This window comes from Sebastes fasciatus, chromosome 11, assembly GCF_043250625.1.
Source record: "Sebastes fasciatus isolate fSebFas1 chromosome 11, fSebFas1.pri, whole genome shotgun sequence".
Classification (NCBI taxonomy): domain Eukaryota; kingdom Metazoa; phylum Chordata; class Actinopteri; order Perciformes; family Sebastidae; genus Sebastes; species Sebastes fasciatus.
In genome coordinates, this window is record NC_133805.1 from 9,948,304 (window position 1) to 10,020,392 (window position 72,089).

The 72,089-nt window shown below is 40.9% G+C and overlaps 3 protein-coding genes across 7 annotated transcripts; all 3 read left to right on the forward strand.

Moving 5' to 3' along the window:
• The first annotated feature begins 9,578 nt into the window (after positions 1–9,578).
• On the forward strand, positions 9,579–14,915 carry erich2 (glutamate-rich 2). Of its 2 annotated transcripts, none has more exons than XM_074650501.1 (12): positions 9,579–9,679; positions 10,585–10,627; positions 10,803–10,851; positions 11,011–11,047; positions 11,145–11,184; positions 11,279–11,339; positions 12,248–12,284; positions 12,371–12,465; positions 12,544–12,674; positions 14,118–14,175; positions 14,271–14,342; positions 14,424–14,915. In XM_074650501.1, the coding sequence occupies exons 1-12, from the start codon at positions 9,672–9,674 to the stop codon at positions 14,633–14,635; spliced, it is 843 nt and encodes a 280-aa protein (XP_074506602.1). In that variant the 5' UTR covers positions 9,579–9,671; the 3' UTR covers positions 14,636–14,915. The 2 variants fall into 2 exon arrangements, with proteins under 2 accessions (XP_074506602.1, XP_074506603.1); XM_074650502.1 differs by having other exon boundaries at positions 11,148–11,184.
• A 1,605-nt stretch (positions 14,916–16,520) lies between these two features.
• Positions 16,521–39,414, forward strand: LOC141776705 (glutamate decarboxylase 1). 3 transcript variants are annotated; one of them, XM_074650460.1, is made up of 17 exons: positions 16,650–16,804; positions 17,712–17,829; positions 21,705–21,761; positions 24,041–24,178; positions 25,519–25,761; positions 26,896–26,986; positions 31,006–31,118; positions 32,163–32,278; positions 32,648–32,727; positions 32,871–32,925; positions 33,641–33,757; positions 33,855–33,919; positions 34,373–34,451; positions 35,457–35,606; positions 35,715–35,822; positions 36,548–36,637; positions 37,405–39,414. In XM_074650460.1, exons 2-17 carry the CDS (start codon positions 17,754–17,756, stop codon positions 37,576–37,578), a joined length of 1,752 nt encoding a protein of 583 aa, XP_074506561.1. In that variant the 5' UTR covers positions 16,650–16,804; positions 17,712–17,753; the 3' UTR covers positions 37,579–39,414. The 3 variants fall into 3 exon arrangements, with proteins under 3 accessions (XP_074506562.1, XP_074506561.1, XP_074506563.1); XM_074650461.1 differs by lacking the exon at positions 21,705–21,761 and having other exon boundaries at positions 16,521–16,804; XM_074650462.1 differs by lacking the exons at positions 16,650–16,804; positions 17,712–17,829; positions 21,705–21,761 and adding an exon at positions 21,931–21,964.
• Positions 39,415–41,262: 1,848 nt separating this feature from the next.
• Positions 41,263–48,896, forward strand: LOC141776708 (Golgi reassembly-stacking protein 2-like). 2 transcript variants are annotated; one of them, XM_074650464.1, is made up of 10 exons: positions 41,263–41,460; positions 42,674–42,754; positions 42,860–43,063; positions 43,150–43,236; positions 43,371–43,501; positions 44,624–44,756; positions 45,273–45,396; positions 46,239–46,346; positions 46,929–47,042; positions 47,412–48,896. In XM_074650464.1, exons 1-10 carry the CDS (start codon positions 41,398–41,400, stop codon positions 47,675–47,677), a joined length of 1,311 nt encoding a protein of 436 aa, XP_074506565.1. In that variant the 5' UTR covers positions 41,263–41,397; the 3' UTR covers positions 47,678–48,896. The 2 variants fall into 2 exon arrangements, with proteins under 2 accessions (XP_074506565.1, XP_074506566.1); XM_074650465.1 differs by having other exon boundaries at positions 46,929–47,036.
• Positions 48,897–72,089: the final 23,193 nt, after the last annotated feature.

Consider the following 72,089-nt stretch of genomic DNA (forward strand, 5'->3'; position numbering starts at 1 on the left):
CCGAACCAGAGTTAACAGTAATTTATTTATCACAATATGTCTCAGTGTAAAAATCATTCACGAGTCTGTAAATATATAAAAATATTCCATTTCAAGTAGAAGTCTTGAATCTAAAATGTCACTTAAAGAGGACCTATTATACTAGTTTTAAGGTGCATATTAGTAATTTGGGTTTCTACATGCTTTTATGTTCAAAAATACTTTACTTCTCTCATACCGGCTGTTCTGCAGAACCTCTTTTCACCTTTGCTGCTCCACTCTGTTGTTATCAGGCCATTAAATAGGCGTTATCAATCGCTATAAGCACCATAGATAACTGCTAACTTCTTTAGGTTTAGGCAATAAAACTATAACTTCTTTAGGTTTCAGGCAATCAAACTATAACTTCTTTAGGTTAATCTTAAAACTATAACTTCTTTAGGTTTAGGCAACAGCCCTTTCTGACGGGGAACTTAAGCTGTTATGTCGCACTCTTCAAAGCCACCAGACTCCAACTCTTTAACATAATTGATGGCGACGTTCGTGGTATAGCTGCAAACCTAAGACAGTACATGTATGTGCGGTATGAGCAACGCAACAAGCGTTTTTAAAACAAGAGATCAGCCCTGCCGAGTGGCTTCAAGCATTGCTCTATAAATCACAAGGGTAAATGGTCTGTGTTTAAGGTTTAACCACTCCCCATTAGAGAGCCGTATATGGCTGTCAGCAATGTCTTTATTGGGAACATTATGCTATTTATAAAAACACATCGGTGTTACAGTGCGAGTCTGTTTACTCTCGTCTTCACCCCCGGGATGATGGGAATCTCGTTTTTACTTTTGAACTGAACCAGACGTTGACATCTTTATTTTTACTGTATTTCAATTAAATGAGCGAAGAAAGAGAAATTGGGAGCAGTCTCGGGAGAGAGGAGGAGGAGGAGAAAAGGGAAAACAGGGGAGGGAAATGAGAAGTAAAGGGAGATGTGAGATCAGATAGAGGAAAGACGGAGGAAAACAGAGGAAGAAGAAGGTGAATGATGGATGGATGTGTGTTTGTGTGTCCGTGTGAGCGAGGGGAGAGGTATACAGAGAGAGAGAGGTGTGTGTGTGAGGGCACCATTAAAGCCTTGTACTATAAATCTCTCACAGTGCGTGTGTGTGTGGAGATAACAGAGGGATGTCTCTCTCCATTCTGGCTCTGTCAGAATGATGTATGCATCCCTTTCTTCCTCCCTGTGAAATATTACAGGGGGGCCCTGTGTGTGTGATCTCAGCCAGCATGTGGCCGACATGTTTGGTAATTCTTCACCTCTTATCAGCGCTCACATGAGGTATTGTAGATGGGAGACTTGTGGCCGCCTGGGAAAAGAGACGAAATGACCCAGAAACACACTCCCACACATACAGATGGCCAGAAAACAAACAAAAAGGATATAAAGAAAGTCGGGGACAAGGGAGGAACAGGTAACAGCTGACCGTGACAGCTTTCCTTGATCGAAGGGCTCCGAGCTTGACAGGTGTGATTGATCACATAATGGCGAGCACATTTCAGTGCTCTGCTCTTCATTTAGCTGACAGCATTTTCTTTATGGCACCTTGTGTTATGTTATCATAATCATGCCGGTGCCGCTGGAGCGGACGAGGAATACATCTTTATAATCCCCCGCCCCCCCACCACCACCACATGACGCACCAGGAGGTCGCCATCACGTTGTTTCAAATGGCTGCCTCGGCTGTCACTCAAATTACCTCATCGCTCAACTGCGTCATGGACAGAGAGAGAAAGAGTGACGGACATGGAGGAGGAGGAGGGAGAGAAAAACTGATGCAGAATGTGTTCCTACTCAGGTTCCACCTTGCCATCTCACCTGTCAGCCAACAGGAACTGGTGAGCGATGGTTTTCAATCTTCTCTTTAAAGTTGCACTAATCAATAATCTTATATAAACAATGGATGAAATAACTATGTGTGATATGTGTGCATTACCTGCCCAGGACCAGATTGCCCACCAACAAAGTCAGCGACCAGCTGGTGAATAAACGTTGAGCATTCAGCAGCTTATTGCTTGATATTTCCCTCAGGAGGTGGTGGAGACCAAAACCGAGTGAATGTGACTGAGAATCTTCACTGGAAGCGAGACGTGAGCGGCGCGTAAGTGTTCAGTCATCCAATCCAAACTGATTCTGACTTCTGTAAACGCCTCTGCCCGTCTGTCCAGCCGATTAGACTGTTGTCAGGCTATTAAATAGGCATTATCAGTCGCTATAAGCCCCATAGATGTGGATCAATATCGGCCTACTATACCCACTAGTAGGTTCTATCATCTATTCACATGGTAGATTACTGAAAGAAGGTATAAAAGAACACGACAGCAACCTCTGGCAACCGTAGTAATTATGACAGGAGCAGAAGCGTAAGTCAGGCGCTGTAGTATAGACAGTGTGAAACTCCATAAGGGTTGGAGGTCAGGGACACAAAACAAAAGACTTTCACCCAGGAGACCGGACTTCGCGTCTCGTGAGAAACCAGCAACGTGCAGTTGTCTTTGTGTTCATAGTTATTTTAACCCAAAACATGATGTTTTCCCCTAAACTTAACCAAGAGGTATTTTTTGCCTAAACCTGAAGAAGTTGTAGTTTTGTTGCTTAAACCTAAAGAAGTTGTAGTTGAAGGTCTTTTTATTTGTGTTCAAAATGTGACGTTTCATTCAGTTTTACAACATGTTAGAACGTGTTGCTTTTAAGTTTCACTTTCACCATGTAGTAGGCGTAGTAGGCCCCTAATGACCCACATGTATGGTGCTTATAACGACTGATAACGTCTATTTAATGACCCGATAATAGTCGAATCGGGTGGTCTGTCAGTGGATAGCGTCTCGCTAACTTGCCTTCACCATCAGTCGGTGTGGATGATACGTTTGTGTATCTGTTCCAGGAGACGCATGAGTGACGGACGTCAATAACGCTTCTAAAAACGCTTTCCTTTGGAATTGGCCTTTAGACTTACATTCATCAGATGGCCAGAACAGACTAAAAATTAATGCTAAAGTTGCTCCATATCTGCTAAATATGTAAATAGGATCTTTCCCAAACTTTATAAGGTGATAATATGTCAATGTTTTAAGCTTGTTCCACTGTAATTCATGCAGAAGTTGATTCACAAAAAAAAAATTTCAGGGCCTTTAAGGGTGTTTGAGAGAGAAAGACACATAAAAATACAGTGGAGGAGAACATGCTCTCACATTTTTCTCTCAGAAATCCCCTTAAAGGTATAAACCAGCCTTGTGGATGTTAGATGTGGTTTATGAAGCATACATCCTCCTGCACCATATCTACCCTTTCACCGCACCTTTATATCCTTAAACCAAATTTTGCCATTTTTAAAGGGGCTCTCTCGCACTTTCAGAAGGTGTGAATACGAGCGTGTCTTTTTTTTTATGGTTAATAGCTTTTTACTATGATCATATTTAACGCTGCTATACTGTTTAACTCCCCAGCACAGAGCATCTTAGCCTGCACATCTTTGCATAATCATCATTACAGATTCATTCATCAGTTTCATCATCTGATCACAAGACATTTTTTATTTAAATTCTGGTAATCAGGTCCCCTCATAAAGTGAGCCAGTGTATAGGCTCTTTCATGGAAACATCTTCCTCTACGGATGGACAGCCAGCAGAAACGACAGAGGCAGAAAATGAAGCGTGGAAAAGGCCGGATGCTGTGAAAAGTGGGAAGCAGATGGATGGAGCGGAAGGAAGGGGTGGAAACGCAAAGCCCCCTGAAATGGGCGATGAGTAAGGCAGAGACAGAGATGGAGTGAGGGAAGAAAATGAAGAAATACAGAGTTGATGAGTGAGGAAATGATGAATGGGCTGAAGTAGAGACAGATGGGCCGGCTCCATCAATGAGCTGAGCGGCAGAGAAATTGAAAGAGTAAGTGAAAGAGTGCTTACGAAGTCAAAGATGATGATGATTGTGATGATGACATATACACACACATAATAAAGTGCCCAGAGGCTGGAGTCATCCTCTTAAATAGATTTCACATTAAAAGCAAAGCATGGGTAATAGTATAAATATTAGCAGTAAAACCCCTCGGCTCGTGTTACGAGGACACAAACAAGTGAGTGATTTAATAGAGCAAATACAATAAACTGGTGTCACCTCAACATGTGTTTCTACTGTATGTGTGTGTGCTCCAACGCAATGTAAAGGACAGAGAGGTGAAGACTATTTCCTGGACTTCTAATGGAGGAAATCAACTGATAAACATGCATCAAGAATTCAAGATTTCTCTCTATTTAAGGGCAAACACTCAATGTAGTTCAAAAGACGGGTAAATGGATTGAACCTTTCGTTTTGGCTGCACTTTGGCTATGATCAATTTCATTTCTGACATTGTGATAGCCATTATGCATATGGAATAAATGCACTTCTTGTTCTTGTTGCATTTTGGATATATTGTGTTGCTACTAACTGTGGCTGCATGGGCGCTGTCCGGTGATGAAGCGTCTTTGTCATTGCCTTGTGATATCTGCTTTTATTGAAAAAAAAAACAAGAACTTCCTTATGAAGTAACTCTGAAGTCATGAAAATCAACTATTTTCTTATAGCACCCCCACATATTGGTCGCCATGGCGCCGGCCATGGAGCTAGGCTAGCTGTTTCCCCCTGTTTCCAGTCTTTATGCTAAGCTAAGCTAACCGTTTCTTGGGTTACTGTTAATATAGATGTCTGTGAGTCACATAAGAGGTAGTTAGAAATGTTTTATTATTTATCTGAAGAGCATTTTATTCTTGGAGCTATGTGTTGTGTTGTTTCTTTGTTTTTTCTTTCAGTTTTTCTGGTTTTGTACGTTGTGAGATGGTTTCGTGTTAAATGGTATTTTGAATTGTCTGTTAATGTAATTTTTGTGTGTGTGTGTGTGCGTGTGTGTGTGTGTGTGTGTACACCCCAGGTGGGATAAACCAGCCTCTGTTTTGATGAAGCTAATGAGCATCCTAATAAATTAAATGAAATGGAAAATGAAGGACGGCCACTAAGAAAGACACATTACAGGCCTCATCTGTAAATGACATTATTGTATTCACACAGTATTTGTATTTCAAACACGGATTGTTTGAAACAGTGGCCTTCAGGAGCAGCTTGTAATCTATAGATCAGACTTTCTTTATTTTGATTTGTGACGCGCAGTTACATCACACACACTTTAATTAGCCTCACACGGCCCCTCGTACTGGGAAAGCGGAAGTTTGTCCAACAAATAAATCAATACATGTAACACCTCACTTGTCCCGTTATGTAGCCGAGTCTGTGACGTCAACACCTGGCATTTTGTAACCCCCCCACCCCCCCGCCTCTCTCTCTGTTATACAAGACACACACACACACACACACACACACACACCCACACACAGCCATAATGGAGCAATTATCCTCTCCAGCTCCGATCTGCTCCTCTGATTGTAATTTGCATTTATTATTAGCCTTCAGCCTGCCAGAGGCTGTGAGGCGTGAGGACGGATCGTCATACACCACATCACACTGATGGACCTGCACAGATGCTTCGTAAACACGCGTGCCCGAGGACACAGCAACACGAGCGTCACCGTGCCACATTCAAAGTTATACTGTACACACACGCGCCACAGATGAAGTCATTTGTATGACAGCACGACGCTGCTTCGTTTTGTTAATGCTGATCCCTGTTAATGATATGGGAACAGTATGTTCAGTGGCGTTTCCATCACAGAAACACATGATTCACATTGTGATGTCCTGAAGGACCACGATGTGTCTTCCTGTCCCCTTTTTCCTGCTCTGTGTTCTGCAGTCAAGACGGCCTCGGGGCTCATCATATGGAAATTTGTGAGGAGCAGAGTCTCTCAAGGCACATACAGTACATACAACCCGCCAGCACACTAATAGATGTGCAGGCCGCTGCTCACACACACACATACACACACACACACACACACACAGTCACACATGCACACAAAGAGAGTGTGTAGAGGATCACTGGAGTGTGAAATGATTCTGTTATCATGTCGTCTGTGTGGAATATATTTTCCCATCAACCGTCTATGGCAGGTGTGCCTGATGGGCTGCTGGTGCTGTGGGTGTGTGTGTGCATTTCGTGGCTCTCTCCGTCTGTCTGTCGTTGGGCATGAGGAGTTATGTATGTGGGTGTGTGTGTGTGTGTGTCTCTCTCTGTTCGTCTCCATAAAAACGTGACAGAAAAGGTGACAGCGTAAGAGCAGCTTTTGCAGCTCACGTTCCACCTTTGTGTTTGACATTTGACATCGAGAGATTCATTTGCTAAATTGCTGTAAAATCAGATCTGACATGACTGGTTGGGTCTGGAAACAAGGTTCAGATGAACTCAGAACCGGCTCTTAAAGGCCCCGAAAAACTATTTTCTTGAACAGCTTCTTACTATGAGCATCGGGGTCCTATGTGGAGACAAGATTTTTTGTCAAAGTTACAACAATTTTGGTTATTTCACACGAGACCTTTCTGTATTTTTACAAGCCGTGACAGTGTGTGGCTGGTATTGCTTTCACCTTGTGAGTCTATGTGTCATCATGGCAAAATGTGGTCCTGGAGCATAGATTGTATATAATGGAGCCTTCAAATGGGGTCATGTTTACCGTGTTCAAGAGAAGAGTCCATATGAACGCCCCCTTCTTGTGGTATTCACGACCACAGTTTCTGAAAGCTCCCAGTTCACGAGTTGTGACGTGTTTCTTGACGTCAGAAATGGCCGAGGCCGTGCTTATTTCTGCTTTCATGCATGAAATGCGTCCTGTATATTTGTCCGACCTCTTTGAATTGTGCACCTGTGATGCTGCAAGAAATTAATGGGCATTTATTTTGGCAGGAGAAAGCACCAGATTTACATTAACAATATTTAATGAACGCAACATGATCACAACAAATTGCTGGACTTCAGGGGTCAATAACCTGCAGGTAGGATGTGTGTGCGCTCCAGAGACTTTTTTTTTCACCATTATTTTTGTTTGCTCGTTAATCTTCTACCGTTTAAAAAAAAAAATGCAATCTAAAAGAATAAAAGGGACCCTATTATGCTTTTGTGCTTTTTACCCCTTTCCTTTTGTCCATTTTTTGTGCATGTAAAAGGACTGCAAAGTTACAAAGCCCAAAGTCCACGCCAAAGGAAGTTACTCTCCCCCACAGAAACACTGCTCCTGAACTGCATGAAACGCCTTTCTTGAAGCCCCGCCTTTTCTTCCGTGACGTGGTGATGTCACCAAGTAACATAATACCTGCCTATAGCGGATAATTTGGCACGCCCTCAAACAAAGCTAGTTAGAGCAGAGTCTAAAGAATTTAGTATAAGTATGCACCTGAAAATAAGCAAACTAGATCCTCTTTAAAGGAGCAGTGTGTAGGATTTAGTGACATCTAGTGGTGAAGCTTTACAGACTGGCTTATATATATATATATATATATATATATATATATATATATAACTTAGTTTTTTCGTGCTTCCGTAGAGTTTGTTTTGGAGTCTGAGTTGTGTCGGGGGCTGGTCGTTTGTTGGCGTTAGCGGACTCCATTTCTAACTAAACGTTAGCTATCGTTGCGCACTGTAAGCCCTGTAAGCAGAGCTGAAAAGAAATGCACTCGCGAGCGCGCATTACGTCACATCTGTTGGATTTTCCCAGAAAAACAGGCCTGCATTCTTCACATTAAAAGCAGTCTACTGGCTGATAGAGGAAACCCAGAAAGTCGCGGAAGGTCTCATTTTTTAGGTTAGGTTACAACCCACTCACACATTGGCAAAAGGAAACAATTAAAAACATTTATACGTGTAAAAACGTACATACAGTCCCTTTAAGAATTTCACGACATTCTATAAGAAAATGACTCTAGTTGTGACTATAGTGGATGTGTTCTTGTCATTTTCTTTGCTGGGTTTCTTCCGCTCATGCAGTGACTGATTCACTTTTTTACACTTATGAGAACACATATAGAGTCTACACACAGAAGCAAGGACATGTACACACTCACTAAATACACACATGCACACGGTTCAGTGGCATGTCGCTGTGCATGAAAGGATCCCAAGGGAGAGCTCAGTCCGAGCAACTTCACTGCACTGCCTAATTGATGTGTGTGTGTGTGTGTGTGTGTGTGTGTGTGTGTGTGTGTGTGTGTGTGTGTGTGTGTGTGTGTGTGTGTGTGTGTGTGTGTGTGTGTGCGCGTGTGTAACAGGGAGTAGGAAGTGAAGGGAAGGCATGCACATTTAACAGTCCAAACTAACCTCACCTTTCTCCAAACAGCGCTTCAAACTCTGGCAGAAAATGAACAAGCCTGTCAGTCATGTGCTAATTTAGTCTCTGTGAGAAGTCTGAGCCTTCAGCCTGTCAGTCTGATAGTTTATATCTTCCTGAGATTATAAGACAACCGTGAAACAATAAGTGCGGAGGAGACCTGAACCTATTAACCACACACACACAATACCTCCATTCTCACACACACACACACACACACATTGACACACAGACTCAAGACTGAGGGCAGCTCTTTCGATGTATGCGCAGCTAATGTAGCAGTAACAGCTACTTATTGGATGAAATATGGCTGACATGGAGGATGGACGGAAACAGCTAGGCTCTGTGAAAGAGGGGCCTGGGACAGAAGCTTTTAAAATCTCTTATTTCTCAGCTTGAATAGTGTAAATGTGACTTTTTGTGCATTCAAATGCACTTTTGTTTATTTATTTAGTTCACAAATTTAACAAAGAAAGCAACCAAAACAGCAGAATTATAAATAGTAGTGTACTGGCAGTTTGCTGTAAACCATCCTCGCTGCTTCTAGCAGGATGTAAAGGTTTCTGACTCATGTAGATTACCATGTCCAACTTCCACTTGCCTTCTGCAGACAGAAGATTAGGCTCGTAATGTGAGTGAAAATATTCCACAGAAATAAAAATAAACCAAAAGATATCCATATGCAATAATAGACTATCAAAATTGGACCAATTCCAATGGAAATAACTGAAATCCAGCTTACAATCTGTGGTCAGAAACATTGTTGCTTCTCATCCTGCTCCACTGAAGCCTAACTCGCACTAATCACACTTAAAGGGAGACACACAAATTGTCCAATAGCAGGACAGACTAGAGGAGCACATCTTAATAAGGCAAAACACACATAAAAGAGTCAAAATGGATCACAAACATGACTCATTACCTTAATTCTAATGCATATCAAACATTTTAAATGGCACAACACAATTTTGCTATGAGAATCAAATATAAAAAAACTGTAAATAATACAACATGGTTCTTACAAGTAGCATGTAGTGATGTTTCATCAAATAATAAGACATTAGCCTGTGTGACAAAACTTTTTATTTAAGTTTGACAACCCATACAATGAACAGAAACACACAATTACCTATTTAAAACATCTACATATAGTACTGCATCACCGCTTCTCCATACTCCAAAAGTCATGGCACAAAATGTATCTGTCTCTGGCCTGCATTTCTTTTAGAAAACCTAAAATTTCCGGCAGCACTTGAAGGCAGCATTGACTCTGAATACCTCTGTTACTATGGTAACCACTGTTTGCTTCACTGTTGCGTGGCAACCATCGTCTGTCGCACTGACAGTAACTTAGCTAGTCTATCTTAAGTTGCAGTCGTTCATCTTCCTCCATGAGCAGGTGAGCAACAGGTTACTAACATTAACTAACGGTAGTTCACTAAGTAGTGAGCTACAACTCACTATGCTACTGTTAGCTACCTGCTAATGTAAGCTAGGTAGCAACTAGCCTAAATATAAATAAATATAAATGTTTTTCACCATCAGACTTTAAAATACATAATCAATACAACACCTTCTCACACAAAATATATCTTTTACTGTATATACTGTATATGCTCTTAATATGCACTTGTACAAAGTATTTCCTTTATAATTGTAATATAACTTAAAGTATTTGTTATTGTTATTGTAATATAACTAATTGTAATTGTAATATAACTTAAAGTATTTCCTTTTATAATTGTAATATAACTAATTGTAGTTGTAATATAACTTAAAGTATTTCCTTTTATGATTGTAATATAACTTAAAGTATTTGTAATTGTAATTGTAATATAACTAATTGTAATTGTAATATAACTTAAAGTATTTCCTTTATGATTGTAATATAACTTAAAGTATTTGTAATTGTACTATAATTAATTGTAATTGTAATATAACTTACAGTATTTCCTTTTATAATTGTAATATAACTTATTATTTTAATGGAGCTTCCCAGCAAAAATCATTTCACTAAATTGTACCCGTATAACCAGTGTGACAATAAACATCTTGAATGTTGAATCTTGAATGTAAACTAGGTAGCAACTACACTGGTAAATGAACAACTTGATTAATGACGTAGTAATGTGTTTCAGTACCAGGAATGTTGCTTCAACAGCTCTCATTGACCAAATAAAATACTTAAATATGAAATAGTGGACACAAACAGTACACACATTAATCCATATGGAAACATTAGGAGTTTATAATACATGCTAATTAATCCACAAACATTTTTCACTGCTGTAATTTGATGTCCAGGTTAGAGTGTTTGGGGAAATCCTTCACGGGTTCACAGAAACAGGTAATCACTAAAGTATAAAGTCAGATGTATTCTGTTTTAGTACTCTAGTTTTCTACCTACATACAGTATATGCAGTTTTTTTATGGATTACATTGTTATATTAAGTGTTGTTTGAGTAGGAAATACATTGTCCATGCTTGTTCATTGCATTGAAAAATAATTTTCATCTTTCTAGTTAGCAGAAGAAGTTCCCTCTGCTCATGCTGAGACACGCAAACCCAATGGTAAGAAGTTATTCAGACTTCACATCAGTGTACAACATCCTGACTTGTTTCCTTTTTTAAGACTGACATAAGACATATACAATTTCACTTGAGTTCCACCTTGTGTTTATGCTGCTCTCCAGCCTTTCATGAAAAGCACATATTCTTATTATTTTCTAGACAACGTGGGGAAAAAGACAGTCACTGATAAACCTCGGTAAGAAAAGTCCCATCGTAGCAAATATACATTTCTGTCATAACACACCATGTTCATCTAGTATTTTTATTTTCTTTGATTTACTTTTTGCATCCAGCAGGAGTCTTCCTGCCCGAGCACTGCCTCGTTCTGTCCAGGTGGGTGTTCTGAGATAGACCACACCAAGACTGGATTGACAGAAACATGTTTTGCTCCGCTACTGTAATTATTATTATTTTTTTCTGTCTCAAGGTTTCTTGCCAGGAGACTCAGAAGTCTGAGATTCCGAGTGGGAAAGTGCTGGATACAGACGGTATGTAATGGTGGACTCTCATCTCATCAGTACCATTTCAATTATGCAGGGAGAAGTCAATTTCTCAATCGAAGGCAGCCTCAAAAGACCAGAATTCCCAGACATGTTAAGGAGTGCAACTCTTGCTTCATCATAAATTCAAAATGTCCCTTACTGTTTTTCATTGCAAATTGCTGTTGATCACTAGTGTATAATCGTTTTGTTTTCGTTAGCTCAGAATGAAGCCCTTCATATCTACATCTCTTCACAGAGTCCTCCATGTTGCTCCGCCATGTTTCTACAGTAGCCCAGAACAGACAAACCAAACATTGTCTCTAGAGAGATCCTTTCACATTTTACGTTACCTGAAGGCCACCGTAGTTCTCCGACACGCTTGTGAAATGTGAGCCGCAGAGTGTAAAACCGTGGTACCACCAGCCGCCGTCTGACTTCCGTTGCTCCTAAAGTAGTGTTATTATGGTATGGATGGCCTCGGAGCGAGGCAACCGGCGTTACCACAGTCTTGGAAAGGGAAGAGTGAGCAGAGGGGTTCTCAGTTGGTTGCAATCTGCAACCACACCACTAGATGCCTCCAAATCCTACACACTTTACCTTTACATTTTTACAAGTAATTCTGGGAAATGTAGTAAGTCACAAACAAGGTCACCACTAACTGTGACAGAATTAGAAGAGACAGGCTGCGTACACAAAAAGTTAACGGTGTTATCCGTGTCATTTATCCTCATCATGTCTCCAGACTGTGTCCAATTTTGTTTAAAACATCATGTAAACTAACAGTTTCATTTTGTTCTGCTCACGCATGATTAACATTAAATACTACTATCTGTTGTACAAAACCAAAAAGTATAATCCATGCAAGGGTTTCCTGGCTGAATTAAATGTCTTGTATGTCTGCGGTTCTCCTGTAGAGTGCTCACCAAAGGAATCCATCAACACAACACCAAGGTCCGTACTCTGAATTCACGTAGTTGGTGATCAGTCAAATGAAATATTGCCAACACAGTTTTTAAAAATCTTAAATGTGATTTCAGGGTTGAAGAACACACACAGTCGACAGCAGTGCCTGATGAAGAGCTGAAAATGAAAGACTTGAGGAAAGCACCGCCGTCAGACTCGGCACTAACAGGTAGGTTGTTGTAGAACAAAACGCAAAGTAAGAAATGTCGCAAGAAAGAAACCGATGATGGTGTTAATGGTTTGTCAGGAGGAGCGACACGTTCTCTTCCACCAGCTGAGCCTCTCCCCACACATGAGCCAAATGGGGAGGAAGAACAGACCGAGGAAGAGGATGTGGAGGATGAAGACGTTAAGGCACCAGTGGAGCTGATAATGGAGGTAAAGTGACTGATCACCATCAATGATCCCACACTTCATGCTCTGCTGAGAGGATGACGTACACTGTACTGTAGTAACGTTTTGTTTTATTTCAGATGCCAAAAATCATTTTAAACTTTTTCACTCCACTCCTCTTTTTTATAGACCTTTTTTTTGTGTCTTTTTTACGGGGTGACAGGGGGTCTTTAGGGGGAGATAGCAGGTCAGCAGTAGATGTCACTTAGAAATGGTGTACATCATCTGAAAGCTGGGAACCCCGAGATTAATTTGAGATGCAGCTGTGTGTCAAGTTGTTCTTGTCATAAATCAAAAATAAACAAATAAGTCATAAATTAATTGATTCATTAAAATACATTTTGAAAGTGTGTAAGGGTTTAGAACATTATGATAGATGATGGCCATTCCCATGCTCTAATATGTCTCATAAGATGTTGAAGCAATTTTTGGTTTGATACCATTTGTTATGCAGATTTGGTGCTAAATTTAACCATTTTTGACCACTTGAGAATTGATAAAAATTATCAATATTCCCTAAAAAATACCACATAAAGACACAAAGACCTCGAGGAACACCATAGAAAAAGCCCTGCTGTGATTTGTTTTAAAAAACTTTTGACATTTTATGAGATTTCTGCAAGAATTGCATTTTTTCGGCGATTGGATGGCGAGCACTTCTGTTGTGTAAACTGCTCAGAAACCCCCTTATTGTCAATCTAGGTCTCTAGGTCTCTAGTTTGTGATTGTAAAGTTTCATGAGGCTGTGATTATCCTAGAGGTCACCACAGGTCATTTTATACAGTGAGGTCAAATTTTAAAAAATGGTCTCGCTACAATGAAATGGCTACTATGGGGACTAACATCATCACACATGAATACAATTGGGCTCATTGGATCCACAAGAGTCTCAGCTTTACAGTGATACCCAATTTATGCAATTCAAGACTGTTTAGGGACCCCAGTATGCAGAAATACAGTATTCAAATACAACATATTAAAATAGGTGAAAAATAACACATTTGTACTGCATTTAAAAACTGCATGGTTTTTAACCCAAAGTGCATGACATTTTCATAAAGTGGGCATGTCTGTAAAGGGGAGACTCGTGGGTACCCATAGAACCCATTTTCATTCACATATCTTGAGGTCAGAGGTCAAGGGACCCCTTTGAAAATGGCCATGCCAGTTTTTCCTCACCAGAATTTAGCATATCTTACATGCTAACATGACATTGTTGGTACCGATGGATTCCTTAGGTTTTCTAGTTTTATGTGATACTTTCACTCTAGCTCTCATACTGAGCCTTCTACAGCCTCTGAAAGACAGTAAAGTCGGCCGAAGGTGCCGCTGCCCTCAGTGGAAGAGGTTAATCCTTGGTTTTAGTCAAAGATATTATTTTACTCAGTTGAGAGAAATTGAAACTCAAGTGAAATTGTTTTGTTTCAGTTCCTCAGAGCTGTGATGGACAGAGACTTCCAGCCGGCCAGCAAACTGTGTCAGATGAGTAAGTATCCTGCATCCATCAACTGTGTGTCTGTCAGTCAATAAATCAGCCACCGGCGAAGTCAGCCAATGCTGCCTCTTCTCTCCTCGTTCCAGTTCTCATCTACGAACCAGACAATCCTGAGGCCTCTGAGTTTCTCCCGCTGATCCAGAAGAAGCTGTTGGAGGGTGAGAGTCCCTCCGTTTATACGAACACAAACACTTTTACAATGCAAGTGAGTGAGTTTGCGTCATGCATTTTTCTTTCAGAGCAAGAAGCAGAGCAGAGCACTGAGGAAGAAGAAGAAGAAGAAGAAGAAGAAGAAGATGATGATGATGATGACAACTCAGATGAGTCTGGGAGCGATGAGGAGTCATCTCAAAGCTCCTCCTCCTCCTCCTCCTCACCACCAGATGATGATGAAGAAGAAAAGAAAGTAAACAGACACAAGCCGTGTCCTCCTTCTCACATTTCCCCCTAAATCTATCGTAGTCTTTGTGCACTTTGTAGATGCTGTGACAATTATGGATTTTTTTCATATTTCATCTGCAAATAAAATATTTATTGTAGACAAAGCATGATAACGTTTGCCAATTAGGTATTAAAAACAAAGTACAGCTGTGGCTGATGGGAATGTCATAAGTTTTATGTTGACAAGATGATGGCACTAGATACTTCGCTGAGGTGGACAAAGTTGATATATCGATAAAAATAAAATGTGACCATGGAAACGGACTTATTGAATAAATTATGACGTACATGAAGTGTGAATTCTTTGTCAAAGCGATGAGGAGATGAGGAAACCTTTCACAACTTCATACATGTAACAAACATAAATGACTTATTTCCATCTTGTTTTCTGTTGTTTTCCAGCATTTGAGGTTTGACTGGTTAATGACGCAATCTTGTTACGCTCTCTTCTTCTGCAGTGGTTTAATTGCACCCCACTGGAGAATTAGCACCACCAGCTGTTTAATCTTAAAGAACCAACTCCTAATACTCATCTAACGGATGGAAATGCACATTCATTTGTAGTTTCTTTTGCGGATTTTCTAGAAATCCCAGCACATTCGCACAAAAAGGCTATGAATGCCAGAATAATGGGCGAGGTATTTAGTGTGCAATAAGAACACCTTTCTCGCTTATTTTAAGCCCAACCGTGACGTTTTTCCTAAACCTAACTAGGTGGTTTTGTTGCCTACACTTAACTGTGGACGTTGTCGTAGTAAAAGTCTAAAACGCGTCCTCATGACACGGAAATGTCCGTGTAATGTCGTGCTATTCATACGTCTTCCCGTTAGAAATCCAGTTAAAATTTGCACTACATTTGGATGCAATCTTGACTTGTGTGACCGAGTTACAGACGTTCAGAGCACAGATGGTCTCAAATGAGGCTAAACTGACCTCAACGAAGCCAGCAAGACAAGTTCAAACTGGTTCTGTTAGTGCAACCGGGCGGGGGGTCATCACTTCAGTACAGGAAGTAGTGAGTTGTTGAAATCGTTGACACTTTTAATCAGCTATAAATGAACACAAATAATAGCATACTTATTTTATTTCAACATTACCAGTGAAGGGTTTTCTATGGATGAGGATGCTGACAATCAAGCATGTTTTTCTGTGATACTCTGCTCTATTTGCACATCACTTTAAGGGTTATCATCCTCTCCTCCACACACACACACACACACACACACACACACACACACACACACACACAGCTAATCCATCCTAGTGGAATGCCATCAGCCAGTATATTCCCAGTTATTATCACATGATGGCGGAGCTTATCTTTATGAGTCGTCTCTATGCGCTGACTTGTGAAAAGACTATGAGTATGAGCGCCATCTGATAAAGGCGCTGTAATTTGCAATGACTGAATGAACATAATGGCTGCATGTGGTCTCTCTCTCTCTTTCTCTGCTGCCCATTCGGTGGACCAGGACTCAGGCATGAGGATGACAATAAGTCAACGCCTTTCAAGCTGGATGCACTTGGATGTCTCAATGTTATTGTCCATATCAAGGTTATAAAAAAAAGGGTGCAGGTCAAACATTATGATGCATGCAGTGTTGGTGAATATTACAGCTGCATGGATGGATGGATGGTAGTATCAGAGATCTATCACAGCTCCACTGAAACAGAGATGTATATAAATTCAGATCTGTTTGTGACTAAAACCCATAACTGTGTTTGTCATCCCAAGGTCAATTGCTATGTAACCCACTCAGAATACATTTTCTCCATCCTGTGACACCCACAGCCACCCACACCTGGAGACACACACACACACACACACACACTCATGGGTATACGTCACTACTCCTTTTTTCTTTTTAGGCGTCTTAAGGTGGATGGTGGCTGTCAGTAGCACTCAGGGAGGCTTCATTAGTCGTCAGAGGGAGGCAAGGCTGTGACTCATGCTTGCGTGAAGAGACCAATGGGCAGACAGAGCCTGAGATATAAATAACGAATACAAAAAAGATATATTCTTGAGGGAGGAAAGGGTCACTTGCGCGCCTCTGGATGGGATTTTATTAGTGCGCTCTGTTGGTATTCAGCCATCTCCGGACTGTTGCTTGTCGCGCCTTTGGCTGGCAAATTGTAACATCTAGTTATAGTTTCTTTGGACTCGACAACCTGTGAGCCGGTAAGATGCCTCCTCCTCCTTTCATTTCAGCAGCGTCCTTCATATATTGATTTTCATATTTCACAGACGCACAGGTGATTGAAACATCGGACTTATTTTGGGGGGAAAAATACAAAATAAAATGCAAATTCGTCGTGTGAAAGCACCCAGATGAGTGACAGAAGGGATTCATTAGTTGTCCAGTCATGGTGACATTGAGTGATGATGGGATGGGATGCGCTTGTTCAAAGCGCAACTTAATTGAAATGTCGATTTGCTGAGTCAATGAGGTTATTTATAGTTGCATCTTATCAATATTTGCTTAATAAATCAGCTGTCATTTTAATCAATCTGTCTTCACATCTATTCGTTTATATTTTTTTCCTCATAGCCTATGTCATTAAATCTTGTTTTTATTCCTTAGAAATATCATCTGTGAGTGGATGATCACAGGTATACAGCTCATAGATTAACGGTCTGATGCCCAAAGACTGATGTCTAAGGAAAATGATAATTTTTGCTCCATTAGAGCGCACAGTAACAAAGGAAATATGTGTCTTATGTGTGATAACTTTTGAATTTTATCTTTAATATTGGCCATTAATGTCAAATACAGCCTTAATGGCAAATTGAATGCAAAGAAGGTTATCTCCAAAAAATAATGTACCCACATGAGCATTATGTTATCACCAAGACTACTTATCCTGATGTGCGTATTTATTGTGAGTCGTGCGTAATTGTCTCCAAATTGCGCGTCTCCAGCTGTATCCTTCGGGAATAAATCTTTTCCTGGTGACTCACAGTCGATCATTTTCTGATCAAATCCAGATCAATTAAATGGATTATTCAAAAATATATATATTTTTAGGTGCATGTTGTATAAGCAGACCTGTCCACTCCTAACCTTGGATTGTTTTTTTGTTTGCAGTTTGAGTTATTTCCCAGCTGGAGATCAGATACCAGAGGACTGATGGCCACGTCTGAACCGAAAGCTGCCGTAGGGGACCAGGACCCTAACTCCTCCAATTTAAGACCTCCATCCACAAGTAGGTCCTCCACACACTCCCTCCTCATCCTCACTAACAACACCCTCCATCCACCGTGATCCGGTATCGATCCCCGGAGGGTAAAGTCTCGTTAAGGCTGTTCTCTCTCCGGAGCGTTCAGGCTGTGCGCGCTTTACAGAACCAGCCCACTGGAGCTGACAGGCTGGACTGCACTGTTAAGAATTTCCCAGTAAAATAACAGTAAAGAACTGGCAGCAGGGTTGCCTTTATGTTACTGTAAAATTAACATTATTATACTGTCGCTGAAATTTACAGCTTTGTGCTGTTAATGAAAAATAAATTTTTTAAAAATTAATTTCACAGTATTTTACAGTTAATTTACTGTTTAAAGATACATTATAAAGCTGCTTTTCACCTTTCTTTCATCTTACTGATTTGTTGTAATGCACTATTTAGGTTGTATTTTTTAGATATACAACATTATTTTTTGCCTAGATGAATAGACTTAGCAGGTTACAGACATAGGAATAGTCACACTAAATACAATTAAAGGCACTTGTTAGGGAAAAAGGCTATAATAGACTTGTTGACACTTTTCCCAAAATGTCTGTCTATAGCTGGCTACAAGCACAGAATGCAAACCAGAACAACATGTGAGTGAAGAACAATAAAGCTAATTCACTGATTTTACAATCACAATGTACAAGCCTCACATGTGCAGATCAGGTCCCAGAATTAAAACAAATACTGCATGAAGCTGCAGAATCATCAGCCCACTGGAGCTGACAGGGACGGATCGGTGCCTTGCTCAAAGACACTTAACAGTGGGATCTATTGCCAACACGAAGGCACCACCTCTACCTCCTCTCTGTCTGCCTCTCTCTCTCCTCCTTCTCCGTCTGATAACAGCGAGTCTGGTCTGGGCCATTTGCTGTGTGAGCTGCGTCGTTAATCATTCCGGTTAAAAACAGAGCCATCACAGCTGCCTGTCTGTCTCTGTCTGGAGGATCAGCGGTGCGCACCGAGCGGTGGACATTTAAAGACGCACAAATAACGCGCATTGGTATTTATAATGATCCAAAAAAGCATTTTACTGATAACATTTTTGGAATAAAAACGCATTTTTCCGATCGAGTATATAATATAGTTTTAATATTTCCCAGTATTTTCTTGCGGGTGTGAGCAGATGAAGAGCTGCAGAGGCGATGAAGACTATAGGACCACTGTGATGCTCCTCCTTAGCTTTGCTGTGTTTTTTTTTTTTATATCTTATTTATTTTTCTACATAAAAACCCACAAAATGTGACTTGTGGGTTGTAAATAACTTCCAAGAACATTTATGAATACATTATGAATATATTGGTTGTTAAATTTTAATTTATGTGTATAGACTTTATCTATAAATTGCACCTTCGTTGTCTTGGTTTTAATCGGGATTTTTTTTTATGTTTTCGACAAATTTCGCACAAAAAAACAAAACATTCGTATTACTTATTATTTATTTCTGTCATAATTCATCTTATCTCGTTTCCCAGGATGCTTTAGGCCCTCGAGGCTGCATATATTAGTTGCTCTTGGAGACAAATTTTCCTATTTTTTTTTTATTTTTTTTTAAAGTGTCTGAACCTATTTACATTAACCTTTGGGTTAATTAATCATTTTATAGTCGCATGCACAAAATCGACTCCATAATAGCGCACTTTGAGCAGCCATCTGCAGAGCAACGCGGGGAAATCATCATTACAGCTTCTTTTTTTTTATCTTCGGCCAAATGTAAAAAAAGGAAATAAGCACAAGCAGTTTCCTGGGAATCAATTTAATATTTTTTTCTCTTTATCGAATATTTTTTTGGTAATCTTTTATTTGTGGCCCCCTTGGGTGTCAATAAACATGTCTGGAAAAAAAAATAAAATGTGAATTTGTGCCAAGAGAAGCCCATTAAAAGGGAAGATGTTTGATTTGTCTGATCTGCTCGTATATATATACTACTATACTGCTGCTGCTGCTGCTGCTGCTGCTGCTGTTACCATTATCTCTCTTCCACGCTCCATCTCACGCCTGGCGGCTTGTAGTGTGTGTGTGTGTGTGTGTGTGCGTGTGTGTGTGTGTGTGTGTGTGTGTCTTGGCCTCAGCACCTCGAGCGGTACTTTCTCTCAGAATGAAATTGCTTCAGCAGATTTAAATACTTGTTTTTGTTGTGAAAGTTTTCCATCAGGTGTATCCACCTCCTCCTCCTCGCTGCTGCTGCTGCGCTTTATTCCCTCTGGCTTTCTGCTCCTCCATCTCTGCTCACGCATGTCAGGGTTGTGTGCGTGTAGCTCTGTGTGTGCGTGTATGCATGAGACCAGTGGCTGCTGGTGGAAATGTTTCTTGGTGGAGCTGTGGTGCCACATCCAATCAATTTCAGCAAACATCCTGGTATGATTTAATGCAAAAAAAAAACTGAAGGTATCAAAAACACATTACTACTTTGCAGTTAAATAATTAACAATTATTTTATTCCAACAGGGAAGAGTAAATAATGCTTTTAAAAAAACACACAACAGTATAAAATGTACTCAGTGGTGGAAAGTAACTAAATACAATTTCGAGGTACTTTACTTGAGTATTTCCATGTTCTGCTATTTTCTACTTTCTGCTCCGCTACATCTCAGAGGGAAATATTAGACTTTTTTACTCCACTACATTTATCTGACAACTTTAGTTACTTTACAGATTCTGATTATTGATACAAAATATAATCACATTACAATCAAATTACACATTACAATCAAATTACACATATTACTGGGTGTATTCCATATTTAAAACACAAATATTGACAATTTGTATAATCTTTATTATTATTATTATTGTTAGTAGTAGTACTAGTAGTAATGTTTTTTTGTGTGTGACTCTATTGGCCGGCCACCACTGCATGAGACTATATATAAGTTTCTGCATCGAGCCCACTATATGGACTTTTTCCGGCCACAGACATCCCCAGCTCGCTCCAGTCACATACTGTGTTTCACTCAATTAATTCTCTGCCCTCCTCAGTGAGCTCATTTCACGGGCGTTAATTCCAGTCCGCCCCTTGGCTGGGTGTGTGAAATGTCATAAGACCCATCCTCTTATGACCAGTAGGTGTTGTGGTAAATAAAAAAAAAACTCTATCAAACAAAGATGAACCAAACTTACCCAGATTTAATGCTTTAAAGGTCCCATATTATAAAAAAGTGAGATTTTCATGTTTTTTTCTTTATTATAAAGCAGGCTTAAGTCCTTTATAAATACTGTGAAAGTATCGAAACACTCAATCCACACGGAAACCCACACAGCCCATATTCAGAAACTCTGCATTTGAAACAAGCTGTCAGGATTTCTGTCCATTCGTGATGTCAAGAATATACAATATTTAGACCCAATTTTAAACGTAAACATTCTAAATGTGTCCCAGTTTATTTCCTGGTTTCAGTGTATGTGAATGTCATCAGCTGACAGGAAGTACACATGGACCCAAGCTGTTGCCTAGCAACGCAATTCTGTTGCAATTCCGTAAAAATGCGCTAAAACGGAGCGTTTCAGACAGAGGGTAAATACAGGAATATTCAGGCTGACAGTATGAGGGAAATAAAATTTTTTTTTTAATATTACAGCATGTAAACAGGTTCTAGTAAAAACACAAAATACAAGTATGAACCTGAAAATGAGCACGATATGGGACCTTTAAAACATGAAATTGTCCCCAAAAAACAACAAACCAGAGTGTTCAGAGTCTCACACCCGGCCAATGCATTGCATCACGCTTTCCACTGTGCTCACTGTGCTCCACCAGCTTTACATATTTATATATATTTATCCATCATCCGTGCACCATCCACGTTGTCTGCGCGTCCTGCACACCGAAACTCAAAACGTTCATTCTGTTTTAGCTAACGAGTATGCGTGGATGCACGGATGCACACGGAAACTGGGGATGAAGATTTGTGGTAAGTTTTTTTGGGGTACACACAAAATGTTTTTGACATCTTAGAAAAAAAATGCAATTTTGGAAGAACCACATTTTTTGGGGGCATATGAAGAATGTATGATATGTCTCTTTCATTGGGAATGTGATATGTATTTCTGAATATATTCCTTTAAACGTGTCATAGTACTTATTTTTTTTTAAAAATGGGGATGAAGATTTGTGGTACGTTTTTTTTTTTGGGCACACAAAACGTTTTTGACATTTTAGGAAAAAAATGCAATTTTGGAAGAACCAGATTTTTTTGGGAATATGAAGAATGTATATGTCTCCATAATATTCCATTGGGAATTTGATATGCATTTTTGCCTATATTCCTTTAAAAGTGTCATAGTTATTCTTTTTTTTTTTTTAATAAATGAACCCTTTTGGAGGCCTGAAATAGGCCATGATAAAGGCTGTTAGGCCATCCACTGACTGTCACAGTGTGTTTCCATCTTCTAAAGGTCAGTGGACATTAGCCTGTAGGTCTGATGATGAGAGCTCCAGATCACCCACCCTACAACCCCCCATGTCTTTTCACATTTCACCACCAAGAGAAACATCCTCTAGACAGGCCTGGAAATATACTGTATGCTATCAAGCCCAGAACAACCCTTATATAATAACCTATAAATAAAAGGAGTATTTTCATTTCCCATTCAGATATTTCTTTGCAACAAATAATGCAATTTCATTTTCTTATAAAGCTGGCTGTCAATCTCACTGATGGCCTATATATTATATATTAGAGTGGAGAATAGTGCACGTTGCATTTCTCCATCATTTGAAGGAATTTCTTTCAGTGGCTCAAAAATAAAAATGTATGGATATGTTTTTTCTTGCAGCTGTGCAAAGTGAAATTAATGTCATGTAGATATGATCTATATAATCAAACTATATGATAATATTGGCCTGTTTGTTAGGGCAGAAATAAATCAATTATAATAAGACCAAAGGATCGAATAAGTTTGATATTTCTGAGAATGAGAAAATGACCATTAGATTTTGATTTGGTCTAAATTACATTTTAATGGACTTGAATGGGAATTGAATGGGAATATTTCTATATGAAGGCGTCAGCAGTTAGATGGTCTCACATATTGATTTCGAATATGTCATTTAGGATTTAATGAGCGAAGTATTATGGAATTTCCATTAAAACAAATATAAGAGACAATATTTTTGACGCTTAAGGATGTGTGACGTCCACGTGTTTTGTGCGTAATTACGCACACACGTGTCCACATTATATCCTGCAGATAATGGCCAATATTAAAGATAAAATTCAAAAGTTATCCCATATAAGACACATATTTCCTTTGTTACTGTTCGTTCTATTGGAGAAAAAAATGATCATTTTCCTTAGACATCTGTCTTTGGGCATCAGACCGTTAATCTATGAGCTGTATACCTGTGATCATCCACTCACAGAGGATATTTATAAGGAATAAAAAGAAGATTTAAAAAAGATGCCATAGTTAAATTGACATAGGAAGGAAAATAAACGAATAGATGTGAAGACAGATTAATAAAATGACAGCTGATTTATTAAGCAAATATTGATAAGATGCAACTATAAATAACATAATTGACTCAGCAATCGACATTTCAATTAAGTTGCGCTTTTTCCACGTGTTTTGTGCGCAATTACGCACACACGTGACCACATTATATCCTGCAGATATAATAGAACTATTATTGAGAACATATAGTGTAGGTCTTGCAGGGTTCAGCCTGCTTTAGGGCTCTGTGCATCCCTCATTAACCCTCTTTATAGGGGGTGCATTTATTGGCTGTATGGGTCATCACTGGTCCACTGAGCCGAGCAGTCTGTGGAGGACTCTGGGTGCCTCTGGGTGCTTCCTCACTGGGGTGTGGTTGTGACGTCACAGGGTGGGGCGGGCACACACACACACACACACACACACACAAAAACACACAAACACACACACACACACACACACACACAGACAAACACACACACCCTGGTGGCCCTCTTTCCTGTGTATATATCGTTGGCCTCCACCAGAAAACCATTTCTCATGAAGGAATTCAGGAGCCTCATACAACATAGATTATCCCCTAAAGCTGCTTTACCACCCACATATTTATAGACTGAATAACACAGAATATTTGGACCTTCATTATTAGTCTTTCTTTATTTATTTTTTATTTTTCTATCTGTTTTTGTCCGTCTTTGTGTGTGTGTGATGGAGGTGTTTGGTGATAACTCGTGCCCTCCACCGTGTAACACCTTAGGGTTCCTGCAGAAGAACAACAGCCTGGAGGAGAAAGGAAGGCTCGCGGGACAGAAGAACCTGCTCTCGTGCGACAACAGCGACAGAGACGCGCGCTTCCGACTCACCGAGACAGACTTCTCCAACCTGTTCGCCAGAGGTGAGAACACAAGCCTAGTAGACATATGCGTAAAAAGCTAGTTTACTCAAATCTTTACCATTTACTACATGCCTTTTTTTTTTTTTTAGAACTGTATTCTAATTGGTCACATTAATCGTAGGCTAATTACTTCTAATTAAAGGGACTGTTGGTGACTTTGTCAAGATAAAACTATTAAAGGCCTCAGAGAACCAGAAAAACATATCTTCTGTTTTCTTAGTTGTTACCTTGTTATATTTTTGTCACAATATTGTACCCAATAAAAGTCAACTTTCTATAGAGGAGGACGACTAAAGTAATGAGGAATCTGAAAAAGAACCAGAAGCTGTAGGATTGGCTGTAGTGTCAAATTACTGCAAATTAAAACAGCAACACATAGCCCTACACCATTTTTTGGAAATTGATTGATTTGATGTCACATTTTGACAGTTTTTGTTTTTTACATACAAACTCTTTTTTTAGCCTACCTTTAATGGAGGGTGGTCCATTAGTTTGAACAAAAAAATAAGACATATAATTATATTATTATAATTTGTCTTGTATTTTATACACCAAGTGGTACATGCAGAACAAAAAAGTGAGAGAGAAAAATTAATAAATAGATAACTGAGGAGAAAAAATATCTAACATACATACACACATACACATATCCACACATGCACATATACACACATACATTCATCTACACATACATATATACACATACACACACGCTTGAATTCTTCACTATGGTTTTGATGTCATTACTCAAAAACCTCTTGAACTACTTCAATACAAGTTGTATTTAGGTAACTTGTATTTGTGTTGCACTTGTTAACAGTCATCACATGTTTTTACTAACAATGTTAGAGTCACAATATTGACTGAAACACTAGAAGTCAAATGTTACATCTGCCCCCCATCTGCAGATTGTAACAACATATGGGGGCATTAGAAACAATACTAGTAACACCTTCATATAAATACCAAGGACCACAATAAACTACCAAGAATATAGATATAGTTAAAACAATTTAATATCCATTGAAAAATCAATTACAATCACACCTTGCAGGCCTCGTCTTTAAGAAGAAAAAAGAGCACCACAGCATTTTATGAAGTTTTTAAAGTCAGTGTTTTAACACACAGCTCAGCTGAACCCGGCACCGGGTTCGTCTGGTAAAAGAGGTTAAAAGAATGACTATGTGCCCAAAGCTTTCTAAAGGCTACTCTATTAAATGGCAGTGATTAACATGCTCAGAGGCTGGCTGTTAGCCTGACAAAGGGGAGCCTCCAGTCCAATGTTTAGCTAAATTAATCACCCATGCTAAACTTTCTCCACCTCTCTCCTCACCTCTCAGACTTGCTGCCAGCCAAAAATGGTGAGGAGCCCACCATACAGTTCCTGTTGGAGATTGTTGACATCCTCACCAACTATGTCAAGAAGACCTTTGACCGCTCCACCAAGGTGCTGGACTTCCACCACCCCCACCAGCTCCTGGAGGGCATGGAGGGCTTCAACCTGGAGCTGTCCGACCAGCCCGAATCCCTGGAGCAGATCCTGGTGGACTGCAGGGACACGCTCAAATACGGCGTCCGGACAGGTAGGCCATTCAAGGTTGAGCTGTACTATAGAGCTGTATAGAGGGGAAAAAGGGGGGTTGAATAATTCATATGGTGGCGAATGTTATTTTAAATAGCAAAAGGAGATGAAAAGCAATTAACCTTCTCTGTCAGTTGCAGACCAAGATATAGTCATTATAATACAGCCTAATATTAGAATTTTACAGTAACTGTATCCTCTCTGATGGTATCTCCAATAATATTTCCTATAATATATGATGATTAAAAAAAAACAAACATGTGTTCATTTTATCATTTCATGTAAATTAGTGAATTCAACACAAACCATTAGAGAGGGAGCTGTTTGCCAGATAGTGTAACAGCCTATTACGATGACATGCCTTATTTATTGTCCCTCTGGTGATTCAGTTGACATCCTCCTTTTCTTTCCCCTCGACTTATTAAAGCAAGTGTCGCCTGAGGGGATCTCAACACGGGCTGTTTCAAGCTGTTAAAAACGACAACGCTCAAACTGTCCCTTGGGTTTTATATATCACACCGGGTCTACTGTGTCTACAACTCAACACCACTTTTCATTGGGAGACATGGTGTGGGCTTGTGAAGTCCCACTGGAGGAGCTGTCCGTGGTGCTGAAATATAAAAGCATCATCCTCTCTCGCTGTAAAGCAGCATTGTCATTAGATTCATATTTCACATTTTTATTCAGAAGTAACTTCCCTGTTACATCAGCACCTCCACACGCTGCTTATATCCATGACTGCATTTAGGCTCCGAGCCTTTTGATGGTGACTGTGTGTTCAAGCACCTTACAGTCTAAATGGCTGTCATATAGCCTTGTTACCAATATAATTATGTACACTGAACAGTGCTGTGTCAGATCCCTTCGGTTTCACGGCTGTATGACTGTGAACATTGAACTGTTTCTTTATGTTTCTATCATTTTTATTTGTTTATTTTCACAATAGGCCAGCAGCTTTAGCCTGCAGGACACTGAAGTCATTATATGTCTTCATAAAGCTAATGTACTCCGGACAAGGCAGATATATCAGTCTTTCTTATTGCTTTCTCTTCATATCAAGCATGATCCCCTCATAAAGGCAGTGAAGCCCTGCTAATAGGAAAGCCATTAAGATAGTTATATTTTTCACATTTAGGTCACCCACGATTCTTCAACCAGCTGTCTTCTGGTCTGGACATCATCGGTCTGGCCGGAGAGTGGCTCACCTCCACTGCTAACACCAACATGTAAGTTTGCTTTGCTTGCATGTTTGTGCATGACACAGTTATTATCTATATGGGGAAACACCTCTAATATGCCATGACGGGACAGTTTGTAGGCCACTGGATATAGCCCCCGGTCATTATCAAATAATGTCACGGTGGACGTACTTATTTTGTTCTCAGCCCTCAGCTCGCTGCACGATCAGTCCCAACGGCCTCCGAGGGCAGTTATATAAAGTGTTTGGTTTGTCCTGTTGAGAATGTGTATTGACAGATGGCAGGCTGCCACTGTGCTGTACTGTATATCGGAGGCAGCCCGGCCCCCAGGGGTGGTTAGATTGCATATTGATCTCAGGTCACAGTTACATGGTGGCCCAGTCTGATAGAGGGCATGAACCACATCAACATCAGACTCACACACACATATACATGCTGTAAATAAGCTATAACTCTCTGTTATGACCGCTGGAGTAGGATAAAGAACATTGCACTAATACTACTGTACAGTATCAGAGTATTGAATACAGCAGAGGGATGAATAAATTCCTCACTGGACTAGACATGAATTCCTCAAAATTAAGAAACCACAGCCCCATACACTTTGGAAATCTACAAAATATATTTTGTTGCTTATTTATTTTCAGTATTAAGACTGACTTTAAGGGCCAACCAGAGAAGAAAATCAACAGCACCCATATGCAGGGAGGCAACTAACAATTGTTTTCTTTATCATTTAATCTGCCGATTAAAGCTTCAGTAGGCAGAATGTTTTTGGCATCATTTGGCAAAATGGTACAGAGCATTCACACTAATCAAACGAACTGGACTTTGGGGGAAAGTGTACTCGTATCCGAGGCCTGATGTGAAAGTCTCCAAAGGAAAATCCTCAGAATTTAGAAGCTGCAACTAGGGACGGTTAAACAATTAACAATTCATCGATTGATCGATGAATTGTTTCATGCCCACTCTTAGGTATGAGAGATAAAACAAATATAAACAACAACAAGCATGACAATTATTGAGCTACAGACAGAAGGCAAGAAATCTGACAGCATTTACAGCAGCGGTGGGTAGAAATGTCCTCCGGTGTCCTCCGGTGTCCTCCGGTGTCCTCCGGTGTCCTCCGGTGCTCCTAATGACATCTGCTGGAGCCTGCAGCTGTCAATCACTCGCAAACTCTGATCAAACGATCAACCTAGGCAGCCTGATCAAATATGAATCCATATTCTGATACTGTAATGACTATTTCTCACCTCAAATGTCTTCAGAAACATCTTGTAGTGTTCTGTTTAGCTGTAAAATGAGAAAGTTTATGACCCGGCAGACATGTTGAGATCAGTTGAGGAAATACCAAGCACCGCCCACCAGCCAGAGCACAGCCAATAGGAACACACTCTCTCTGAAATGACCTGTGATTGGCTTTTTAAATCCTGAAAACAGAGCCATGAGGAGGTGCAGAAGTCTAGTTATCTCTCAGAACACTTGAATTACAATATGCTGAAAGGTTATTATGGAATTTTTGCCCAATGATGCCAAAAATATTCTGCCTATACCCCCACTTCAAAAACAGATTTTCACTTAAATATCTAAGTACAACAAATCTGCAAGAGTTTGCCTTTGTGACATGATGTAAAGACAGAGTTTCAGGGTACAAACCGACATATCGCTGCAGAGACAGCAGCATCTGTGCAGTGGAAAAACACCACACAAGATAAGTAGTGGGCGGAGGACAATATACACCACTCATATGTGCAAATTGAGCATTCAGTATCCTCTCACTATTGTGGTCTTTCCTCCTACACTGGTTGCTACAGGAAAGATCAATGTAAGGATAACAAACGCTAAAGGAAACACTTAATTTATCCCATTTCTCAAAACATTAGCTTAGGAAACCACCCTCCCCCTCTTAGGAAAAAAAACTTTCCCATCTCATCTCTTGCTTGGAAGAGACAGGGCCATTGAATTCACACACTGGGGCACACTTTTATAACAACACACACACACACACACACACACACACACACACACACACACACACACACACCAGCTCTGGCTGTCCCAGATACAGCAGCTAGGCTTTCCAGTCCATTGACTGCAGGCTCATTGTGAGCTGGTCTTAGCAGATAGGCCAGCTGGGCCCCACACTGACACACAATGTTCTCCGGCTGCACAGAAAACCGTGTCACACTGTGGAAACTGGCTGCTGCGGCTCCCTGCGGAGTGCTCATTCCGGCTCTATTGTCCCCGCGGGTACAGACTGACTCAGTGCTCCTTTGAGGGGCTGAGAGGAGAGCGTGGTTGGGGGTCAGAGGGGTTAGTCACATAGAGACACACACACACACATTCAAACGCAGACTCGCACGCATCGAGTGCCCTTGATGACGATAATAAGGGCATTTAGGGGCTGTCCCTGGAGACAGGCAGGTGACTGAGGGGTAATTTTCACCCTGAAAAGACCAATGATTGGCTCTGATTGTGATAATGATCGCCATTATTGTCATTACAGCGTGAAATGACTCACAGAGAGAAGGAGAATTTTAAAAAGGTGCTCTGGTTTTTGTCTCTTTTTATGCTGTGGATACATTTTAAGAAAGAATAAATAGTGCATTAGGTATTTTTTTGTTCCTTATATGAAGCATAATTCCAATATATCAAAGAACACCATATATTTCTGAAATTAGGCCAGCGAGAGGCCGCAAAATAAGTCTTCTTTGTGATTTTTTTCCATTGCTGTCGCTGTTCATATAGCCGAAGCCCAGCAGTCACAATCTTATCTGGAGTATTGACCTGAAGCTAATGTTCCAATCAACCCCATCCCGAGGCTGAGCCCTCACCGGGAATAATTACACAAGAAAAATAGCTTTTTCTTCTCTATTTTTTCCATCCTCCTGTTTTTAAATTCAATTTCCATCTATCCTCGACCCACAGCATCCACTCTCTTCTCTCTCCTATTCTCTCTTTGCCTCGTTTCTTTTCTGCTCTGCTTCTCTATCATCCCCTCCTCTTCCTTTGTTGTCCTCTGTCACAGTTTCCTCGCGTTGCATTGTTTCCCTACAGCTTTCCCTTTATCCCTCCTCGTCTCTAACCAAGCTACGAAATCGCTTCGAGTCCTCGTTTAGATACATACTTGTGAACAAAACAGACAGGAATCGAAGAGGAGAGAGGACATATTGTTGTTGTTTTAGATGGTGATGGTGGTAGTGGTTGATGGTGGCTGACGGGGGGTGGTGTAGGAGTGTTGTGTAACTGGCCTCATTAAAAGCAGGGTAAACAGGGATCAGTCCTAAGGGTGTGAGTGTGTGTGGGAGGCGGTGAGATGGCCCATCAGTTAGCAAAGAGAGGAAAAGCTCAGGCCTCACTGTAGGAGGTGGATTACTCCAGGAGAGTGTTGCTCTTTATCCACGGAGCTACAAGTCATTTTTAATCATTTGTTAGCTGACAGACAGACAGATCAGAAACACATATTTTTTTGGTCATTTAATCTTTTTTCTTTCTCTTAATGAAAGAATGAAATTAACAATCATGGTGTCTTCCTCATTTGCTGAATTTTTAGGGTCAACAGAGGCTGTGTTATCTCTTCAAAACACTCTCCCCGACGCTCTTTCTTTCTCACACACACACGTATAAACACCTACACGTCCTCTCAGCCATCAAATCAGCCTCATTCAGACTCGCAGCTGAGATTGGCAGGATTGACAGATAGCCATCAGAGCTTTGTGGAGCTTTAATTAAACCACTGAGTGATTTTAGAAAAGCCTTTGAATATGAATGTTTGCCGGCCGACTCCTATCAGACACTTTTTTAATTAGCCCAGTCAACTCAAGCTCCAGTTTGTGCTCTGTGGATAGAATTATAGTAACGCTAATGAAAAACCAATGAGTGTGTGTGTGTTTAGGCTTTCTCTTATCTAAAAGTGTGCGTGCATAAGAATCTTCTTTTTATTCTTCTCACTCACAAAGCAGATGTTAATGCCTCCACCGTTACAGTGATGTTGAATGACGTGCTATATGTATATTCATACATTATGTGATTATGATTGACAGGTTCACCTACGAGATCGCTCCGGTGTTTGTGTTGATGGAGCAGCTGACTCTGAAGAAAATGAGAGAGATGATTGGTTGGCCCGGCGGAGAGGGAGATGGACTCTTTTCACCAGGTCGGTCTATGAATAACACATTGAACGTGTGTTATTGTGTAGAGGTGAAAGAAAATATTGATACCAGGGCTGTCAATCAATTATAATATTTAATTGTGATTAATTGCATGATTGTCAATGATTAATCTCGATTAATCGTGATTAATCGCACATTTTTTATCTGTTCAAAATGTATCTTAAAGGGAGATTTGTCAAGTATTTAATACTCTTATCAACATGGGAGTGGGCAAATATGCTTGCTTTGTACAAATGTATGAATATATATAATATTGGAAACCAATTAACAACACAAAACAATAACAAATATTGTCCAGAAACCCTCAAAGATACTGCATTTAACTTAAAAAATATGCTCAAATCATGGCAAACTGCAGTCCAACAGGCAACAACAACTGTCAGTGTGTCAGTGTGCTGACTTGACTACGACTTGCCCCAAACTGCATGTGATTATCATAAAGTAGGCATGTCTGTAAAGGGGAGACTCGTGGGTACCCATAGAACGCATTTTCATTCACATATCTTGAGGTCAGAGGTCAAGGGACCCCTTTGAAAATGGCCATGCCAATTTTTTCTCGCCAAAATTTTGCGCAAGTTTGGAGCGTTATTTCCCGACAAGCTAGTACGACAGTTGGTACCAATTGATTCCTTGGGTTTTGTAGTGTCGTATGATTGCAGTATCTTCACTCTAGCTTTAAAACTGAGCCCGCTACAACCTCTGAAAGATCGATTGCGTTAATGCATCTAAAAGGTTTAATTTTTTAGGTTAGGTTACAAGCTGTTCCCTCATTTGAAAACCAATTTATACGTGTAAAAAGTTACATACAGTCCCTTTAAGTAAGTAGCCGTGTAATAAGCGGGATAATGTACAGCGTCCGAGTCATCATTGTGAAATAAACCCCTTTTATTATTAAATTATATAATATAAATGATCACCTAATTACCATGAAATTTGCAGACCTGTAAAATGAAGTGTTACCGATTTTTGTAATAACATCTCCAAGCTGCTGTCCAAGGTGCTGACGTGTGTCCGTCTCTCCTCAACAGGGGGCGCTATCTCCAACATGTACAGCGTGATGATCGCACGCTACAAGTACTTCCCAGAGGTCAAGACCAAGGGCATGTCTGCTGCTCCTCGCCTCGTCCTCTTCACGTCTGAACACGTACGAGACACACACACACACACACACACACACACACACACACATGCACAGTAACACACACACACACACACACACACACACTCCATTTTAGGTATCCTAATAAAGCGGGCGCTATGCTTCATTGGCTGCAGATTGAGGTCATTGAAGAAGTCTGGTAATAATCAGTAGGTCTATTTGAATCCAGGCAATGGCTAGTTTTATGGATTCCTTTTGCTTTTTATCACATCTGCTTTTGTCTACAAAGCATCGCACGGCTGACAACATGACAGAAAGCAAGCCAAAGCTCAAGTAGCAATTGCCTCACAAAGATCTCCACATTATTATTTCATGGATCTATTATTTCAATGGAAGATGAATGTGTCCCCACAGAGCCACTACTCCATAAAGAAAGCTGGAGCTGCTCTGGGTTTCGGCACCGAGAACGTGATCCTGCTGAGCACGGACGAGAGGTGGGGGATTCGTTTCACTTTAAAGCCACAATTAATACAGTAAATGTGTAAAGTACTTTTGTGTGTGAGCCTGTAAAAGAGGAGACTGCTCCATGATTCTTGTATTACATGTTGTATGTGATGATAATATGACGCTCTTTCAGGGGGAGAGTCATTCCTGCAGATCTGGAAGCCAAGATCCTTGATGCTAAACAGAAGGTCAGTGTTTTTTATTCCTTTTTCTTTCTTTTAGTTTCTATCTCTCTTTACTTGTTCCCGCTTTTGAACCCTACAGTAGACTCTTTTTTAGGGAGGTGGGGGGGGTCTTTAGGGGGAGATAGCAGGCCAACAGTAGATGTCACATAGAAGTGGTGTACATCATCCGAAAGCTGAATTCATTAAGATTAATTTGAGATGCAGCTGTTATCATTTGTTAAACAGATTTGGTGCTAAATTTAACCTTTTTTTACCACTCGAGAATTAATAAAAATGATTAAAAAAATCCTCCAAAATACCACATTAAGACACCATGACCTTGAGGAACACCATAGAAAAAGCCATGCTATGATTTGGTATCAAAAACTTTTGACATTTGGAGATTTCTGCAAGACGTGTATTTTTAGGGGATTATCATAAAGTGTCTGTAAAGGGGAGACTCGTGGGTTCCCATGGAGCCCATTTTCATTCACATATCTTGAGGTCATAGGTCAAGGGACCCCTGTGAAAATGGCCATGGCAGTTTTTCCTCGCCAAAATTTTGCCCAACTTCGAGGCGTTATTTAGCCTCCTTCCCGACAAGCTAGCGTGACATGGTTGGAAGCATCTTGATACCGGTACCCTTTAAAACTGAGCCTGCTACAGCCTCTGAAAGACAGTAAAGTCGGGGGTCTCAGAAGGTTAACCCTCTAATTACCATGTGTTTTTTATTCCACAGGGTTACGTGCCACTGTTTGTGAACGCCACAGCAGGTTCGACAGTGTACGGCGCATTTGACCCCATCAATGAGATCGCCGACATCTGTGAGAAGTACAACCTGTGGCTCCATGTTGATGTGAGTAGCTGACACCGGAGGAGCAGTTGCAGTAGTATTTGGATAACGGTAAATGTCTTTGCCTGCGTACCCTTCTATAAAAGCGCTGTCTCCTCAGGGTGCGTGGGGCGGTGGACTACTGATGTCCAGGAAGCATCGCCATAAGCTTAATGGAGTCGAGAGGTAAGTACATGGGAACGGATGGGTTGCTCTGCATTGCTATTCAAAGGTACTACTGATAACATTCAGCCACTAGATGTCACACTCTCCCTCCTCCGTTCTGTTGCATTCACTTCACAACAAGTGGTTGCCAGTTCGTTGCACGACCTGCATATTTTATGGTCGAGTGGAGTGAGACTTAGACAGACATGTCAGGTGATGAATCTTTCGTGGTTATCTGACGTCCACAACCAGTGAAGCAAACACAGCAGTCAAATGAGTCCAAAACTCCCAAATAAAACAATTTCCATTACAATAGCTATCTAGTTTTAGGTAACATCTTTGGTACCTTTCTAAAAGCTCTCTCTTTTTTTGTATTATTTGTCTACATAAAAATGTTATCAATAAGCCCATTAAAGAACATTTTCAGTGAAACCACCTCAGTACATTAATAAAGACATGTATTAAATTTTGCAGAGCCAACTCTGTCACATGGAACCCTCACAAGATGATGGGCGTGCCTCTGCAGTGCTCTGCAATCCTGGTCAGAGAGAAGGTACAGTAAACACACACACACACACACACACACACACACACACACACACACACGCACACACACACACAATTGAAACATTTCCAGAAGTTTTTTAACCAGTTTAAACACTGTATTTTGAAGGTTTTATTTGTGTTCTGTGCTTTGTACCTTGATTATTGTTATGACGAGTCATTCTCTTTGAAAATGATCACAATACATACTATCTATTTAGGGCTGTCAATCGATTAAAATATTTAACCGCGATTAATCTCATGATTGTCCGTAGTTAATCGCAATTAATCACAAATATTTTTTTTATCTCTACCTTAAAAAGAGATTTGTCAAGTATTTAACACTCTTATCAACATGGGAGTGGACAAATATGCTGCTTTATGCAAATTTATGTATATATTTATTATTGGAAATCAATTAACAACACAAAACGAGGATAATTATTGTCCAGAAACCCTCACAGGTACTACATTTAGCATAAAGAAATATGCTCAAATCATAACATGGCAAACTGCAGCCCAACAGGCAACAACAGCTGTCAATGTGTCAGTGTGCTGACTTGACTATGACTTGCCCCAAACTGCATGTGATTATCATAAAGTGGACATGTCTGTAAAGGGGAGACTCGTGGGTACCCATAGAACCCATTTACATTCACATATCTAAAGGTCAGAGGTCAAGGGACCCCTTTGAAAATGGCCATGCCAGTTTGACATCGCCAAAATTTATTGTGAGTTTGGAGCGTTATTTAGCCTCCTTCGTTCACTCCAGCTTTAAAACTGAGACAGCTACAACCTAATTATTGTAAGTTCTGTTAATGCGTTAAAGAAATGAGTGACGTGAAAACAAATTTGTGCTAATGCTGTATTATCCCGTTAACTTTGACAGCCCTATATATATTACATGGTCATATTAATGTAACCTTTTGTAGTACTAGCACTCTGTGAAAGTCCTACTAACATACCGTGGGCACAAGGTTAACAATGTGTGTGTGTGCTTTATGTGTGTCTGTAGGGAGTCCTGGCAGGCTGTAACTCCATGTGTGCCGGCTACCTGTTCCAACCAGACAAACAGTACGACGTCACCTACGACACGGGGGACATGGCGATCCAGTGTGGCCGACATGTCGACATCTTTAAGTTCTGGCTCATGTGGAAGGCCAAGGTGAATAAAAATGTCTTCACGCCGATAGGAATTGTAGTGGTGTAGCAGGTGCTGTAGCTTTATTGTTATAATTAGTGCCTGACAGACTTGTTTGTTTTTACCCTGCAGGGAACCATCGGGTTTGAGCAGCACATTGACAAGTGTTTGGACCTGTCTCAGTACCTGTACAACAAGATCAAGAACAGGGAGGGATATCAGATGGTGTTTGATGGAGTGGTGAGCTTCTCTAATTTTCTATTCTGTCATGGTTATTTATCACTTAGGACAATTCAGTGTTCAGTTTTCAGTTCAGTATTAGTTTAATAAGCTGTAATTAATATTATTTTAATACTTTATAATTTTACCTCTTCTCTATCACAGTATTCCTCTTGCTCTCTTTCCTCTACCTATGTTTCTTCTTTTTTTTTTTTGTTTGGTGTAAATGAAAAAAAGTTCTTGAGGTGTGTTTGTGTGTTAAAGGTCCAGTGTGTAGCATTTAGGGGGATCTAATAGCAGAAATTAAATATAATATTCATAACTATTTTTTCTAAAAACGGTGGTATTTTCGTTAGCTTAGAATGAGCCCTTCATATCTACATAGGGAGCGGGTCCTCTTCATGGAGTCCAAGTTTTTACATTGCCTGAAGGCCACCATAGTTCTCCGACACACTTGTGAAACTGTGGAAATGTGACCCGCAGAGTGCAAAACTGTGGTACCGCCAGCCGCCGACTGACTTCCGTTGCTCCTAAAGTAATGTTAATATGGTAAGGATGACCATAATCTCTGAGCGAGGCGAACGGCGTCACCACGGTTTTGCACTTGGAAGCTCACGCTAACGCAGTCTTGGAAAAGGGAGGAGTGAGTGGAGGGGTACTCAGTTGGTTGCAACCTGCAACCACACCACTAGATGGCACCACATCCTACACACTGTCCCTTTAACTGTGTTTATTTCTGTCTGCAGCCGCAGCACACCAATGTTTGCTTCTGGTACATCCCACCCAGCCTGAGAGGCATGCCTGACGGTGAGGAGCGGCGAGAAAAACTCCACAGGGTAAGACATCTGTCAATGACTGTTAGTTTTTATTTCATCACTAGTTGTCTGCGCTGCACGCATGGGCTTCAGATGGAAATTAGCTTTTAGCCATATCTGGCGCAATAGATGTATTGTCCCAGTTAAATAAAAAAATAGAAATAAAATAAAAAGTAAAAGCATCAATTTCAGATACTTCAACGTATCAGCTTTCATGTTTACCCTTCTTTTTTATTCATACAACCAATGATATAGCAGACAATGTTGCCAGATCTCGTGAGAGAAACAAGCGACCAGGTCTACAGAAGCAAGCCCAGAAGTGCTTCTTTTGGGCTTGTTTCTGTAGACCCAAAAATGCCTAAAACAAGCGACCTTACCTACCACAATATGAGAGAGAGAGGCGGCCATTTGATCCCTTCATATATATATATGTATGAATTTATTTTGCATTGCATTTTTGCATCCATTATATTATATTTGCATTCAAAATTTAAAGAACTTGAACATTGCATCCACTTTTAGCGTGTAACTTAAACTAAAACTAAACTAACCTTAAAAAAGTTGAACATTTTATTTCATTTTTGTATTTCATTTTGAGTTTGTAACTTTACATTTTCCAAATGTAAAACCAACTGACTACCAATAATCGTAAGCAACTTATCAGGAAAACAAGCCCAAAGTCGCTTATAATAAGCGGACTTGGCAACTCTGACAGCAAACTCCTATTAGAAACTCTTAATAAAACTATCTAATAATCTATTTTTTTCTTCTCTTTTTTACTCCACCAGGTAGCACCAAAGATCAAGGCCTTGATGATGGAGTCAGGGACCACCATGGTGGGCTACCAGCCTCAGGGCAAAAACGTCAACTTCTTCCGTATGGTCGTTTCCAACCTGGCGGCCACCCAGTCCGACCTCGACTTCCTCATCGATGAGATCGAGAGGCTCGGTCAAGACCTGTAGACCCCCTCAGGTCACCGCTGCTCTGGTGGCCGGAGGACGAACCTGCAGTCTTCTATCTATCTGTTGTATTTCCAACGCCGATGAGGCGAAACATTCACAGTGCTGCAGACAGAATAATGATAGGACGTTGTTTTAGGTTCTTTCTATCCAGTCTATCTCTGTCTGAAGCATTCTGACTGTTTCTCCAACCGTAGAGAAGCAATGAGAGAGACTTTGAGTGTCTTACTCGCTCGTCCCTCATAGTTCCTCCTCTAGATAATATAAATATAAGCACTACTGTAAGTATCTGAAAGCTCCAGGTACGACAAACATGCTCTAACGTGTGTGTGCTGTGGAATCTTGTAATGTGTGTGTGTTTAATCTAGTTTCTCGTCCAATGTAGTTTGTCTTGCTGTGTGTGTGTGAGTGTGTGTGTGTGGTCAAACACTGAAAGGGAGAAAAGCACAGATGAAAATATAACAAACTATCATAGAATTATTCTGCTGTATCATACATTTGCTACGCAAAATTGAATCATGGTGCTTTCAGCTGTACATATAGGCTATTTAATCTGCACCAACCTAAACCAGTGTCCCCTGAACCAGTGTGTGTGTGTGTGTGTGAATGTGTGTGCAGGTGTGCATGTGGCACACTGAGTGTATCCTGTCGTGTATTTTAAGCTAGCACTGTGTTAAAAAATAAGCTTATTATTACCTAATGTGCACACCATGCGTGTTAAGCTGAGAAGGATTTTTAGAAAACCTCCAGCAACTGATCTACAGTCTGCAATATTTTCCCTTGTAGAAGTTTAAGATTTAAAAACGTCCACAGCTATCCCGAAGTCTGCGACAACTTTTAACTTGTAAAAAAAAACGCTGGCTCGTTGTCTTGTTTCATGCAATCACGTGATATGTGTTTATAACATTGTTTAAAAGATGAATATTTGATGATATAAGAACAGATATTTATTGCATTTCCACTGTTTGCAGATTCAGGTATTTTATTGTAAATGTATCTTTATGTGTATTACATGGTAATACATTTGTAAATGTAATCACGGGAACTTGAGTAAAGTTTATTTATAGTGATTTTTCGTCAGCCAAAGAAAGCGAATCGGGAACAGAGCAATCCATCGTCCTTCATATAGAACTTCTTATAGATTATTATAGGTGTTTGTATAATGTGACCTTACTTATAGTATTATTATTGACCCCTCGACTGCGATGCAATTTCTATAGTGTGTTTCTTTCTGTGATTGTGAGTCTTTTTGACCGAATGTTTTTGAGACGACTGACTGGCCTTCTGATGAGATTAAGAATGAAGTCTATATAACCCTCTGGCAGTCGTGCCGGTCTTTTATTTTAGAGAATAGCACAAGGATGTGAGAATGTACTCTCCTCTTGAGACTGGGAAGAAAGTGTTGTTGTATCCGTCTGAATCCTAATGCATTTACTGTAATATAGTATATATTAATTGTAATACATATTACCTGTATTCTCAGTGTTAACGGGAACTCAATGGGATATCTTGTATAAAGAGTTCCTGTTTGTGTCTTTGCACAATGTTCACCTTTCTTTCTTCCATTGTAAATGGACGTGTACTATGGCAGTATTATATTATAAGACTTATGTTAACAAAGTATTTACGGTATCTAGGGACCATTATGTGAATGGCACAATATTGCATAAATCATATTTAAGGTAATCTATGTGCTGTCTGTGGCCAAATGACTCCTGTATGTGACCAATCTGGTTTTTGGATTAAGCCAGCTGTAAGGGAACGTTTCCCAGGAGGCACTTTAACCGAATCATACCATCTCGGAAAAAAGATCTTTAATAAAGTTTATTAAAGGGAAAAGTGAGTCTGACTTATTGAAACACACACACACACACACACACACACACACCCACACACACACACACACACACACACAAATATATGTCTTTGAAACAACCATTTTTCTCTGCAGTCTACAAACTGCACTCTTCAGGAAATTACAGACATTTCATTTTTGTCTAAAGGATCCCGCTCTGCCTCTGAACTGCCTGTATCAGTAGCCACACACACACACACACACACACACACACACACACACACACACACATTATTGCCTCTCTGCCTAATCATCCTCGAGGAGGCTTTGTTTGGCCCCCAGCTGAGTGTCGGGTCGGATTGGCTGTTCTCCAGCGTGAAGCCCTCCCCTCCTATCAGCTCCTTCTCTCCTTTATTCTCTCCTCTCTTCTCCCCTATACTCAATTACTCTTTTCTTTCATTTGCTCCCCCCTTGCCTTTGTATTTTTCTTAATTTCCCCCCATCTCTCTCCTCTTTTCTTGCCTCTATTAACCTACGAGTACGATGTGATTCAGCCTCCCTAAGCCACAATTTCATAACAAAGGCACTGGTTACATTTACATGGAGCGCATACAAATATCAAAGAGGGGGGGGGGTTATGGAGTGAAGCTCAAGATCTCTACAGTGAGATCAGCAATGAGGATGTGATGTAGTGCCACCGCCCTCTGGAGGCGACTCTCTGTCTGCACAGTCATGCTTAATATGATTAAAAAAAGTTAATTTTATACAACGGTCACTAACCTGACAGTAGTGCATGAGACAGGTAATCTGAAAAAGATCACATGCCTCTGTGTCCTCCGGTGCTCCTAATGACATCTGCAAGATTTCTCAGACCGGAGGAAAACAACCAAAGGTAAGTTAGGCTACAGACTGAGAGTTTGCAGATTTGTCTGGTGTTCTAATGTGGCATAATGCTAGTTTATAACTTCAATTGTGATATAAATTTATAAATCATAGTGGTTTAAGAATAGACTGTTCAAGTAGAGTGAATGGTGATGGGAGAACTGGGGTGTGTTCACAATGATTCTGTCAAAATTAGGCTCTAGGGGTCTGCTGGTCTGCTGGTCTGCTGGGGCAGCTGCATCTCGGCTGCAGAGCGGAAGAGACTAAACAGAGTAATCAGGAAGGCCAGCTCTGTCCTAGGATGCCCCCTGGACACAGTGGAGGTGGTGGGAGACAGGAGGATGATGGCTAAGATGTCATCCATGATGAAAAACGACTCCCACCCCATGCAGGACACCATCTCAGCACCAAAGAGCTCCTTCAGCGACAGGCTGCTCCACCCAAAGTGTGTGAAGGAGCTCTATGTAGGTCCTTCCTTCCTGCATCTGTCAGACTCCACAACCAGCTGCTCCCAGTAGACCACTTACACACCAAAACACTGACAATAACCTGATATTTTCAGGTGGAATTTCATTTAATTCTCACTGTGCAATATCATTTTCCACTTGCGCAATTTTGTTAATAGTCTGTTTATTGTCAATACTGTATATACTGCTCCTATTTTTTATACTTCCTTTATTTAAATGGTTCATATTTTGTTACACTTTGTTTAGCTCTTTGTTTTTTTTACTGTGTTAGCTGATGCATCTTGTTTTTGCACTATCCCCTTTGCTGCTGTACACTGCACATTCCCCACTAATAAAGGAATATCTTATCTTATAAAAATATTAAAAACCTGTCTGAAATAATTTGTAAATACAACCCTTGTGTTTTATTCTTCCTTTTGTGTCGACTCTACACTTTGATTTTTTTAATGAGCTCTTTGAATTACAAATAAATCTTTATGGAGAATTGGAATTTTATTTAAAATGCAAACGTTTCTAAAAGGCGTTACTTCCTGCCACGTAACGGCGCATGCGCAGCAGCCAGCTAGCCGTGTGGCGACGTGTACCCGGTGAGTGTGTGAGTGGAAGAGTTCAGGTATCTCTCATCATCTGCTGCTGCTGGACAACAAGCTCACAGTCAAACCTACAAAGAGCTGAACCATGGGAGGAGCGCAGAGTGTGGAGATACCAGGAGGAGGCTCAGAGGGCTACCACGTCCTCCGGGTGAGTTATACAGCTGCTATTAGCTTCTGTTAGCTTCTATTAGCTTCTATTAGCTTCTGTTAGCTGCTATTAGCTTCTGTTAGCTTCTGTTAGCCTGCTGTTAGCTTTTAGCTGTTAGCTGCTAGCTGTTAGCATGCTAGCCGCTAGCTGTTAGCTGTTAGCCGTTAGCTGCTAGCTGTTAGCTGCTAACTGCTAGCTGTTAGCATGTTAGCTGTCCGTTTGGAAAACACCAACACAATGCCAGAAAAACAAATGTTGTGTGTTTTTGAGTTGTGTCAGAACCGTATACAGCTTCTTGTTACGTTTTCTGTTTATGCATGAATGTTAACTAGTTAAATTATGTTTATTAAGAAGCTAACCATCACTACACTGTTGGAGCTAGCTATGTAGCCAAAGCTAGCTATGTAGCTAAATCTAGTTATGTAGCTAACGCTAGCTAGCTGCACTGAATGACAGCTGCCGAGCTGCTTCTGTTGCTGCTTCTTCTCCCTTGTTTTGCTACATGTTGGACTAAGACAGCTGTAGTAGCAAGCTAACACTGGACAGTTGATGTCCTATTCCATCATCCAGATGTGAATTATTAGAAACGTTAAGTGATAACGTTAGAAGCTAAGATGTACACAAGTATAGCTTATTTGAAGCCTCTGAAGACCCATCCCTCTCCTGTGTTGATTAGCTCAGGTCCAACCTGTTTATGCTTTGTGTGTGCAGAGTGTCTTTGATGCTCTTTATGTACAATACATTCAATTAAATGCATAAAGCGACATGTTTACGATATGATAATACTTTATTGTCAGGCAGGTCTGAAATGTTTTCTGCATCACAGCAGCTCCATTTGCAACATCACAGAAAGGACAAAGACAAGAAACAAGGATACATACATTTAAACATTACAATCACAGAAGATGAATATTCAGGGCTCTTCAACGTACATTTGATCTGGTATTAGGCTCCATATTTAGTTTTAGGATTGACTGGTGTACAAAAGAGTGCTTCTTCAGTCTAACCTTATTAAATTGTGGAACCCTGAATCTCAGATTTGATGGTAACAATTCATATTCACTGTTCAAAACATGGTTGGGGTCAGAGACGATGGTGTTAGCCAGCCTTAAGATGTCATTATGATAGGCTGATTCATTGAGTTTCTCAAGGGGTTGACCTACAATCTTTGCAGTCAAGCAGCAGCTCTGGTTTTTATCTCATTTTTGTGCAGGTTCAGGAGAGCTCGCCAGGACACCGAGCAGGACTGGAGCCTTTCTTTGACTTTATCGTCTCCATCAACAACACCAGACTGGTAAGGAAAATCTAGCAACTCTATCTAGCAGGACCAAATATAAGCCATACGGGACTGCGTGTTTCATGGTTGCTTCTCTGCTCTTCTTCCTTCTCTTTTCTACAGAACAAGGACAATGACACCTTAAAAGACTTACTGAAAGCCAGTGTGGAGAAACCAGTTAAGATGCTGGTTTACTCCTCAAAGACCCTGGAGCTGCGGGAGTCTACAGTCACGCCCAGCAACCTGTGGGGGGGCCAGGGCTTGCTCGGCGTCTCCATTCGTTTCTGCAGCTTTGAGGGGGCCAATGAGAATGTTTGGCATGTACTGGTAAGTAACCCCAAATTCTAGTCTGCATTGTATTGTTTAATGTGGTACAATGTTTACTTATTCTCCCCCCGCCCCCTCTTTAACAGGAAGTAGAGCCTAATTCCCCAGCAGCCCTCGCCGGTTTGCGGCCGCACACTGACTACATCATTGGAGCCGACACTGTTATGAATGAGGTAGTTTATCAGCACTTTAGGTCCTTGCAGCTGTCACTCCTGCACATTCTCCACCTGATAATGATAATGATAGTGATTGTGTGTGTCTTCTAATTTTATCCACCTTCTCCACCTCTCTGTGACTTTATCTGCAGTCAGAGGACCTGTTCTCTCTGATAGAAAGCCATGAGGGGAAAGGACTGAAGCTCTATGTGTACAACACAGACACTGACAACTGCAGAGAAGTGATCATCACACCTAACAGTGCCTGGGGAGGAGAGGGCAGGTAACACAGACTTTTGTTTTGTTTTAAGTAAGCAGTAGTGAGTGACGTATCCATAGAGCAGACACTGCCATGGAAGCTGTGGCAGCGGTTGCTAGGAGTTTTCCATGATGATCGACTAAATATGCTGTTTTAAAGTGGCTATAATCAATATTTTTATAATGATAAAATCAAATAACTGAGATGTAAAAGGGGGTTGCTTGTAGTGATGAACCCACAGAGAATTATCACTCAAATTTGCAGTTCCACTCGGCTTTGTGAGTGGGTAGAGACCAAAAACAAAGCTAAAAGGAGAGTGAATATTGGACTTGCATTCATTTGGTGAACACAAACATGACATGTGTACATATGTGTAATATGCAACTTTTTGCCAACAAGTTCACCTCATCAATTTAAAGGTTCCCTGTAGAGTTTTTGACCTCTAGTAGCGCTATGGAGTTGATTTTTATGAGTGGGCCCCTGTTTTGTTTATCATGTGCACAAGCATTAGGACGCCTGCACACATCAAAGTGACATGAAACACATTCCTGACAAAGGTTCCACACTATTCCACTGATCAATGTGGCAGTAACATGCCAAGATGCGGATCAATAGACCAGCAAAGGCAGTGAAGAAGAAAACTGCAAATAAACAATGATGGATTCAAGATACTCAAAAATCGGCTTTGCAAATATTTTATGAGGAAGGAAAAGCATCCATATGTCAATATTGTTTTCACAACTTGTCTCCGCTGCCCTCAAGTGGTCATATAGGTTATTATTGCAGGTTTAAAATTAAGAGTTGTTCTTTCTGTAAGTCGACTTACAACAACCTGTACAGCTATCCGTCTGTGCTCGTTGCCATTTTTCTGGCCATTTTTCTGTCACTATTCTTCATGGATGTAGTTATTTTTCTGCTTCTAGCACAGGACCATGAGTGACATCTTGATTTTAATCCCGCCCACAGAGTTATGATTGCCCAACACACCCGGGGGAAATATGCAACAATATGTGCACCACCAGGCTTATTTGAATTGCTGAAAACGTCAGAGATATGGGCAGTTATTCGGTGGTCTGGAACCAGGCTAATGTGTTAGAATGACATTTTTTAGGTTTGTCAGTTGAGCTTGTTTTTCCTCTTTTCCAGCCTTGGATGTGGGATTGGCTATGGATACCTCCACAGGATTCCCACCAGGCCTTTTGAGGAGGGCAAGAAGATCAGCTTCCCTGGAAACTCTCCCAGTGAGCCTGTCAGTCCGTTGAAGGATGGATTCACTGAGGTCAGGACACACACATACACACACTATACATATTCAATTTATTTCTTTATGATACAACATTACGCCAGAAACATGCTGAAAGCAAAGCTTTTGAATATGAATGTGATGACTAAGAAATCACCATTTGTGTAAGTACTTGTAATTACATTGTGTATTGCCCTGAAATGTCACCCACTACACTCCCCCACTGTTCGCTGTGTATCCCTGAGAGCTATGGTCTCGTGTGCGATATCACATCAGCCAAAACTTTATTCTTCAGTATTCAGTGTGTGTCTGCATGTGTGTGTGTGTGTGTGTGTGTGTGTGTGCATGACTTTGAAAAGATTAGGAAGTTTTGTGTCCACACACACTATAAATGCAAGTTGCCTCATTACGTATGCAGCAAAGCAGACAGGAGGACAGAGAGCAATGTGGCTCATTACAGTTAACTGCACGTTTGGATGAATGTGACCTTATCTGTTTGACAGCAGCATCTTTGTCTCTACCACCTCTGCGTTTTCTCTTTAACTCCTTCAGGTCCAGCTCTCAGCAGTGACCCCTCCTTCTACTGTACCTGCTGTCCCCACTGGCCTTGAAGATGCACTGTCAGGCCTGTCAATCAGCAAAGCCCCGCCCACCATGCCCAGGGAGCTGCAGACAGGTATTTCTGTTCTTTCACACTCACATCCATTTACTCCAACACATTAATCTCGTTATATGACAGGGATATTTGTGATTTGGAAAAACTATGGATGTCACGAAAACCTATACTTCAGTACCAAGTCATGCCAAAATTCTGAAAACGTGATGGTACTAGTTTTTCTACAGCGACGAACAGCGTCCAGTTGTCCCGACGACGGAAAATGTAACTCACTACTGACACCCTATTTTTTCCCTGATAATGCTAAATTGCAAACATCAAATCTGTGTTGAAATCGGCAGGACAACAGCTAGTTAAGTTGGCTGTTAGCTCCGTGCAGTAACTGTGCTGCTTACCGGCTGCTAACAGCCAACGTTAACTAGCTCTCATCATGCTGATTTCAACACGGGAGGTGCCATTGCATTATGATGCATTCAGGCTCTTTTCAGTAAAAATGAGAATTGGGTGAAGGTAAATTCTAACGTTACCATGATGTGTTCAAATGTAATCTAGTAAAATGTAGTTTTTGGCGAGAAACTTGAATAAATCCAGTTTGAAGATGTTTACACAGCAATAAAAGATAGATAATAGGGAGGGAATTATGACCTGATTAACTTTCTAACTAAATCCCAGTGTGCAAATGGTAATAAAGGAGTGGATGTTGAAGTACATGGGATTTATTGTTTTACTTTTGTTTTTTACCGTGGTATCAAGAATCGTGGAATTTCACTGGTATTGGTATCGACGACAAAATTTCTGGTATCAAGACATCCCTAGGAAAAGCTGTCACGTTCTCACAGTCATTGTGTATTTACTCCATATATTTTTATCTAATGGGTTATTTGTGTCGCCCTCCCCTCCAGGTTTGCCCACAGTCCCTCTGCTCCCCTCCTCCACCAACCCCGCCCTCGGCCCACTCACTCCACTGAATCCTGCCACCACCGGCTTCAACCCCGCCACCACGCTACCAGGTGGGTGATTTCTCAAACGTACTCATTCAAAACACCTGTCGTCAGTCTGCTGAGTCAGCGAGCTTTCAGCATCAAACATTTAGAAATGCCAGTGGGTGGCAGAGGCATTACAGCTCTTTCTTTACAGATTTATGTGGGTGTGTAGACACCCTTCCAGAAAAAGTCTGCCTGAACTGCATTAGGCTATATGAAGTCTTAATTTATGTACACAGTACACAGACTTGTTTTCTTAGGGACAAGCCGTGACTACCAGTAAACTGTATTAATGTTAAATTCAAGCACTTCAAGAAACTAAACACAGCCAGTGTGTGAGTTCCTATCCAACGACTATCAACCTTTCTCTGTGTTTATTTAGGTTATTGTTTTTATTGCCACATAAACTGTCAGCTGTCCTCTTCTTCAATGTATCTTGTTGGCTCCCATAAAAAGCCATCCAAGTAAAGTGTGTCACTCCTTTTTCACTCTAATTTTGTTTTCCAAAGTGGCTTCACTGGCAGTAAAGTGGCATGAGTGTACTGTCCGTAATTAATGAATAATGATAGCACACCCTCATGATCATTGTGTGTGTGTGAATGGTTGTAGGTCTGTTGCCCCTCCCAGCTGGCTTACCTCCGCTCCCCAACTTGGCCAACCTCAACCTGCCACTCCCAGACCTCAGTGCCATGTCACTAGCGGGCACATTACCACCAGGTACAGGTAAATAAAGCACAGCAATTTTAAAAAGGCATCGATCATTGCAAAAAGATTTTCACTTCATTTAGGTTTTTGAAATTTGAATCTGACCTGTCCTGCAACTGGACAGTAACAGTTGCTGATATACAAACTGGGTAATATGGTACATCAACCTCACTATAAAGTTTATACGTAACAGTATGAGTATATGCTCTGGCATTCAGAGCATATATGTTTAGACGAAGTCAGAGTATATGATCTCTTTGGTATGACTTGAAAATGTCCAACTATTGCTTTAGGTATGATTGCGTAGCGTAGGCTTGTGAAGTTAATTTTAAAGATTATTTCTAGCAAAAATGAAAACAACATCTCTCTTGTTTTGTTTTTCTTCAGTCCCTCTGGGACTCCCATCCCTCAACCTCCCAGGTCTGCCCCCCTTACCCCTTCTACCCACCATGCTGCCCTCCCAGCTGCCTCCTAACTTCCCTCAGGGAGTGGCCCACTTCCTATCCAACGCCACCGCCGCTCATACAGCCTCGGTCACAGTCACAGCAGCGCCTGCGTCCGAGCCTGCCGCCGACCCCACAGTCCCCACGGAAGCGGCCTCCACGAACGCCACGGAATCGCCGGCCCCAACGGAAACAACACTAACGTCGTAACCTGGGAAAGAAGATCCCGCTTGCCATCAAAACCAAAACATACATCCGGTTTCTCTACCCCCTCATACCCCCCCTCCCTGTCTGTCTTTCTCTGTGTTTTTCTATTTATTTGGCCAAGAGGGACAGGCAGACAGCTGCACCAGTACAGACACAGGAGGGCGTCGTGCTCCAGGTATGGGTGAGGAAGCTTGTGTGGAGCAATGAAGGATGAATGGATATGAAGAATGGAGGACGGATGTAGACTGGTCTTACCAACATGTCTTTATTACCAGATTGTCACGGAGCTTGTCCAAGCCACTGTAGGACGAGGACAAGGTCTTACTCTTCGGTTTGTAGTTTGCTTCGCACTTCTGCAGTTACAACAAGGCAAAGAACTATCTTTCTCCTTTCTGATCTGGCAAGCCTTTCTGTTTCACACTTATGACTTTTTTTTATATAAATAAAATAAATGTTTATGGGGCTGGACCATAAATCGAATTTACTGACTTACTATCAACATCATGAATTACAAATAAACTAAGAATAGCTACAGCAATGACTGGAAGTTGAGCTCAAAGTCCAGTTCACAGGGTGTTTAACTGGTCATACTGGAATAAACCAGGACAAAGATATCAGAAGTGGGCCTACAGGAGAAAAGAAACATCATGCACTGCTGTATTAAAAAAACATAGGTAAATATGAATTCATCATGTTATAGGTTTTTGGCCTTATCATCCAGCCCATACATGTAACCTTTTTAATATTAGTTAATAGACCCCTGACCGATAGATTAATTTGATTGACATGTATAATTATTTTGTCAAAATTCCTGTATGAGTGTCTCCACCCAAATGAATGAATCTGCATTATTTTGCACCATCTCTGAGTTTTGAAATTATTAGTCTGTCCCTTTGTATGTCTCCATGTATATCCAGAACTCAACAGTATCCGTCTCTACCACACGGGGACGGTAACAGCCTGAAGGCCATGCCAGAGGGGGGACAGAGGTTTACAGTTACAGGAGCTACTGAGTAGAGTGTATGTGCTTGCTGTTGGGTGAAACGCGGATGGAGAGGTATTAATAAATTACACACCGGACGTCTCCTCGTGGCATGGCCGAAGCGAAATTGGTAGGCAGAGTTGCAGTGATGCACTGCAACCACAAGGTGTCACTGTAACAGAACTTTCTGAAAACATCTACACTGTGCACAGTGCGAGCAATAAAGCCAAATTAATTTTACATGATGCCTCTGTGTGTCTTTATATCGTGTTCATTGCTACACTCTTACAGTCTCAGTGTACACAGATAAAAACAAACCAAGAAGAGGAACCAAGAAGAGGACAAAAAACAAGGCGATAATGTAATGGGAGAGGAGTGAGAGCACCGTGAAGCTTGCCAATGGAAAGCCAAAGGGTCGTATTCACCTGCTCAAGCGTCTTTAACACAGACTGGTGAAAAAGGCAGGTGTTATTTACACTGATCACCTACAAATTACAGGTGTTAAATTGATAAATTATAAAAAGCAGACATAATTCACAAAAAGACATGGAAAAAGCATGCATTGCAAAAACCTTTGGAAAATAAATGGTGAAAAGTTGTTTGCAAAATTCTGCTGTAAAGTGAATAAATAATAATAATAAATAATTTAATAAGATACAAACACCATTCCAATGTCCATACCTTTATTTATATCTCAGGCAAGACTGACTCCGTACTAAGACACTTCATGTTGGTTTTAAAACCCTCAGGTCTAAGCCATTTTTCCTATTTTTGGTCCACCAGCCCTCCTTTTGTAATAATACATGTATAACCTCAACACAATACATCTCTTCTTTTCAATGCTATCAGAATATATATATGCTAGAGTTATGTCACATGAACGTATAAATGGTTATATCACCATAAATACAAAAGAAAAACAAAAATGGAAATTGAATCTCAGATATTTAATCAAGTCACACATAACAGAATAGTGAACAAGAATTTGGTTTATTTGATATATAAGATATTTGTTCTTATAGTCCTTGCTGATCATGGGGGGGGGGGAAATAAACACTGGAGCCAACACAGATCAAAAACTATTTACATTACAGAAGACAAATAAAAAGTGAAAAATTGAGAGAATAACAATTATATATATGTTATTTGCTCAGTATGCCCTGGGTGCAAAGGATCATCTACACATTATTTATTACACTCATAATATTCTACTATTTTGGTTGCTGCCCAAACAGCACAGATCTACATGATTCTAGGATGGGGTGAGTGTCATGTTAGTCCATTGTGCTTGGCCTTTGAGATCAGCACTGTTATGCACACATGCCGAGTCTGCAACACAGCCTCTGATTCATCAACAGACTCAACCTAATGCATCATGGGATATATATATATTGCCCTCAGAAGGCTTCAACAACAACAACAACTCCTTTTAACGCAGATAAGTAAAATCTTGTCATATGAAGTCCAGTGTTAATGCTAACTATATAACTATAAATTAATATACTATTGTTGTATGGTTTTTACTTTAACTGTCAGTTGTGTTGCATGTGCTTTTATCTGTCACATTTTTAGATATGCAGCCTCAGTGGATGACATCTGGGAAGAAGAGGAACGTTATAAAGACCAACTGAGAGAACATCTTCTCTGTGCTGAAGCTCGAGGATACTTTTTCTCATTACCAGCTGTGTTGTGTTTAATGTTGTTGAATATTGAAAGCGTACAAAATATTTTAAATTCAGTGGCCTTCCTAGCTTCATTAAGCTTCAATGTGATTTATAATTCCCGAGAATATCATTGTCTCTGATGTCCAGAAGTTCAGAATACCCGAAGCTGACATTACAGCCCTGTTAAGGAGCTCATTTGTCTTCTTTGCGGGTTCCCAGAGAGAAGATATGAGGTGTTGGTAGAGGAGCAGCAGACTGGGAGGAGACAAGGACATCAAGGTGAGGAGAGGTGGACCTGAAAAACTCTACCGTCTGTACACAGCTGGAAACTGCAACAGTCAAATTACATGATTTTGTTTTGACATGACTGTGTGTCTGTCATTTTTTTTTTTGAGTGTCTGTCCTCCAGAGAACACTGGAGGAGCAGCTGGAGAACCACAGGGGAGCTAATCAGAAGCAGCTCAGACGCCTCCGAGACAAGATCTAAGACAAACAGAGGATGCTGGAGGAACTTAGAGTTAGGAAACACCAGTAAAGAAAAATATTTTCTTGATACTATTGTTGTTTCAGTAAGTATAGTATGCCAAGATATCATGCAAAAAGTCATTGTATACTATACCATAACAATGTCATAAAAAATGTCATAAAAAGTCATTGTATAGTATGCCATAAAAATGACATAAAAAATATCATAGTATAGTACCGTAAAACTTCAATGAAAAGCAGAGACTTTGACGTACTATTCTATGGCCTTTTTCTGACTTTTTTTTATCATAATATACTATGACTTTTTTCATTACTTTTTTCGACATACTATATAGTATGACTTTTTTAAAAAAAAATTGCATAACCTACTTCACACACGCTGAGTTTTTTTTATACTTTTTAGAAATGCTATACTGACTTTTTTGGCATACTATACTATGATTTTATGGCTATTTTCGACTTTTTTCGACTTACCACACTATGACTTTTCTTTGATTTTTTTATGACTTTTTTCGACATGCTATTCTATGACTTTTTATGACTTTTTTTGATAAACTATATTTTTTACTTTTTTATGACTTTTTTCGACATGCTATTCTATGACTTTTTATGACTTTTTTTGATAAACTATATTTTTTACTTTTTTATGACTTTTTTCGACATACTATAAAATGAGTTTTTTTTCTACATTCTTTGCAATGAGTTTTTTTTTTTTAGTTTTTTTGACATACTATAGTATGACTTATTTCGATATACTATACTATGACTTTTTTATGACTTTTTTCGATATACTATATTTTTTACTTTTTTGGACATACTATACTATGACTTTTTTCCAACATACTATACTATAACTTTTTAATAACTTTTTTCAACATACTGTACTATGACTTTTTTGACAGACTGTACTATAAAGTCATAGTATAGTCTGTCGAAAAAAGTTATTAAAAAGTCATAGTACAGTGTGTCGAAAAAAATCATGGAAAAGTCATAGTATAGTTTGTTGATAAAAGACGTGAAAAAAGTCATAGTATAGTTGTGAGGGAGCTGCAAACCATCCCCCTCACTAAGATGGAAAAACACACACACGTGAATTGACTGTGTTAAGTTCAAGAAAACAGACTACTACAGGAAGTTCAGGTTTACATGTTGTGCTTTTATTTTTGGAACTTCTCTAGGAACTCTCTCTTTGAGGCCATCTTCTGGGGGAGTGTTCACAGGGAACACACCTGAAACTTCAGCCACAGGTCTCCAGCTGATTTCAATTAGATTTCAAAACAACCAAGTGCCAGAGAAGAGAGAGGGGAGTGGGGTGGAGGAGTTTGTTTGGTATATTGGCCTTCATTTGATATTTATTCCATTTATCATGCATATTATTTAATTTGTATTATGTAATATTCATTTGAACGTTGTATATGTAAATATTAAGGCTATATTTTACATTAAATTAAATTGATTGTGGGAGTGGGTATGTCTCTTTCACTGTTGGTATGGACCACAGGTATATATGCCAGGTGGGAAAAGCAGTGGTGTGTGTGTGAGAGAGGGGGAGTTAGTTTGAGTATCACATGTATTACCCAGTTTTGTTTTCCATCTGCCTGCTAACCCCTGGTGAGAGTTTTGTGATTTTTGTAACTTGTCTATAGTCACAAGTAAAAACCTGAGCTCTCAAAAAATCCTGACTGGTCTGTTGCTGCTTACTTTTCCACTACGCTCGCTGTACACCTCAGTCCTGCTGGTTTTCGTACTGGTTGTAAGGGTCCACCATCTCAAAACCTTACAGGAGTATGTCGAAAAATTTCTTGAAAAAAGTCATAGTATAGTATATCGAAAAATTTTATGAAAAACGTTGTAGTATAATATGTCAATACATTTTATGAAAAAGTCATAGGATAGTATGTCGAAAAATTTCATGAAAATAGTCGAAGTATTATATGTCGATAAATTATATGAAAAAAAGTCATAGTATAGTATGTTTAAAAAAGTCATTAAAAAGTCATAGTATAGTTTGTCGGAAAATTTCTTGAAAAAAAAAATTATATGAAAAAAAGTCGTAGTATAACATGTCGATAAATTTCATGAAAAAGTCATAGGATAGTATGTCGATAATTTTTTATGACAAAAAGTCAGTATAATATGTCGATACATTTTATGTAAAAAAGTCATAGTATAGTATGTCGAAAAATTTCTTGAAAAAAGTAGTAGTATAGTATGTCGATACATTTTATGGAAAAAAGTCATAGTATATTATTTCGAAAAAGTCACGGTATAGTATTTAGAAACTAGAAAATTTCGCAAGAAATTTTGACCAGTCTGCCTGGTGCTGGGGGGATGGGTGGGGGCTAGGGGTGGTGTGTGTGTGTGGAGGAGGGGGGGCAGATTCAGACTGTCTGATGTCCATAGTGAGGTCATAACTTTAGGCCCTTTCGCTGCGTGCGTGTCTGTCAGTGGTTGCCATGGTGATTGGGGGGCCGTGAGGAGTGTTTAGTTTCCTGTTAACATACAGTAAGAGTTGAGGGATTTTATTTTGAAAAGTAGGTGAATACCTAGTTCCTGTTATCATACAATGAGAGTTGGGGGCTTTTAATCACAGGTGTAATTGATCACATTAATTATGGCCCTGATCCATTGAAGCCCTGGTTTAGAGCATGCTGGCTCACTGAAATGGCTTGATACAGTAAATAGTGTGCGTGTGTGTGTGTGTGTGTTAGTCAGCCTGCTCTGATTGGCTAATGAGAATCAGCTGTCTAGCAGCAATCTGAAGTTGCCGTGGTGATTGGCCACTGCTGCAGTGGGGCAGTTTATAATAGGAGTTAACCAGAGACGTACATGTCATAAAAGTGCTTCTACGACAGAAACCGTGACTCCTATCGCTTAGATTGTTCATGAGACCAGGTAGGAGTCTCTGATGAACAAATGGTGCAACATTTGGGTCTGTAGTTTCAAAAATGTGACCTCGGCGGCAGTTTCCAAAAGTAGTAACTTTTTTCTCTGATCCAACAAATTCTGTGAAATTTAATATGGGGCCCTATGGGAGCGAAGCCTGCAGTTGCTCTCACGTTCAGGCATGTGTCGCCAAATGTGTACGTCCGACTGATTCCATAGCTACATGTTTGCGACCGGCACAAAAATACCTACGTTTTGATGTATTAATTGTGTATGAGGAGTGGACGTTGTGGGCTACAGAGCAATTTGTTCGGAAGATTTTCAAAAGATTTCAAAGCTTTCCCGCACTCTAGCGATGATGTCACGCGCTCTAGCCCTTAACGACCCACGCAATACACACCCATTCTAAAATCTGAAACGGTCTGAAAATTTCACAAAACGTAAACTGCGATTTCGTGAAAACCGTGCCAGCTATCAAAAAATTTCCATTTGGCCAAATAAAGTCCCAAGTCTCGTGACCCGTTTAAACTTTTAATCCCGTTTCTACGTTAAAGTATGGCGACTCTTTATGGCCCTAAAGACGAGTATTTTTGAGCTCTCTTCACGTCGATTTGCCACTCATTCCTATGGAGCAAAGAAATCGCACTTTCGCGCGATTTTTTCGGAGACCGCTACGCGAATCTCTTAGAACAGTCATAGCACACCATTCCCGATCATTCTGTCACTGGTTGCCATGGTGATTGGGGGGCCGAGAGGAGTGTTTAGTTTCCTGTTATTATAAAGTAAGAGTTGAGGGCTTTTATTTTGAAAAGTAGGTGAATACCTAGTTCCTGTTATCATACAATGAGAGTTGGGGGCTTTTAATCACAGGTGTAATTGATCACATTAATTATGGCCCTGATCCATTGAAGCCCTGGTTTAGAGCATGCTGGCTCACTGAAATGGCGTGATACAGTAAATAGTGTGTTTGTGTGTGTGTGTGTGTGTGTTAGTCAGCCTGCTCTGATTGGCTAATGTGAATCAGCTGTCTAGCAGCAATCTGAAGTTGCCGTGGCGATTGGCAACTGCTGCAGTGGGGCAGTTTATAATAGGAGTTAACCAGAGACGTACATGTCATAAAAGTGCTTCTTTCAAAACAACATACATTTACATTAACATTGCTCTATGACTAAAGGAGACACCCCAAGTGGTTAGCCACCTACTGGCGGGAAACATCGTCAGGTTGGTTGCTGGGGCCCTCCTGACCACTAGCAACAGCTGACACACTAGTTCATATTCTGCCCAATGAAAGTGAGTTTACATTTGAAATCAAAACAACGTACATTTACATTAACACTGCTCCTTCGCTCCTCCTATAACTGTAGGCCTGTACGCTACGGTAGGCCGCAGCTTCTGTTCTGCAATGCCAGATTGAAATTACGCTGCAGAGCACACTGAACCAAAGAGACTAGAAATGGTTGTCTTATTAATATATTTTATGTATTTAAAATTGATAATATACTGGTATTTATGGTTTGGTATGAATATAGAAACGGTTTATTCATTCTACCTAATTACAACACTGGTTGTTTTTGAGTGGTTGGTGATCTGAAAATGTATTTTCTTTCGCTCCTCCTATAACTGTGTATAATGCATGTATATAATGTTTAAATGTACATTATAATGTTTAAATTATAATGTATAAATGTTATAGGAGGAGCTGTGCTCCTCCTATAACTGTGGGCCTATTTGCTAATAAGAGTTACATAGTTAAAATGTGTGTGTGTGTGTGTGTGTGTGTGTGTGTTAGTCAGCCTGCTCTGATTGGCTAATGTGAATCAGCTGTCTAGCAGCAATCTGAAGTTGCCGTGGCGATTGGCAACTGCTGCAGTGGGGCAGTTTATAATAGGAGTTAACCAGAGACGTACATGTCATAAAAGTGCTTCTACGACAGAAACCGTGGCTCCTATCGCTTAGATTGTTCATGAGACCAGTTAGGAGTCTCTGATGAACAAATGGTGCGACATTTGGGTCTGTAGTCTCAAAAATGTGACCTCGGCGGCAGTTTCGAAAAGTAGTAACTTTTTTCTCTGATCCAAAACATTCTGTGAAATTTAATATGGGGCCCTATGGGAGCGAAGCCTGCAGTTGCTCTCATGTTCAGGCATGTGTCGCCAAATGTGTAAGTCCGACTGATTCCATAGCTACATGTTTGCGACCGGCACAAAAATACCTACGTTTTGATGTATTAATTGTGTATGAGGAGTGGACGTTGTGGGCTACAGAGCAATTTGTTCGGAAAATTTTCAAAAGATTTCAAAGCTTTCCCGCACTCTAGCGATGATGTCACGCGCTCTAGCCCTTAACGACCCACGCAATACACACCCATTATAAAATCTGAAACGGTCTGAAAATTTCACAAAACGTAAACTGCGATTTCGTGAAAACCGTGCCAGCTATCAAAAAATTTCCATTTGGCCAAATAAAGTCCCAAGTCTCGTGACCCGTTTAAACTTTTAATCACGTTTCTACGTTAAAGTATGGCGACTCTGTATGGCCCCAAAGAGGAGTGTTTTTGAGCACTCGTCACGTCGATTTTCAATGCATTCCAATGGAGAAAAAAATCGCGCTTTCGCGCGATTTACTCGGACACCGCTGCGCGAATCTCTTACCCAGGTCATAGCACACGATTCCCGATCATTCCGCACGTTTTGATGTACTTTTTGTACAGGTGTTGGCAACGCTGCCGGAGGAGTAGCGTGCCAAAGTTTAGGCAGAAGTCTGAATAAGAAATAAGCCCGACGAATAATAGACCAGTGTGCTTTGCACAAGGCTTTGCCTTGTGCTTAGGCACACTGGAACTAGAAAATTTCGCAAGAAATTTTGACCAGTGTGCCTGGTGCTGGGGGGATTGGTGGGGGTTAGGGGTGTTGTGTGTGTGGAGGGGGGGGGCACATTCAGACTGTCTGAGGTCCATAGTGAGGTCATCACTGTAGGCCCATTCGCTGCGTGCGTGTCTGTCAGTGGTTGCCATGGTGATTGGGGGGCCTGAAGTGTTTAGTTTCCTGTTACCATACAATGAGAGTTGGGGGCTTTTATAACAGGTGTAATTAATAACATCAATTATGGCCCTGATCCATTGAAGCCCTAGTTTAGAGCATGTTGGCTCACTGAAATGCCGTGATACAGTAAATAGTGTGTGTGTGTGTGTGTGTGTGTGTGTGTGTGTGTGTGTGTGTGTGTGAGGGGGTCTGAGGACCACAGTGAGGTTATAAGATGGGGGATGATAGGCCCAATAAAGTCCCAAGTCTCGTGACCCGTTTAAACTTTTAATCATTTTTCTACGTTAAAGTATGGCGACTCTGTATGGCCCTAAAGACGAGTATTTTTGAGCTCTCTTCACGTCGATTTGCCACTCATTCCTATGGAGCAAAGAAATCGCGCTTTCGTGCGATTTTTTTCGGAGACCGCTACGCGAATCTCTTAGAACAGTCATAGCACACCATTCCCGATCATTCTGTCACTGGTTGCCATGGTGATTGGGGGGCCGAGAGGAGTGTTTAGTTTCCTGTTATTATAAAGTAAGAGTTGAGGGCTTTTATTTTGAAAAGTAGGTGAATACCTAGTTCCTGTTATCATACAATGAGAGTTGGGGGCTTTTAATCACAGGTGTAATTGATCACATTAATTATGGCCCTGATCCATTGAAGCCTGGTTTAGAGCATGTTGGCCCACTGAAATGGCGTGATACAGTAAATAGTGTGCGTGTGTGTGTGTGTGTGTGTGTGTGTTAGTCAGCCTGCTCTGATTGGCTAATGTGAATCAGCTGTCTAGCAGCAATCAAAAGTTGCCATGGTGATTGGCCACTGCTGCAGTGGGGCAGTTTATAATAGGAGTTAACCAGAGACGTACATGTCATAAAAGTGCTTCTACGACAGAAACCATGACTCCTATCGCTTAGATTGTTCATGAGACCAGTTAGGAGTCTCTGATGAACAAATGGTGCGACATTTGGGTCTGTAGTTTCAAAAATGTGACCTCGGCGGCAGTTTCGAAAAGTATTAACTTTTTTCTCTGATCCAAAAGATTCTGTGAAATTTAATATGGGGCCCTATGGGAGCGAAACCTGCAGTTGCTCTCACGTTCAGGCATGTGTCGCCAAATGTGTAAGTCCGACTGATTCCATAGCTACATGTTTGCGACCGGCACAAAAATACCTACGTTTTGATGTATTAATTGTGTATGAGGAGTGGACGTTGTGGGCTACAGAGCAATTTGTTCGGAAAATTTTCAAAAGATTTCAAAGCTTTCCCGCACTCTAGCGATGATGTCACGTGCTCTAGCCCTTAACGACCCACGCAATACACACCCATTATAAAATCTGAAACGGTCTGAAAATTTCACAAAACGTAAACTGCGATTTTGTGAAAACCGTGCCAGCTATCAAAAAATTTCCATTTGGCCAAATAAAGTCCCAAGTCTCGTGACCCGTTTAAACTTTTAATCACGTTTCTACGTTAAAGTATGGCGACTCTGTATGGCCCCAAAGAGGAGTGTTTACGAGCACTCTTCACGTTGATTTTCAATGCATTCCAATGGAGCAAAAAAATCGCGCTTTCGCGCGATTTTCTCGGAAACCGCTGCGCGAATCTCTTAGCCAGGTCATAGCACATGATTCCCGATCATTCCGCACGTTTTGATGTATTTTTTGTACAGGTGTTGGCAACGCTGCCGGAGGAGTAGCGTGCCAAAGTTTAGGCAGAAGTCTGAATAAGAATAAGCCCGACGAATAATAGACCAGTGTGCTTTGCACAAGGCTTTGCCTTGTGCTTAGGCACACTGGACCAGTGTGCCTGGTGCTTGGGGATGGGTGGGGGGGGGGCAGATTCAGACTGTCTGAGGTCCATAGTGAGGTCATAACTGTAGGCCCTTTCGCTGCGTGCGTGTCTGTCAGTGGTTGCCATGGTGATTGGGGGGCCGTGAGGAGTGTTTAGTTTCCTGTTAACATACAGTAAGAGTTGAGGGATTTTATTTTGAAAAGTAGGTGAATACCTTTGCCTTGTGCTTCTATGCACACTGGAATGATGGGACCACTGAAGAAGGAGGTGCAGATGATGTTGGACATGGGAGTCATTGAACCATCCAGAAGTGAGTGGTCAAACCCCATAGTGCTTGTTCCCAAGAAAAATTGTACTCAACCTCGGTTCTGTTCAGACATGAGGAAACAGAACAGTATTTCCTGTTTTGATTCATATCCCATGCCCCGTATTGATGAGCTGCTAGAGAGAATCGGGAAAGCCAACTACATCACAGCATTAGACCTTTGTAAAGGTTACTGGCAAGTGCCTCTTGACCCATCTTGCAAAGAATACACAGCGTTCCAGATTCCAGGGATGGGCTTGTTCCAGTACACTGTGTTACTCTTTGGCCTTCATGGCACACCTGCGACCTTTCAAAGATTAATGGACATTGTTCTTAATGATTGCTCCAGGTTTTCAGCTGCCTATCTTGATGATGGATGAAGGTTACTGGCAAGTGCCTCTTGACCCATCTTGCAAAGAATACACAGCGTTCCAGATTCCAGGGATGGGCTTGTTCCAGTACACTGTGTTACTCTTTGGCCTTCATGGCGCACCTGCGACCTTTCAAAGATTAATGGACATTGTTCTTAATGATTGCTCCAGGTTTTCAGCTGCCTATCTTGATGATGGATGAAGGTTACTGGCAAGTGCCTCTTGACCCATCTTGCAAAGAATACACAGCGTTCCAGATTCCAGGGATGGGCTTGTTCCAGTACACTGTGTTACTCTTTGGCCTTCATGGCGCACCTGCGACCTTTCAAAGATTAATGGACATTGTTCTTAATGATTGCTCCAGGTTTTCAGCTGCCTATCTTGATGATGTGGTAATCTACAGTGAATCCTGGGAAGAACACTTGCAGCATCTTGAAATCGTCCTAAGCAAGATACAGGAAGCTGGGCTGACCCTGAATGCAAACAAGTGTTCCTGGGCTCAGGAGGAGGTGAAATACCTTGGGTACCTGGTCGGCCGTGGGCAGATAAGGCCACAAATAGAGAAGATAAAGGCCATACAGATGATTCCAAGACCCCTGACCAAGAAGCAAGTGAGATCCTTTTTAGGACTGGTGGGGTGGTACAGAAGGTTTGTTCCCCATTTCTCTACATTGGCGGCACCACTCACCGAACTAACAAAAAAATCAACCTCGAAAGTGATATGGAATGATGAATGTGAACGTGCCTTCCAGGCATTGTTGGCAACGCTGAGGGAGGAGTAGCGCGGCAAAAACCGTAAGAAGAGGAATAGTAAGACTTCACTAGAAAATTTCGCAAGAAATTTTGACCAGTGTGCCTGGTGCTGGGGGGGGTCTGAGGACATAAGTAAGGTTATAAGAAGGGGGATGATAGGCCCCATAAAGTCCCAAATCTCGTGACCTCTTTAAACTTTTAATAATTTTTCTACGTTTAAGTATGGCGACTCTGTATTGTCCTAAAGACGAGTGTTTTTGAGCTCTCTTCACGTCGATTTGCCACTCATTCCTATGGAGCAAAGAAATCGCGCTTTCGCGCGATTTTTTTCGGAGACCGCTACGCGAATCTCTTAGACAGGTCATAGCACACCATTCCCGGTCATTACGCACGTTTTGATGTACTTTTTTTACAGGTGTTGGCAACGCTGGGGGAGGAGTAGCGTGGCAAAAACCGTAAGAAGAGGAATAGTAAGACTTCACTAGAAAATTTCGCAAGAAATTTTGACCAGTGTGCCTGGTGCTGGGGGGGGGGTCTGAGGACCATAGTGAGGTTAGAAGAAGGGGGATGAAAGGCCCAATAAAGTCCCAAGTCTCGTGACCCGTTAAACTTTTAATCATTTTTCTACGTTAAAGTATGGCGACTCTGTAAGGCCCTAAAGAGGAGTGTTTTTGAGCTCTCTTCACATCGATTTGCCACTCATTCCTGTCGAGCAAATAAACAGGACATTTACATGTTTTCATAAAGTTCAACCTTAAAATGCTAATCTGTGAGGCTGAATTGTACAGCTAGCTAGCTAGCTAGCGAAATACACAGTTAACGTGAGACTCACCTCAAACAGAAGTCAGAGAGGCAGAAGGAGACGTGAAGACGTTATTTAAGTGAAGGCCACAAAACAAAGAGCCAATGAGAGTTCTTTAATTTAAGAGGTGTCATCAGATTCGTCAGGTTGGTTGCTGGGGCCCCCCTGACCCCTAGCAACAGGTTACACATTGGTTCATGTGTAACCAATGTGGCATTAGTCTGCCCAATGAAAGTGAGTTTACATTTGAAATCAAAACAACGGACATTTACATTAACACTGCTCTATGACTAAAGGAGACACCCCACGTGGTTAGCCACCTACTGGCGGGAAACATCGTCAGGTTGGTTGCTGGGGCCCCCATGAGCCCTAGCAGCAGCTGACACATTCGTTCATTCCTGTCCAATGAAAGTGAGTTTACATTTGAAAAAGGAGACACCCCAAGTGATTAGCCACTTACTGGCGGGAAACATTAGTTCAAAACTCAAGTTAGTCATGCTATAAAAACTATGCTAGGTGACACACAGTAAGCTATTGGTGTCATTTAAACTGCGAGCAGCTTCTGTCCTCTGCGCCCTCTGTCGGGAGATTAACACACACGCACGAACACACACAACAGCGCCATGCAGCGTCAGAAATGTTACTGAACTGAACAAACTGAATATCTATCTGTTGATGCTATGAATTAAGGGTTTATTTTGACCAAAACCAGAGTTTGTGATTATTGGAACAGTGGAAAGAGAGCTTCGGCTGTGGCTCAGAGGGTAGAGCAGGTTGTCCACCAATCGGAAAGGTCGGTGGTTCGATCCCCGGCTGCTCCGGGTCACATGTCGATGTGTCCTTGAGCAAGACACTTAACCCCAAATTGCTCCCGGAGGCATAGCCATCGGTGTGTGAATGAGTATTTAGATTAAATCCTGATGGGCAAAGTTGGCACCTCAGTAGCCTCTGCCATCAGTGTATGAATGTGTGTGTGAATGTGTGAATACTGACATGTAGTGTAAAGCGCTTTGAGTGGTCGGAAGACTAGAAAAGCGCTATATAAGTCCAAGTCCATTTCCATTTACCATTTATAACTGTAGGCCTGTACGCTACTGTAGGCCTATACACAGTTATAGGAGGAGCTTCGCTCTTCCTATAACTGTGTATATAATGTATGTATATAATGTTTAAATCTATATTATAATGTTTAAATTATAATGTTTAAATGTTATAGGAGGAGCTTCGCTCTGATTCGTCAGGTTGGTTGCTGGGGCCCCCCTGACCCCTAGCAACAGCTTACACATTGGTCTGCCCAATGAAAGTGAGTTTACATTTGAAATCAAAACAACATACATTTACATTAACACTGCTCTATGACTAAAGGAGACACCCCAAGTGGTTAACCACCTACTGGCGGGAAATATCGTCAGGTTGGTTGCTGGGGCCCCCCTGACCCCTAGCAACAGCTGACACACTAGTTCATATTCTGCCCAATGAAAGTGAGTTTACATTTGAAATCAAAACAACGTACATTTACATTAACACTGCTCCTCCGCTCCTCCTATAACTGTAGGCCTGTACGCTACTGTAGGCCTACTACTGTAATGTTTAAATTATAATGTTTAAATGTTATAAGAGGAGCTTCGCTCCTCCTATAACTGTAGGCCTGTACGCTACTGTAGGCCTATACACAGTTATAGGAGGAGCTTTGCTCCTCCTATAACTGTGTATATAATGTATGTATATAATGTTTAAATCTATATTATAATGTTTAAATTATAATGTTTAAATGTTATAGGAGGAGCTTCGCTCTGATTTGTCAGGCTGGTTGCTGGGGCCCCCCTGACCCCTAGCAACAGCTTACACATTGGGTCATATTCTGCCCAATGAAAGTGAGTTTACATTTGAAATCAAAACAACGTACATTTACATTAACACTGCTCCTTCGCTCCTCCTATAACTATAGGCCTGTACGCTACTGTAGGCCTACTACTGTAATGTTTAAATTATAATGTTTAAATGTTATAGGAGGAGCTGTGCTCCTCCTATAACTGTGGGCCTATTTGCTAATAAGAGTTACATAGTTAAAATGTGTGTGTGTGTGTGTGTGTGTGCGTGTGTGTTAGTCAGCCTGCTCTGATTGGCTAATGTGAATCAGCTGTCTAGCAGCAATCTGAAGTTGCCGTGGCGATTGGCAACTGCTGCAGTGGGGCAGTTTATAATAGGAGTTAACCAGAGACGTACATGTCATAAAAGTGCTTCTACGACAGAAACCGTGACTCCTATCGCTTAGATTGTTCATGAGACCAGTTAGGAGTCTCTGATGAACAAATGGTGCGACATTTGGGTCTGTAGTTTCAAAAATGTGACCTCGGCGGCAGTTTCGAAAAGTATTAACTTTTTTCTCTGATCCAAAAGATTCTGTGAAATTTAATATGGGGCCCTATGGGAGCGAAGCCTGCAGTTGCTCTCACGTTCAGGCATGTGTCGCCAAATGTGTAAGTCCGACTGATTCCATAGCTACATGTTTGCGACCGGCACAAAAATACCTACGTTTTGATGTATTAATTGTGTATGAGGAGTGGACGTTGTGGGCTACAGAGCAATTTGTTCGGAAAATTTTCAAAAAATTTCAAAGCTTTCCCGCACTCTAGCGATGATGTCACGCGCTCTAGCCCTTAACGACCCACGCAATACACACCCATTATAAAATCTGAAACGGTCTGAAAATTTCACAAAACGTAAACTGCGATTTCGTGAAAACCGTGCCAGCTATCAAAAAATTTCCATTTGGCCAAATAAAGTCCCAAGTCTCGTGACCCGTTTAAACTTTTAATCACGTTTCTATGTTAAAGTATGGCGACTCTGTATGGCCCCAAAGAGGAGTGTTTTTGAGCACTCGTCACGTCGATTTTCAATGCATTCCAATGGAGAAAAAAATCGCGCTTTCGCGCGATTTACTCGGAGACCGCTGCGCGAATCTCTTAGCCAGGTCATAGCACACGATTCCCGATCATTACGCACGTTTTGATGTACTTTTTGTACAGGTGTTGGCAACGCTGCCGGAGGAGTAGCGTGCCAAAGTTTAGGCAGAAGTCTGAATAAGAATAAGCCCGCAGGATAATAAACCAGTGTGCTTTGCACAAGGCTTTGCCTTGTGCTTCTATGCACACTGGAACTAGAAAATTTCGCAAGAAATTTTGACCAGTGTGCCTGGTGCTGGGGGGGGGTCTGAGGACCATAGTGAGGTTAGAAGAGGGGGATGATAGGCCCAATAAAGTCCCAAGTCTCGTGACCCGTTTAAACTTTTAATCATTTTTCTACGTTAAAGTATGGCGACTCTGTATTGCCCTAAAGACGAGTATTTTTGAGCTCTCTTCACGTCGATTTGCCACTCATTCCTATGGAGCAAAGAAATCGCGCTTTCGCGCGATTTTTTCGGAGACCGCTACACGAATCTCTTAGAACAGTCATAGCACACCATTCCCGATCATTCTGTCACTGGTTGCCATGGTGATTGGGGGGCCGAGAGGAGTGTTTAGTTTCCTGTTATTATAAAGTAAGAGTTGAGGGCTTTTATTTTGAAAAGTAGGTGAATACCTAGTTCCTGTTATCATACAATGAGAGTTGGGGGCTTTTAATCACAGGTGTAATTGATCACATTAATTATGGCCCTGATCCATTGAAGCCCTGGTTTAGAGCATGTTGGCTCACTGAAAGTGAGTGATACAGTAAATAGTGTGTGTGTGTGTGTGTGTGTGTGTTAGTCAGCCTGCTCTGATTGGCTAATGAGAATCAGCTGTCTAGCAGCAATCTGAAGTTGCCGTGGCGATTGGCAACTGCTGCAGTGGGGCAGTTTATAATAGGAGTTAACCAGAGACGTACATGTCATAAAAGTGCTTCTACGACAGAAACCGTGACTCCTATCGCTTAGATTGTTCATGAGACCAGTTAGGAGTCTCTGATGAACAAATGGTGCGACATTTGGGTCTGTAGTTTCAAAAATGTGACCTCGGCGGCAGTTTCGAAAAGTATTAACTTTTTTCTCTGATCCAAAACATTGTATGTGTAAGTCCGACTGATTCCATAGCTACATGTTTGCGACCGGCACAAAAATACCTACGTTTTTTTTTTTTTTAACTTAATTTTTATTGCAGTTACAGCAACTTACACAATCATAATAACATTCTATACCACTGTATTTTCAATTTGATAGCTGTCTCATAGTTTTAACACAAAATCTTACAGCTTAAAACAAGGGGGAGAGAGAGAACACAAAAAAGACAATCCAAATAATAAAAATAGAGTAAAGTCAAATAAATAAATAAATAAATTTAAATAATGATAACTGTGGTAAGGGGTCGGAGGTAAGGGAGGGGGAGTGTGTTGTATGGGTGTGTGCTGTATAAATGCGTGCACGTGCCCAGAGAGGTGACCTGGGTCAGGAAGACAAAGACACAAGCATGATCCAGGATATACAAGAACACTCAGATCACCGCACTAGTACAATCATGGCAGGGCTCCACCTTTTAACAAATGTGTCTTTTTGGAGTCTTAGGGAATAGGTTATTTGTTCCATGTGGTAGATTTCCCATACCTTCTCGATCCATAAATTGTATGTTGGGGGCTCAGGTTTTAACCACATAATTGTGATACATTTAATTGCTGCTGTAAGCAATATTTGTAAGAGATATTTTTTGGCTCTTCCATCAATGCCTTCTGGTATTGCTCCCAGCAGTGCCATTTTTGGATCTTTGGTGAAATTTTGGTCGAATACATCTTCGAGTGCCCGAAATACCTCTTCCCAAAATGTTTTTAATTTGGGGCATGTCCAAAATATGTGATTATGGTTGCCAATATGTGTACCACAATTTCTCCAACATTTATTCGAGTGTTTAGGGCCCATTTTAGCCACTATTTCTGGTGTACGAAAGAATCTTGAAATTACTTTCCATTTGAATTCCCTCCAGCTATTAGAGTTGGTCACTAGATGTGCTTCGGTGCATATTTCTTCCCATATGTCCTGTGGTATGTCTGTATTCATTTCAATTTCCCATCTACCTTTTATTTGAAGCGTATTGTTCAAATTCATGCCTAAAAATATTTGGTAAAAATGGCCTATAATTTTCTTATCCTCATTTCCTGTTTGTAATTTCATCAGGAACTCTTCAATTGGAGTGGGCACCAGAAATTTATCCCATTCCTTGTGTTTCGTTAGGAAGTCCCTTAATTGTAGATATCGGAAAAAATCGGTATTGGGAAGTTTAAATTCCTCTCTCAACTGCTGGAATGACTTAAGTCTGCCATCCTTCAGGAGTTGGTGTAGGTTAACGAGTCCCTGTTCTGACCATTTTCTAAATCCTGTATCTAAACTGGAGGGAACAAAATCTTTTATGAATCCAATATTGGTTAATGCTGAAATTGCTTTGGGCAATCCAAATGCTAGTTTGATTTTTCTCCAGATTGTTAGTGTGACTTTAGTCCATTCGCCCATTTGAGTTTCTCGTAAGGGGACATCTAAGAAAGGCAAGATCTGTAGGGGCCGCGCACAAAGGCTTTTTTCTATGTTAAGCCAACGTGTATGTGTACAATCCTGGGTCCATCTTGTCAAAGGTTTTAACTGTGCAGCCCAGAAGTAATATCTTAGGTTTGGAAGTTTGAGCCCTCCCTTTGGTTTAGATAGCTGCAATGTTTTTAGTCTGATTCTTGGCCGCTTTCCTTGCCATATGAATTTTGAAATTAACCTGTCCAATTTATCAAATGTGGGTTTAGGAATATCAATAGGCAACATCTGAAATGGATAGAGAAGCTTAGGCAGCACATTCATTCGTACACTCTCAATTCGGCCTAAAAAAGATAGGGGGAGCGTTGCCCATCGGTCCAAATCCTTACCAACATTATCAATCAAACTTTTGTAATTTGCATCGAATAAATTTCTTAATGATGGGGGTATTTGGATGCCGAGGTATTTGATGCCATCTTTAGGCCATCTGAAACCACTCTGGAGTTTCACAGATTGTGAAATTCCACCACTTATATCCATAGCCATTGTTTTATCCACATTAACTTTATAACCCGAAAAGTACCCATATACGGAGATGAGATCCTTTAAGTGTGGGATTGTTGTTGCAGGTTCCGCTAAATATAAAAGCACATCATCTGCGTACAGTGATAATTTATGCTGTTCTCCATTTATTGTCAGTCCTTTTATGTTATCGTTATCCCTGATAAGCTGTGCCAAAGGTTCAATACTAATATCAAACAGAAGGGGCGAAAGAGGGCAACCCTGTCTGCAGCCGCGCTCTAGGACAAATCGGTCTGATAAAAACCCATTCACTTTAACAGTAGCCTGCGGATTGGAATATATTGTTTGTATCCACTTAATGAAATTGGGGCCAAATTGGAATCGTCTCAATGTTTGGAATAAGTATTGCCAGGACACTCGATCGAATGCCTTCTGGGCGTCGAGGGATAATATCATTGCTTCGTCTTCTTTTACTTTTGGATGTGTCATTAGATTTAGTAACCTTCTAATATTGTCTCCATAATATCTTCCGGTAATGAACCCGGTTTGATCCGGATGAATAATTTTCGTGATAATTTTATTGACACGTTTTGAAAGAATAGCAGTTAATATCCGCAGGTCTGTGTTGAGTAGCGATATGGGCCTATATGATTGGCATTTGGTCGAGTCTTTGCCCTCTTTATGTATAACTACTATTGTTGCGTCCCTCCAAGAGGGGGCCATAGTACCAGATTGTAACGCATGGTGATAAGCTTTTAACAGTAAAGGTGACACTTCCTCTTTAAACATTTTATAAAATTCATTTATGTACCCATCTGGCCCAGGGCTTTTATTGTTTTTCAATGTAGAGATTACCTGCTGTATTTCCCATTCATTGATTGGTTCATCTAACTCTTTTGCCATAGGCTCAGATAACTCTCTTAATTTAATGTCCCTTAAAAATTGCGCCAATTCTTTGTCGTCTGTGCAGGTGTCCGTGTTTTTGTATAGGGATTTATAAAATTCAGCAAAGGACTGTGAAATTTCATCCGGTTTCGTGAGTGTTGTATTATTAGACACTAACTTCTGTACTATATTGGATGATTGCTGTTTTTTTAGTCTTAATGCCAATAATCTACTTGCTCTGTTGCCGTTTTCGTAATATTTTTGATTTGTAAACCTTAAATTGCCCTCGATCTTTTCTGTAATTAGGGTGTTTAGATCTCTACGTGCTTGTTTAAGAGTATTAAGTATGCTGGGGGATGACGATCCTTTATGCTGTTGTTCAAGCTGCTTTATTTTGTCTTCTAATTCGCGTTGTGTTGCTTCCCTTCTCTTTTTTTTAGCACTTGCAAACGAAATAATACGACCTCTAATATATGCTTTGGCACAGTCCCATAAAATGAGAGGTGATATTTCAGGTGAAGCATTTGTATCTAGATAAGTACTCAATTCAATTTTGACAAATGGAATGAATTCCTTGTCGTTTAGGAGTGATGCATTTAATCTCCATTGTTTGGCTGATGGTGTGTGACCTATGTCCCAGGAAACCACAAGAGGAGAGTGATCAGATATTGTAATCGGTAAGATCTTTATGTCTTCTATCCTGTGTAACTCTACCGTGGGGGTAAAAAAATAATCGATTCTGGAATAGGATGAATGTCTATGTGAAAAGAAGGTAAAATCCCTCCCCTTAGGAAATTTGCTTCTCCAAACATCTGCTAGACCTGACTCTGTTGATAAATGTTTAAGCCTTTTACTCATTTGAGAAGTGGGGGATTTTGAAGGAGGTTGTCTATCCATAAGTTGAGATACAACACAGTTGAAATCCCCACCCAACAGCAGAATCCCAGAGCTGTGCTGCAGTATAGTGTTAAAGGTTGTATTAATGAAGCCTGGCTCATCTTCATTTGGGGCATATATGTTCATGAGAGAGACTTGTATTCCATCAATACAGCCATTTATCAGAATAAATCTACCCTCAGAGTCTTTGTGAATTTTAGTTGTTGTGAAATTAATCTGTCTATGTATCAGAATACAGACTCCTCTTCTTCTGCCTGAGTGGTGTGATGAGTAAAACACCTTGTCTGCCCAGGATTTTTTTAGCTTTTCATGCTCCGAGTCTGATAGATGGGTCTCCTGCAAAAACGCTATCTGGCAATTGGCTCTCCTCAGCTGATTAAGGATTTTCTTCCTCTTTATGGGACTATGGAGACCTCTGACGTTGTAGCTTATGACCTTAAGTGATCCCATGACTTGGGGTTAGGAGAATTAGGTAGGAAACAAATTTTGCAATGGCATAAAGTGATGGATCGAGAAGGCTGGTACAGCACAGAAGGCTATAAGTGGCACGTAGTATAAAGTATCTATGTGTATGATTGTGTGAATGTGGGTGAGTGGGTATAAGAAGATACGTATTTGTAACAGGTAGGGGTGGAGAGGATGGGTTAAGGGGGGTATTTAAACCAAAAAAATAACAGAATATACAAAAGTAAAATACATAAATAAATAGAAGTGTAGGCAGGGTTGAAACATTAACATGAGACATTTGTATTGGAATAGAGGAAAAAAACACTTTCCTTGTTGCTTTAAATCTCACAGTGAGATCCCTGGGGAACATTGGGATCAACTCAAACTGAACTGAACATAAAGTTAGATAAACCGTAAACTCAGTCAACACAATGTCCAACACACTTTTGGGACAAGGTCCCAGGCTGCAGGTCAGGACGGCAGCTATGCGAACAATCCTAGAGAGTGCTCGCCTTTGCTTGGGTGAAAAACCAAACAGAACTAAAGAACTAAAGCTATTATTCTCGGTTCAGGCTCCTGCAGAACCCCGAGATAAAATTGGAAAAGATAACGACATTTCAATGTGAGTGTCACAATTTTTTAAAGTAATTCTATATATAAAACTTATTGTGAAACTTAGGAATTATCAAAACCAAAGGAAATTAGATAAAATGAGTGAAAGTTTCCTGAGAGCTTATGCTCATTCATTACAGCCTGTATGCACACGGGTATTTAGATCACATATCCTTCTACTATACACATCCATACACAAGCACACACCCTCACACCCAAACACACCCCTACCAACATCCACACCCACCCTCACATCCACACACCCACACATCCACATGCACACATCTACACACATACACAGGCAATCTCAGGGGATATTTATGTTTTGTTTGACCTATGCTAATATCCTAATGATAGACAGCCTCTCAGGTAGTAAGCAATTAAGTAAATAATAACAAAAAAACAAAACAAAACAAAAAACAACAACACTCAAATAGTCCTTCTGGATAAACATTTAGGAAGTTGTCCCTGGCGACAGTTAGAATTGTTTATATGTCACTTCCCATGTGAAATAAAGATACCTTCAGTTAGTCTTCCATCTCAGATCTGGGGATGACTTTTTTCTTTACATAGTCCATGGCTTTGGCAGCATCTAGAAACTCCTTCTCTTCATTGTTGTGGGAAATGCGGAATCTGGCCGGGAAGAGTATTCCATAACGAACTCCTGATCTCCCGCGGAGCATCTTCCTGACGTCCGTGAACGCGGACCTGGCTTTGGCCACGGCGGCCGTGTAGTCGGGGAATATGGCGATCGGGCTGCCGTTGTAGCGGAGCTGACCACCGCGGTCCCGGGCCCTCCTCAGGATGTTTTCGGCATCTCCCTCGTTCTGTAGTTTTGCGATGATGGCGCGTGGCTTGTCTCCCGGTCTCCTCTGTGTTAGCCCGCGATGTGCGCGCTCCACCCGCACCTCTTTATCCATCTGTAGCACCTCTTTAAGAAGTTTAGAAACCTCCGTAGGTGCGCTTGATCCAGGTTCTTCAGCTACTCCGATGATCCGAATGTTTCCTCTTCTCATCCTCCCCTCCATATCTTCACATTTTACTTTTAATTCTTCCACTTGCTTATTGAGGTCTCTGACATATGTTTGAACTGAAACTACCTCGTCCGACCAAGTGCATAGTCCTGCCTCCATCTCTGTTACGTTAGCTTTAACATGCTCGAGATCTGAGCGGAGCACCGCGGTGTTGTTGGCTATTTCAGTTTTCAATGCTCTCATTTCCGTCTGTAGCGAGTCGAAAAACTCCGCCAGAGAACTCTTCAGCTGTTCACTTATCACAGCAGCTATGTCCTTTCTTATGGAGGAGAGGATATCCGCTTTCACCGAGGCGATGTCCATGGTCAGTTCAGCCGCGGGTGCGGGTGAAGCCTGGTCGGTGTTAGTTGAACTGTTGGGCCTTGTGGTGGATGAGCCCTTGTACTTATATTTGCGCAGATTAGACGCCATCCACGTCGATTTTACCGACCTTTAACTACACCTTGATTAGTTGAGGGTAGATTCTAAGCTTTTTGTGTGCTATTTTAAAATGAAAATGTCGTTTAAATACGAAATTAGTCGGGATTCTGCAGGAGCTCTGAAAAGTACGTCTTACTCCATTTGCGTCTGGCCACGCCAATACCTACGTTTTGATGTATTAATTGTATATGAGGAGTGGACGTTGTGGGCTACAGAGCAATTTGTTCGGAAAATCTTCAAAAGATTTCAAAGCTTTCCCGCACTCTAGCGATGATGTCACGTGCTCTAGCCCTTAACGACCCACGCAATACACACCCATTATAAAATCTGAAACGGTCTGAAAATTTCACAAAACGTAAACTGCGATTTCGTGAAAACCGTGCCAGCTATCAAAAAATTTCCATTTGGCCAAATAAAGTCCCAAGTCTCGTGACCCGTTTAAACTTTTAATCACGTTTCTACGTTAAAGTATGGCGACTCTGTATGGCCCCAAAGAGGAGTGTTTTTGAGCACTCGTCACGTCGATTTTCAATGCATTCCAATGGAGAAAAAAATCGCGCTTTCGCGCGATTTACTCGGAAACCGCTGCGCGAATCTCTTACCCAGGTCATAGCACACAATTCCCGATCATTCCGCACGTTTTGATGTACTTTTTGTACAGGTGTTGGCAACGCTGCCGGAGGAGTAGCGTGCCAAAGTTTAGGCAGAAGTCTGAATAAGAACTAGAAAATTTCGCAAGAAATTTTGACCAATGTGCCTGGTGCTGGGGGGGGTCTGAGGACCATAGTGAGGTTAGAAGAGGGGGATGATAGGCCCAATAAAGTCCCATGTCTCGTGACCCGTTTAAACTTTTAATCATTTTTCTACGTTAAAGTATGGCGACTCTTTATGGCCCTAAAGACGAGTATTTTTGAGCTCTCTTCACGTCGATTTGCCACTCATTCCTATGGAGCAAAGAAATCGCGCTTTTGCGCGATTTTTTCGGAGACCGCTACGCGAATCTCTTAGAACAGTCATAGCACACCATTCCCGATCATTCTGTCACTGG

Excerpts from the sequence above, each read along its gene's own strand:
- LOC141776708 (XM_074650464.1), top strand. The coding sequence starts at position 41,398 with ATGGGAGGAGCGCAGAGTGTGGAGATACCAGGAGGAGGCTCAGAGGGC. Across the intron at positions 45,397-46,238 it reads GCCCAGGGAGCTGCAGACAG|GTTTGCCCACAGTCCCTCTG; the intron begins GTATTTCTGTTC and ends CCTCCCCTCCAG. Across the intron at positions 47,043-47,411 it reads CACATTACCACCAGGTACAG|TCCCTCTGGGACTCCCATCC; the intron begins GTAAATAAAGCA and ends GTTTTTCTTCAG.
- erich2 (XM_074650501.1), top strand. Across the intron at positions 12,285-12,370 it reads TCCATCAACACAACACCAAG|GGTTGAAGAACACACACAGT; the intron begins GTCCGTACTCTG and ends ATGTGATTTCAG. Across the intron at positions 14,176-14,270 it reads CAGCAAACTGTGTCAGATGA|TTCTCATCTACGAACCAGAC; the intron begins GTAAGTATCCTG and ends TCCTCGTTCCAG.
- LOC141776705 (XM_074650460.1), top strand. The coding sequence starts at position 17,754 with ATGGCCACGTCTGAACCGAAAGCTGCCGTAGGGGACCAGGACCCTAAC. Across the intron at positions 32,279-32,647 it reads TCCTCTTCACGTCTGAACAC|AGCCACTACTCCATAAAGAA; the intron begins GTACGAGACACA and ends GTGTCCCCACAG. Across the intron at positions 33,920-34,372 it reads AAGCTTAATGGAGTCGAGAG|AGCCAACTCTGTCACATGGA; the intron begins GTAAGTACATGG and ends TAAATTTTGCAG.